This window comes from Lynx rufus, unplaced genomic scaffold, assembly GCF_022079265.1.
Source record: "Lynx rufus isolate CCGP_SWC_20201006 ecotype Redwood Valley unplaced genomic scaffold, mLynRuf1.p SCAF_2, whole genome shotgun sequence".
Classification (NCBI taxonomy): Eukaryota; Metazoa; Chordata; class Mammalia; order Carnivora; family Felidae; genus Lynx; species Lynx rufus.
In genome coordinates, this window is record NW_025814834.1 from 41809426 (window position 1) to 41881514 (window position 72089).

A 72089-nucleotide genomic window follows, 5' to 3' on the forward strand; every position below is an offset into this window, starting at 1 on the left:
TCTTTTGCTTCGTCCTACCTCTTTGTTAAATACTTTCTGTATCTTTTTATTCTTCTACCACTTTTATTGAATTAGGATAACTTACACTAACCTGTGGAATTAGAGGTTACATCAGCATCACAGATGTAAAACAGAAGCAATCTAAGACAAACACACTATTTGACAGCCCAAAGATGGGTTTGGGGATATGCTAGCAAGGCATATAGAGAAGTGTTGAATGCCTCTCTTTTGAATGTTAAGATATATATTACTGGATATCACTGTCTCTGGTATTTTGCTTTTGTACATACTAAGCAAGAAAAGAAACATTTAATACTGTTCTAAATATTTTTCAGCAATTTATTTCTTTTCCTTGCCTAATTGCTCCGCTTACACTTCCGGTGCTATGTTGAACAAAAGTTGTGAGATTATCCCTCTCTTGTTCTGATTCTTATAGGAAACTCTTTCAGCTTTTAACCATTTAACTTGGTATTGGCTGTGACTTGTCATGTATGGCCTTTATTGTTTTGAGGTATGTGCCTTATATATCCAGGTTGTTGAGAGTTTTCATTATGAGAGAGTGTTCAGTTTTGTCTAGTGCTTCTCCTGAGTCTACTGAGATAATCATGTGATTTAACTCTTTATTTTTAATGTAATATATCACATTTATGGATTTCCATATTTTGATCACCCTTGCATCCTAGGGATAAATCCCACATAAGCATGGTGTAGAATTCTTCTCTGCAGTCTGCAAGTATTTTGGTAAGGATATTTGCATCTATATTCAACAGGGATATTGGCCTATAATTTTCTTTTCTTCTAGTGTCCTTGTTTGACTTTGGTATTACGGTAATGCTGGCCTCATAAAATGAGTTTGGAAGTATTCTGTTCTCTTCAACTTTTAGACAATTTTCAGCAGGACTGAAATTAATTCTTCTTTAAATATTTGGTAGAATTCACCAGAAAGCCATTTGGTCTTGAACTTTTCTTTTTTGGGAGGTTTTTGATTACTGATTCAGTGTTTTCATTCATTATTAATCTGTTTAGATTATCTATTTCTTCATAATTGAGTCTTTATAGATTTAAGTAGGTGGAAATTTATTTCTTCTAGGTTATCTAAGTTGTTGGTGTATACTTTTACATGATAGTTTTTTAATCACTATTTCTGTGACATCAGTTGTAATGTTTTTCTCTTTCATTTCTAATTTGACATGTCTGAGCCCTTTTTTGTACTTGGTAAATTTACCCAAAGTTTTGTCAATTATGTCTTTTCAAAAAGGCAGCTTTTGATTTCATTGATCTTTTCTATTGTCATTTTAGTCTCTATTTCATTTATATATTCTCTGAGCTTTATTTATTTCCTTCTACCTTTGGGCTTTGCTTGATATTTCTTATATTTCCTTGAGACATGAAGTTAGGTTATTTAAGATCTTTGTTTTCTTCTTTAGTAGTTATCACTATATGCTTTCCCGCTGCAACTGCTTTTGCTCTATAACATATTCTGCATGTTTGTTTCCCTTTCTTTCCAATTGTCTCAATATATTTTGATTTTGCATTTTAATTATTTTCTTTGATCCACTAACTGTTCAAGAGCATGTTGTTTAATCTCCTTATTGTTGTGATTTTCCATTTTTTTTCTTATAATTGACTTCAAGTTTCATACCATTGTCTTTTGAAAAGATGATTGATAGGATTTCAGCCTTCTTAAATTTATTGACTTGTTTTGTGCCTTCACATATGATTTATCCTGAGAATGTGTCATGTGTGTTACAGAAGAATATACATTTTGCTGCTGTTGGATGGAACATGCTGTATATGTCTTTTAGGTCTATCTGGTCTAAAATATAGTTTAAGTCCATTATTTCCTTATTGATTTTCTGTCTCAATGATCTATCCATTGTGGACAGTGAGATATTGAGGTCCTCTACTTTTATTGTATTGCTGTCTATTTCTTCCTTCAGATCTGTTACTCACACTAAATAGGCACACCCTTCTTTATTACTAAATCTGAATGGCTTAGCAGTTCACTGTCTTAAGCCTAGGGCCAGACTGCAGGCCTAGCCAAGTGAGACAGAATGCCACTTTGTAAAGTTTAAAATTATAAGGTTAGAAGTTTAGAATTAGTTAGGAAAGTTAGAATAAGAGGGCCTTAGTTAACTCAGAAATTATTTGTTCATGATACCTATGATCCAAAGGAAACTATCATTGAATCATTATGTAGACTGTTTTCAACAGTAGAGGTTTTATAATTAATGGATATTTTCAATTTCTTGCAATCTATTGAAAACGTTTTATTTCACAGATTTTCATGATTTCTTTTCTTCTTTATGTTTTTTGGTCTTTCTTAGATATAGATATGAGATATAAAATAAGCAGTAGTAGCTAGACAGTATTTTAATCCAATAACCAGAAATTATTTTAAATAACTTATTTTTTTGCTATGATTTTAAAAGAAAATTAGCTTTTTAAATATGTGGAAGAGAAGCTGGTAGACTCTGTTTATTATAAAAGATATCATATCTTTAAAACTACTATTGATGAAGCTCTGGTGGATTTTTCAAAATGAATTTTAAATTATAGTTTTGCTACTAAAGGAATATTTTGAGAGACATTTAAGAGACCTAACTTATATTTCATTCTGCTTAATTCTAGAACGTAACTTACCCTTGGGAATAATTTCATGGGATTTCAAATATTTTATATAATTTAATTAATGTAATAATGCATCAACACTGTAAAATAGGCAGACATACCATTTCTCAATCTATAAATGTGGATACAGTGGTTAATAGTTGTCAAAGTCCATAGGCTAATGAACGGTGGAAGAAGGGTTTAGACAATAAAGTTTCTCACCAAGGCAGCATTGGCAGTTTGAGTGGGACGATTCTCCTTTGAGAAGGACTGATCTAAAGCCGTAGGATGTTCAGTATTCATGGTTCTTCCCACCAAATTTCAAAAGTAACTCCTAGTCCTGTGTAGGGAAAAAAGAGAATTACAAGTAGTTAATTCCAGTCTCTGGCTTGTTCCTTATTCACTTAACTGTGTCTTAAAAGAGAAGATATTCCGGGGCGCCTGGGTGGCACAGTCGGTTAAGCGTCCAACTTCAGCCAGGTCACGATCTTGCGGTCCGTGAGTTCGAGCCCCGCGTCAGGCTCTGGGCTGATGGCTCAGAGCCTGGAGCCTGTTTCCGATTCTGTGTCTCCCTCTCTCTCTGCCCTTCCTCTGTTCATGCTCTGTCTCTCTCTGTCCCAAAAAAAATAAACGTTGAAAAAAAAAGTTTAAAAAAAAAAAAGAGAAGATATTTTTTAATTTGGATAAAGTCGAATTCATAATACTCTTCTTTTAGATACCCTCTATAAGTTTATATCTAAGACCTCCTTTCCTAACCTAAAGTCAAAAATAACATCCCTCATAATCTATTCTAGATTTATATATTTTTTTTTTCAACGTTTATTTATTTTTGGGACAGAGAGAGACAGAGCATGAACGGGGGAGGGGCAGAGAGAGAGGGAGACACAGAATCGGAAACAGGCTCCAGGCTCTGAGCCATCAGCCCAGAGCCCGACGCGGGGCTCGAACTCACGGACCGCGAGATCGTGACCTGGCTGAAGTCGGACGCTTAACCGACTGCGCCACCCAGGCGCCCCCTAGATTTATATTTTTAAATTTTACACTAAATCAATGAACATTTTAAGTTAATTTCTGTATATATTGTGATTTATGGACTAAGGTTATTTTTCTGCATATAGATATTAAATTTATGGAAGACAGTGTCCTTTTTTTTTTTCTTCAAATTTACCTTACACCTTTGTTTAAAAACAATTGACCATATGTATTTTCCTTCTGCACTCTCTTCTATTCAATTCAATATTTTTCTCTCTGGACTCATAGATTATTTTGATCGATATAGCCTTATAATTATTCTTGAAGTCAGGACATAAAAGTCCTTGAAATTTATTTTTCTTTTTGAATGTTGTTTTGATTATTCTAGGTCCTTTGAATTTTCAGATGAATTTTAGAATTAGTTTTTCAGTTTCTAAAAAAAAAATTAAAAATCAAATTGGAATATGTTGAATTTAAAAGTAAATTTCACAGGGATGCCCAGCTACCTTAGTCAGTAGAATATAAGACTGTTAAAAGTAAATTTCAGGGGAATTCACTCCAGAAATTTAATTTTACAACCCAGAAAGACAGAAAAAACTTGTCCATTTGCTGAGGTAATATTTATTTTCTCTCATCAATGTTTTGTAGTTTTCAGGACAGAGGTCTTTCACATCATATATCAGATTTATTCCTAAGTAGATCATAATTTTTGATGCTATTGTAAATGATGATATTAATAGTATTTTTAAAAATTTTAATTTCCAATTAGTGGCTTTTAATAATTGAAATGTTGTTGATTTTTGTATGTTGATATTGCATTGTGAAACCCTGGTGAACTCATTTATAAGTTCTAGTAGCTTTTTTGTAGATTTCGTTAAATTATCTTTGTAAAAGCACCTATTGTCTATCAGTAAAGACCATACTTAATTTGTCCCTTAAAACGTGTATATTTTTTGCATTGTTATATTGGCTAGATATCCAAGACAATGTCGAATAAAAGAAGTGAAAATAGGTATCCTTTTCTTGTTTCTGGTCTTAGAACAATTTAGTCTTTCACCATTAAATGTGATGTGAACAGAATATTTTTTATTTGTTTTTGAGTTACATATTTTGATATCTGTTTTTCATATTTTTATTGAGATATAATTGGTATAAAACAGTTTAAGATCAGGTATACAACATAACAATTAGGTATTTGTATATATTGCTAAATGATCACAATAACTCTAGTTATGTCTACTGTACCTATCACCATAGTTACAAGAAATCTTTCAATGAGAATTTTTAACATGTATTCTGTTTTTCATAGATTTTATTTATAGAGCAGTTTTAGGTTTACAAAAAATAAAGGAAAAGTTAAGAGGTTTTTTTAATTCAAATTCAAGTTAATTAACATACAGTGTAGAACCCATTGATTTATTTCTTAGATATGGCACCCAGTGCTCATCCTAAAAAGTGTCCTCCCTAATGTCCATTACCCATTTAACCCATCTCCCCACCCATCTCCACTTCAGCAACCCTCAGTTCATTCTCTGTAATTAAGAGTCTTTTATGGCTTGCCTCCCTCTCTGTTTTTATTTTTCCTTCCCTTCCTCTCTGTTCATGTGTCTTGTTTCTCAAATTGTACATATGAGTGAAATCATATGATATCTTTCTCTGACTTACTTAGCATAATACAATCTGGTTCCATCCATATTGCTGGAGATGGTACTTTCATTCTTTTTCATCGCCAAGTAGCATTCCATTATATGTATATACCACATCTTCTTTATCCATTCATCAGTCTATGGACATTTGGACTCTTTCTATAATTTGGCTATTGTTAACAGCGCTGCTCTTCAAATCAGCATTTTTGTGTCCTTTTGATAAATTCCTATTAATGTAATTGCTACCCTCTGACCCCACATATGCATAGCCTCCACTATTATCATTATCCCCCACCAAAATAGTACATCCATATGATTGACTGAATGTTACAATCTACATTGACACATCATTATCATCTAGAATCCATAGTTGACGTTAGAATTCACTCTTGGTTGGGGTGCTGGGTGACTCAGTCAGTTGAGCATCCAACTTCAACAGATATTGCAACTCCTGCATTTGAACCCGTGTTGGGCTCTGTGCTGACAGCTTAAAGTATGGAGCCTGCTTCGGATTCTGTGTCAACCTCTTTCTCTCTCTGCCTCTCCCCCACTAGGACTCTGTCTCTGTCTCTCCAAAAAAATAATTCACTCTTGGTGTGGTACATTTTATGGATTTGGGAAAATATGTAATCATATATAACCACTATTATAGGATCATACCACTGCCCTAAGAATCTTCTGTGCTTCACCTATTCATCTGTCCTCACCACTAACTCCTGAAAACCACTAGCTTTTTATCATTTCCATAGTTTTGCCCTTTCTAGCACACCATATAGCTGAATCACACAGTATGGAGCCTTTTCACATTGGCTTTTTTCACTTGGTAATATGCATCTAAGTTTCCTTAATGTCTTTTCATAGCTAGGTAGTTAATTTCTTTTGCTGAATAATACTCCACTGTCTGGATATAACACAGTTTGTTTATTCATTCACCTATTGAAGGACCTCTGGGTTGCTTCAAAGTTTCAGAAATTATGAATAAAGCTACTATAAGCATCTGTATGCAGGTTTTTGTGTGGACATGAGTTTTAACTCCTTTGGAAAAACACCAAAAAGCACAACTTCTGGATTGTATAGTAAGAGAATATTTAATTTTTTTAAAATAAAATGACAAGCCATCTATCAAAGTGGCTGTACCATTCTACATTCCCACCAGCAATGAATGAGAATTCCTGTTTTTCCCCATCCTCACCAGCATTTGGTGTTGTAACTGTACCAGATTTGGGCTATTCTAATAGGTGTGCAGAGGTAGCTTATTAATATGCATATTTTTATGACATGTGATGTGGAACATCATTTTACATGCTTATTGGCCATCTGTATATCTTCTTTGGTAAGGTTTCTGGGTTTTTTTTTATTCATTTTTTAATTGGGTAGCTTATTGCGGAGTTTTAAGACTTCTGTGCATATTTTACATGGCTGTACTTTTATCAGATGTGTCTTTTACAAATATTTTCTTCCAATCTGTGACTTGTCTCCTCATTCACTTGACATTGGTTTTTGCAGAACAGAACATTTTAATTTGATTAAGGCTAGCTTATCATTTATTTCATGTATCATGCCTTTGGTTTGTATCTAAGAAGTAATTGCCAAACCTAAGGTCTTTTAGATTTTCTATGTGACCTTCTAGGAGTTTTATAGTTGGTGTTTTATATTTGAGGTATGTGATCCATTTTGAGTTAATGTTTGTGAAGAGTATACAGTCTGTATCTAGATTCACTTTTTTGCATATGGACGTCAAATTATTCCTACACCATTTACTGAAAAGATTGAAAGTTTTTCATAGATTCTCTGTAACAGCTTAGGAAAGTTCACGTTCGTGCCAAGTTTGCTAAGAGATTTCATCAGGGATTTTGTAAGATACCTTAAAAAAAAACAAAATGGGGTGCCTGGGTGACTCAGTCGGTTAAACATCTATTTTGTCTCAGGTCATGATCTCCCGGTTCGTGAGTTTGATCCCTGTGCCTGGCTCTATGCTGACAGGTCAAAACCTGGAGCTTGCTTTGGATTCTGTGTCTTTCTGTCCCTCCCCCGCTCACACACATACTCTCTCTCTTCTCTCTGTGTCCGTCTCACTCTAAAAAATAAATATTAAAAAATGTTTTAAAATGATCATGGTTTTTTCCCAAATGCAGTATGTTAATATTGTGAATTGCATTGACTGATTTTAAATAAACTATTTAAGAATAAAAATATATAAAAGTTGCAAAGACAGTAGAGAGTTCTGGCATACCAGTCACCAGTATCCCTAATGTTAGCATGTTATACAGCCATTGTATATTTGTAAATACTAAGAAATTATCTTTGATATGTAATAATTACCTAAGCTCCAGACCTTTCTCAAGGTCTGTTGCAAATTTGTCTAGTCCTTCTATTAATTTTTTTTCACTCTTTGAGGAAAATATTGACATCATGTAGAATTTAGCATTGACTGACATTTTTTTAACTTAATGTTACATCAAAATTATATTCCTGGGACAAACTCCATTGTGTATAATATGCTATTGCTTTAATATGTTGCTGGATTCGATGTGATAAATATTTATTAAGAATTTTTACATCTATGCACATGAAAGACATCATTTACTAGTTATTTTTTATTGAAAAATTTTGGGGCGTTTCTGTATTAGAATAAAATATGACTAATAGAATTCACTGGAAACTATTCCCTTCTCTTTAGTTTTCTAGAATATTTTGAGCATGATAGATACTATTTCTTTCTTAAAGCTTTAGTATAATTCCCCAGTGAATACATGTGGGCATCAATAGTTTGTCTTTTTTCTACCTATTCAGTATGATTAGATTATCATTTTTTTAGAGATTTATCAAATTTATCTAAAAACAAAGCAAAAAACTCAGTTTCTGGTTTCATTGATTTATTCTATTGTTTTATTATTTTCTACTGCTTTCCACTCTGATCTTTATTATTTCCTTTCTTCTGCTTATTTTGGTTTTCTTACCTCTCTTTTTCTTGTTCTTATACTAGGAGATAAGGTCACTGATTTCAGGTCCTTTTTCTTTTCAAAACAGGAATCTGATCTTCCAATTTCCAAGTCTTGCTTTAGTAAAGCATCCCACAAAATTCTGATATGTTGTGTTTGTGTTTTTAAATTCATTCAGTTCAAAATAGTTTCTAATTCTCTTTTTGATTTGTTTCTTTGATCCATGATTATTTAGAAGTGTGCTATTTAGTTTCAGATATTTGAGACTTCAGATATCTTACAGTTACTCATTTTTAGTTACGTTACACAGTGGTCAGAAAACGTAGTATATGTTTTCTCAATATAAGCATTGAGCATTTTGGAACTGTGGATTGATAATATTTATCAAATTTGGAAACTTCTGGCCAATATTTCTTATTTCCTTCATATTTTGTCCCTTCCTCTCTTTCCTCTCCTTTAAGTAGTAATTATATATATTATATATATATATTATATATTATATTATATTATATTATATTATATTATATTATATTATATTTATTATATATTATAATACATATAATATTATGTATATATATAAATGACAATGACAGTTATATATATATACATATATATGTATATATATATTACATATATGGATATTTTCTACTCCTTTGTCTTGTAGGTAACTTCATTTTTCCTTCAATACCTTATCTGCTATTAATTCCATACAGAGTATTTTTTCATCTTAGAAATTATAGATTTTATTTCTATAAGCTTGCTTTGTGTCCTTTTTTTCTTTTTTTACATATTCCAAATCTCCACTGATCCTTTTACATACAGAATACCAATACCAATGTAAAAACTATTTTACCGTCCTTTCTTGCTAATTTTAAGCATCTGTACCATTTGAGTTGGTTTCAATTGAGATAATTCTCTTTACTGTAAGTTCTGCTTTTCTGCTTCTTTGGATACCTGATGGTGTTGAATTGCATGCCATACAGTGTGAATTTACTTGGTTGAGTTCTGGAATATCGTTGGATAACCGTAATTTCTCTTAAGCTTTTCTCTCCTACAGAAACAGTTTGATCCTTTCAGGACTCATGTGATTTGCTCGGTAGACATAGAGCAGTGGCAAGTGTAAGGCTAATTATGACCCATTGTTGACGCAAGACTTTATGAGTCTATATATATGCTTATTCACTCTTTGAGAGACAGAGACAGAGTGTGAGCAGGGCAGAGACAGAGAGAGAGGGAGACATCAAATCGGAAGCAGGCTCCAGGCTCTGAGGTGTCAGCACAGAGCTCCACGAGGGGCTCAAACTCAGGAACCCTGAGATCATGACCTGAGCCCAAGTCGGACGCATAACCGACTGAGCCACCCGGACTCCCCTGGAGTCTTTTAAATCCCTCATGAGCTAGGAATTGCTCCAGTATACGTGGTGGTAACAGGCACTAATTTTTTAATGTGGATCTTCCCTTACCTTGAGTGGTTTCCTCATATCAAAATTTCTGATGAATACTTAATTGCAGGCTCCAGGACTGCTGTGAAGCTCTCCCCTCTCCGTTATTTTGTCCTGTGAACTCTACCTTACTACTATCAGAGACTCAGTTCTGTCTTTTCCTCAGATGAATTCTCCAGTTTCTCTACTGGCAACGTGAGCAGGGAACTCTCCTGCATCAAGACAGTAAGTTAGTGAAACTCCTTTCACTTGTTTGCCCATCTTAGAATGATTATTCTACTTTGTTGCCAAAATGCAGTATCTCAAAGTTGCTGTATCACAGTTTTGGGTTGTTGTTCAGGCAGGAGAATAAATCTAGTACTTGGTATTCTATTTTGTCTATAAGCATAAGTGACCTTCTAACTTAATCTTTCCTTTTAATTAATACATACTCTTTAGTGTGCTTTCGGAAAGAAACTTGAATTTAGTCTGCTTATCCTTAGAAGCTCACAAATGTTCATAAGGGCTAATTATTATTTTGCTATTGTATTTTAGTTTTCTATTTTTCCCTTGGTAATTGGAGAGGTTCAACTATTAACAATATCCATGTAGCTAATGAGAAATATACTGTCAATCAACTTTTTACAGACAATGGATTGTTTCTTCTGTAATCCCCTTTGAGTGTTTTTTTTTTTTTTATCAAACCTGATGTGTAGAGATTGTACTTTTTCCCTTCTTTGCTCTTTCCTTTTTTTCATTTTTAAAAAAATGTGTTTGAGTTTTAATTCTTCTAATTCTCAGTGAATTCTTAAGTTTTGAGGATTTTAGTTCTGACATTATTCCTTAAGGTATCTCATCTATTTGTCTATTTTCTCTGTTAGATTTTCTATTAGAGATTGAAACACTTAGCTCTATATTTTATGCCTTTATATTTTATTTTATCCATGATACATTTTTATTACTCAAATATTTTGGTGGAAATTTCTGGTTAAGGGTTTCAGTTTGCTCTACTGAAATTTAAGACGACTTAATATATTATCTCTTCCTGTTACAATTTCAAATGCTATTTCATTAAACAGAGCAAACATATTTAATGGCCTTTTAAATGGGTCTTTTAACTATTTCAGTGAAACTATAAGTTCCTCTATTGTGGAATTTCTCATTTGTCTTCAAACACTGTTAATTCTTAGTTTTGAACTGACCCTCAGCAGCAGAATTCTCAAACATCTGGTGATTTTTTTTTTTGCAGCTTATATCTTTTTTTTTCATTTTTTAAGTTTTTATTTAAAATTCTAGTTAGTAAGCATATAGCGTAACATTGGCTTCAGGAGTAGAATTTGGTGAGTCATCGCCTACATATAATACCCACTGTTCATCACAACTACTGCCTGCCTAAATGCCCATCATACAGTTAGCCCATCCCCCTACACACCTCCCTCCAGCAACCCTCAGTGTGTTTTCTATAGTTAAGAGTCTCTTATGATCTGTTCCCTCTCTTTTTCCCCCTTTCCCTGTGTTCATCTGTTTTTTTTCTTAAATTCTACATATGCGCGAAGCCATATTTTTCTTTGACTGACTTGTTTCATTTAACATAATATACTTTAGCTCCATCCACGTCCTTGCAAATGGCAAGCTTTCATTCTTTTTGATGGCTGAGTAAGATTCCATTCTGTATATATACCACATCTTCTTTATCAATTCATTAGTTGATGGTATTTGGGCTCCTTCCATGATTTGGTTATTGTTGATAATTCTGCTATAACCGTTGAGGTGCATGTGCCCCTTCGAATCAGTATTTCTGTATCCTTTGGGTAAATACGGTAAAACCTTGGAATTTGAGTAACTTGTTCTGTGAGTGTTTTGCAAGCAAACATTTTATAAATTTTAACTTGATAAACAAGTAATGTCTTGCAATACGGGTAGCATGCAATGCCAAATGTCATGCAATCACAACTGAGCCAATGGTTCTTGAAAATCACTTTGATATACGAGTGCTTTGAATTACAAGCATGTTCCAGAACAAAATATGCTTGCAAACCAAGGTTTTACTGTACCTAGGATTGCAATTGCTGGGTCATAGTGTAGTTCTATTTTTTACTTCTTGAGCGACATCCATACTGTTTTTCACGGTGGCTACACCAGTTTGAATTCTCACCGATAGGGTAAGAGGGTTCCCTTTTCTCAACATTCTCAACTAATATCTGTTATTTCCTGTGTCGTTAATTTTAACCATTCCAACAGGTGTGAGGTGATATCTCAGTGTAGTTTTGATTTGTATTTTCCTTATGATGAGTGATATTGAGCACCTTCTCATGATTCATGTGTTAGCTATCTGTAGGTCTTCTTTGGAAAAATTATTCATGTCTTCTTACCATTTCTTAAGTGGATTATTTATTGTTTGGGTGTTGAGTTTGGTAAGTTCTTTACAAATTTTGGATATTAACCCTTTATGAAACATGATATTTGCACATATCTTTTCCTATTCCCAAAGTTGCCTTTTGATTTTGTTGATGGTTTCCTGTTCTGTGCAGAAGCTTTTTATCTTGATGAAGTCCCAACAGTTCATTTTTGCTTTTGATTTCCTTGTCTCTGGAGATATGTCTAGTTAGAAGTTGCTGCAGAGGGGCACCTGGGTGGCTCAGTCGGTTGAGCATCCGACTTCTGCTCAGGTCATGATCTCGCGGTCTGTGAGTTCAAGCCCCATGTCGGGCTCTGTGCTGACAGCTCAGAGCCTGGAGCCTGCTTCAGATTCTGTGTCTCCCTCTGTCTCTGCCCCTCACCCACTCATGCTCTGTCTCTCTCTCTGTCTAAAATAAATAAACATTAAAAAAAAGAAGAAGAAGTTGCTGTAGCCAAGGTCAAAGAGGTTGCTGCCTGTGTTTTCCTCTAGGATTTTGATGGTTTCCTGTCTCACATTTGGGTCTTTCATCCATTTTGAATTTAGTTTTGTGTGCGGTATAAGAAAGTTGTCCAATTTAATTCTTCTGCATGTTGCTGTCCAGCTTTCCCAACATCATTTGTTGAAGAGACGGGTAACCTTGTTAAAGGTTCTGAATATACTGTTGGTTGACTACTGTGATTCAGTACTTATTGTGGGATTTAGGAAAACTACAATTATGAGGGTTCCCAGGTATTACCTGCCCCACATTAATTTTCTGATCATAATATCCACACATAGTGCTTTGTTATGGCAGTGATAAATTACCAGTTTTGCCTGCCAACAGGAGAAGTTAGGGAGACATTGTAGGATTTTTTTTCAAATGTCCCAAATATTCTAATTGCTATCTAAGAAATTTAAATCTGTAATCTGATATCTGCAGAGTCCATATTAAATCTCTTATCAGAAAAATAATTTTACAGTAGTGCATTAGGGGAGAGTTTACTCTACAATTGTTTTTCCATCAGTCACATATAGCCATCATTTTCTTTCCTACAGTAATTCTCCCAAATATTTGATTTGTTGATAAGTGATACTGACAATGTATGTCCTTTGACTTTAAATTAACTGGGCTAGATCTGTGCCATCTTGGTCTACTTTTAGTAAGCATGATTCAATTTATTAAAAAAAACACAATTTTTAACGTTTATTTTTGAGAGAGAGAGACAGACAGACAGACAACATGAGCAGAGGAAGGGCAGAAAGAGAGGGAGACACAGAATCTGAAGTAGCTCCAGGCTCTGAGCTGTCAGCACAGAGCCCGACGCAGGGCTCGAACCCTCAGACTGTGAGATCATGACCTGAGCCAAATTAGGACACTCAACTGACTGAGTCACCCAGGAGCCCCAAGCGTGATTCAATTTATAGTGCATCTTCTTAAGGATTGTTAACAAATGCCTGATCTGGGAATATAATATTTTAAGAGTTTTTTATACATGTTAAATGTTTAAACATGTTAAATTACACATGTTAAAGGAACAAATAAAAAAAACTCAGTGTGTAATAAAAATTTTGCCAAAATAAAAACAAGTGTACTATTAAAGTAAAGCAATATAGTTAGTTGTAATATTTTTGTTAGATACTAGATAGATACGTGTCTCATGATTAACCATTTCTCATTTAGCGCATAAAATGCAAAATAATACTCAAGATTTCTAATTCTTTATGAACATTTTAATTATTAAACAAATATAACTTTACCATCCCCACATCTAAACATGTAACAGTGTTGGCCGCTTCAATGGTTTTAGTTACATCTTAATATTTGAAGTTCTTTGACATGTTAAACATAGCCAACCATATGCAAAAAAGGTAGCAGTAATAATATTCTATATGTGTGTCAGGGTTTCACAAAATTGCCTCAAGTGCCAAATTTTCTAGTAGTAACTCAGTGATAGAAAATAATCATTGATTGTTGTTCAAGAGTTTGAACACTAACCATCAGTTAATTTATAGTGTATTACTAAAAATATCTAGTGAAAATTGCTTGTCAGAAAAATACATAAAATTTTTAAATGTCAATAACAGTGATAAGGTATTCTCAGATGTTTTCCTTAATACTATTTCCTCTTTTCTATTCTTGACAGTGAATTTAATATAAGAAAGTATCAAAGCAAACTGTCAACTCCCATGCTAGAAAGCATAGTCCATGTAATATGGAAAATAAGCATTTTTGAATAGTATAATCATATAAATATTGACCATCCTGACTACAAAAAACATAGGTTGAATTCACTGAAGGAACGTAGGTGACAAAATTGTTTAATGAAAAGAGCTGATGATAAATAGCTGTTACTGAGATCAACATTTGAAGTAAAGAATAGGAAAAAAAAAGAGTAAATTGCAGACTTGTAACTATACGACTTGAATAAGTTATTTTATCAAATAATTGTCACATTTCTAATGTTTATATAGAATTATACATATTTACAAGATCATGTGATACAGATTCTAACTACATCTAATTTATACAGTAATGACATAAATGAAATGGAGCCCATTTCAGATACTCTGTCCCTCTCTCTGACTCTCCCCCACTCATGCACACACATGTGATCTCTTTCAAAAATAATAAACATTAAAAATATTTTATAATATAGCATAATATGAAGTATGGTATATATGTTCAGTATATAATTGAGTCTAATACATAATTTATATAACATATAGTTAATATATAAAATAAAATTATTTGTTATTAATGTCATTGTCAGTATATTTTAATAAATTCCAGAAAGAAAGAGGTATGGTTTTTATGGTGTCATTCCTTTATGTATGTGCACCTAATTTATGTATCTATGGACAAATGTAAAACCTGGAACAATGTTTGGAGCAAGATAACATATTAGAATGGAGAGCATGTCTACATTTTTATCAACAATTATATTTTGCTTTGCTAATACCAGTATAGTTTTGACTACTTACAATTATTCATCTAATTTCATCAAAACATGTGTTATAGTTCATGGAAATATCGTAAGAATTTTTTCTAAATATTTTAATAAAAATAAAATTTCACGAAAAAAATATCATTATATCAATAACCTTCACAGCATGTGCTAAACAGGACTCAAGTCTTTGATGCCAAGTTTGTCTCTTTGTCTATTCTGTTATCTGATGTTCTTCTACTTGACATTTTAAGTTATTGCTCCTGTCTATATAATTTATTTTCTCTGGACACAGAAAGGAGTAGCACCACCTGCACACTTGTTCATACTTGAGCTAATTAATTCTCCTTCAATGTGTACTTGAACACATTTTCATTTTGGTCTACAGTGGAAGAGGTATTGCACTGAGCTCTAGTATAGCAAGGTTTGCAGAAAATGTCTGTGCTTCAGAAGACTGTGGTTTGATAGTAAAATAATTCTAACATTTCACATTGAAAAGGTAAAGCTAGTTAAACTACAACTCAATTTAACCTTAATTATATTTTGATAGCTTTATTTAGACAAATGTATACAAAACTCACTCATTCTAAGTGTCCAATTCAGACACTTTTAATAAACTTCTATGATTTTGCAGCCATAAATATATTCCAGCTCTAGAACTTTAAAATCATTCCTCAAAATGTTCCTTAGCCTCCTTTGCAATAAATTCCCATTTCTTTCCTTGACTAGACAACCACCAATAGCTATAGATTTTCTTCTCAAAATTCCTGTAAATGGAATCATAAATTTTGTGTTCTTTTGGGTCTGGCTTCTTTCACCTGGTTTATTTCTTGTTATTGCTGAGTGGTATTCCATTATATGTATATGCAACTTTGTATTATCAACTAAGTAATCAATGGGAGTTTGGACTGGATATAATGATTTTGGGGCATTATGAATAATATTTATATGAATTTATGCATGTGAGTCTTTGTATGGACATAGGTTTTGACTTTTCATATGATTCAGTAATTCTCCTTGGGCTTGAGTTCCCTACAAAATTGTTGAAGATACTTAGTATTGTCAGTCTTTCAGATTACCACCATTCTAGTGTGTGTTCTAGGTATTTCGTGGTGGTTTAATTTACATTTCCCGAGTGACTAAAGATAGAGAACTCCTTTTCATGTGCTTATTAGATATTCGTGTAGCTTCATTGGGAAATTTCATTGCAAATGTTTTGCCCATTTCCTTTTTAGTTTTTTTAGTTGCCTTACAATTGAGTTGTAAGAGATTTTTATATATTGTGGATAAATATGATTTTTCATGCATATGATTAGCAAATATACCCTTTCAGTCTATAGCTTGACTTTTCATTTTCTTTATGGTACAACTGGAAGAACCAAAATGTGGGTTTGGTGCTCAAAGTTCAGCCAGTTCTCAAGACTGACATGGATTTCACTCTATGGCAGGTTCCTTCAGGTCTTCTATACACATGCATATAGCTTTTAAAGGAACCAGGAATGCGTGGATAGCTTTATATACTCATTCCATCGAGTGCTCATTTCCAATTTTTTGAATATTTGTAATTTGTACTCCCCTATTCTAAGTCTTTTCCTCCAAAAAACAAATTTGTATTTTGGTTTTTTAATTATATTCCTATACCTAATGCTTATCATTTAATAATCTAATCAATTCTTCTTTATTTTTATGTAGTGCTGATTTATTTCATCTATGATAGAGGAGGCAATCTATACACTTCTTACCCATTTTTCTCCTATCTTTTCCTCCCTGTTCTTGTTCAGATTATTAATAAATTTTTATATTACGATAGCTTATAATAATTATATTGTGTTGGAACATTAGTTCTAGATTTACATGAATTTAAAACTCAGGCTTTTAATCAGTTCTTGCACTTCATGGGTTGATGAAGCCGATCCAATATTATTATTACTATTATTATCTGTGAAGACAGGGTTATGGTAACTGTTCTTGGTGAGTATCTGCATGCTTGAAAACATGCCTTTATCCTTTTATATATGGATGATGATTGAGATTATTTCAATATTTGGATCCCATTTTTCCCCCAAAGATTTATAGACTCCCAAATGTCCATATGTTAAAAATTGCCTTATACAAGTTTTATACAATATAAATGTTGTTTTATACAACACTGGTTTAAACAAATTCAATTACTTTACTCCTTTTAGGTGACTTTTGGTAGGGGAGGCTAGGTGGCTATCACTAGAAATCTGTATAATTATTGACTGTTGAAACCTTTATAATTATTGACGTTTGAATTGTCTCTGTTCAGCTACCATTAGTCATTACTACTTTTTTCTCTTATAAATTTTATCCTTTCAAACTTTAGACTCAAATTCTTAATGTAGTCTTATTAAATTAATTTTGAAAGCATTTATCTTCTATTTGTTTTATCTTATTTAGACGTTAGCTAATGTATTGAATCTTTTTCTATTTTCTGTGTTTCTCATTTCTCATTATTTTGAAGTTTTATGTTCTACACTATTTTGCTGTGAAAAATAACAAGTCACTAATTTTAAACTTAATATAATCCTTTTTTCATCATTATTTTCCTATTTCAAAGAAATTTCTTGCTCAAAAATTTCACTTTGAATACCACATTCAGTTATAGTATTATCTCCTGTTTCTCACATAATGTTTTTCTTGTCTTTTTCTTTTTGCACATTTGACATATTTTGTGTTTTCATTATATTCTTCCTTGAAATTAAGAGTTTTTCCTCATTGTCCAACCACTGGATGGATACTGTGGGACAGTGACTAAAAAATGTTTATTAGTAGTGTTAAACTCAAGATTTGATTTGTTATCCCACTTGGAATTTTTTAAACATCATCTTTAAAATGAAATGTTCCAGTGTGAAAGAAATAAAGTAGAGGTGTGTTAGAAAAATTATAATAAGATAAATTATATATAAGACATTAAATTTTTAGGAGTTAATGATGGCTGTGGCAAAGGTAGTGCCTACTACAATGGAAAGAGTACAGAATATAGAAGCCATAATTTGGTAGTGTCTTTTAAAGTGTCTTTTAAGATGTTTTATTTTTATGTATGTATGTATGTATGTATGCTTATTTATTTATTTGTTTGTTTGTTTGTTTGTAATTTGAGTCCAGGATAGCTAACATATATATTGTAATAATAATCTCAGGAATAGAATTTAATGATTCATCACTTATATATGACAGCCAGTGATCATCCCAAGTGTCCTCCTTAGTGTGCCTCACCCCTTTAGCAACTCTGCCCACCCATCACGACTTCAGCAACCCTCAGTTTGTTCTCTGTATTTAAGAGTCTCTTATGATTTGTCTCCCTCTATGTTTTTATGTTATTTTTGTTTTTCTTCGCCTATAATCATCTGTTTTGTATCTTAAATTCCACATATGAGTGAAACCATATGATATTTGTCTTTCTCTGACTTATTTCACTTAGCATAATACACCTATAGCAATATATACATAATACAAATATAAATATTTATAGTTGTTAGATCTTCTTGGTGTATAGACCCCTTAATTATGATATAATGCCCTTCGTCATCTCTTGTTACGATTTTTATTTTTATTTTTTTTAATTTTTTTAAATCTTTATTTTTGAGAGAGAGACTGATAGATTGTGAGAGGGGGAGGAACAAAGAGAGAGAGGGAGGCACAGAATCTGAAGCAGTTTCCAGGCTCTGAGCTGTCAGCACAGAGCCTGAAGTGAGGCTCAAACTCACAAACTGTGAGATTATGACCTGCGCCGAATTCAGGTGCTTAACCGACTGAGCCACCCAGATGCCCGTACAGTCTTTATTTTAAAATCTAGTATGTCTGATATAAGTATGGCTACACTGACTTTCTTTTTTGACCATAGCATGATAGATGGTTCTCCATCCCCTTAATTTCAATCTGCAGGTTTCTTTACATCTAAAATGAGTCTCTGTAAGCAGTATATAGATGGGTCTTGTTTTCTTATTCAGACTCATACCTCATACCGTATGTCTTTTGATTGGAGCATCTAGACCATTGAATTTTAGAGTGAGTACTGAAATACATGAATTTAACCATTGTTGGTGTTTCTGGTGATCTTCTTTGGTCCTTTCTAGTCTTTGTTGCTTTTGGTCTTTTTGTGTTTTCTTTTGTCTTTTTTCCACTCAAAGAGTCCCCCTTAAAATTTCTTGAAGGGCTAGTTTAGTAGTCATAAACACTTTTAGTTTTTGTTTGTCTGGGAAACCCTTTACCTCTGATTCTATTTTGAATGACAACCTTGCTGGATACAGAATTCTTGCCTGCATATTTTTCCAATTCAGCACATTCAATATATCCTGCCACTCCTTTCTTGCCTGCCAAGTTTCTGTGGATAGGTCTGCTGCAAACCTGATCTGTCTTCCCCTATAGGTTAAGGACTTTTTTTTTTTCCTTTGCTGCTTTCATAATTCTTTCCTTGTCTGTGTATTTTGTGAATTTGACTATGATATGAATTGGTGATGATTGTTTTTTGTTGTATCTAATGGGAGTTCTCTCTACTTCTTGGATTTTGATGTTTATGTCCTTCCCCAGATTAGAAAGTTTCCTGCTATAATTTGCTCACATAAACTTTCTACCCCTTTTCTCTCTATCTACTGAGACTCTTATGATTTGGATGTTATTCCTTTTTAATAAGTCACTGAGTTCTCTAAGTCTTGTATTGTGATATTTTGCCTTTGTTTCGCTCTTTTTTTCCGATTCATTATTCTCCATTATTTTATCTTTGAACTGTTGATTTGCTGCTATGTTTTATCCATCCTTGCCATCATGGCAACCTTTCAAGATTGCACTTAGTTATAGCATTTTTAATTTTGTCCAGACTAGATTTGATTTCTTGTATCACCATAGAAAGGGATTCTATGTTTTTTTCAACCTCAGCTAGTATTCCTATTATTGTGGTTCTAAATTCTAGTTCAGACAACTTTTTTTATATCTGTGCTGATTAAGCCCCTGGCTGGCATTTCTGTTTCTTTCTTTTGGGGTAAATTCCTTCATTTTGTCATTTTGGAGGAAGAAAAATTTAATAAGGTAAAAAATAAAAATTATAAAATTAAAAGCAATACAAAACAAAAAAATCAAATAATTGAAGCTGGATCCTATGTATGTTTTGGTCTGCTTGTTGAAAGAAGCTTGACAGAATAGAGAAAGTAAGGAAAGAAAAAAAGGTAAGAAATAATTTTAAATTAAAAAAATTATATAATAAATAGAATTAAATAAAATAAGGAAAATGAAATAGAATAAAAATTTAAAAAATAAAAATAAACTAAAAAAATAAAAATAAAAATAAACTTTTCTCTTTCTGTATCCAAAAATGAGGAAGAAAGATAATAAAAAGAAAAAAGAAAAAGAAAACAATTTAAGCAAAACAGAAGCAAACAAAATGAATAAATGAACTAGCAAACAGAATGAAACCTGAATGAAGTTGCATCCAGGTTCTCCTAGAACTCCAACTATGAATCCTTCTATAGTCTGTACACTAAGCAGGTGAAGTGACTTGTGCTAAACTTTTAGGGGATGTGCTTCAAAGGCGCTGTCAGATGGGGCTTGGTGTTATGCCTCCATTCTCGTAGGTGGTGCTGCTTAACTTACTGGTGTAGATCAGTGCATGGGAGAGATGGAAATAGCACCCAGCTCTCTTCTCTGACACAGGAGCTTGCACTCTCACCAATCTGTGATCAAGCACCCCTCCTTTGTTCCCAGGCCTCTGTCTACTCCCTGCCTCTATTCTGTCTGTGTCCAAGCTGTCTGCCTCCCATGTGTCACTTCCCTCCAGAACTTTATCTCAGATGGGGTTTTGTTTCAAAACCCTAAACTTCAGAGACTCCCACAGCTTGGACTTCCACCAAATCTCTACGGGAGGGTCTCCCTCAGCAATGGCTAGGTGCCAGTTTGCCCCAGAAAACATTCATGTGATTGCACAATGGCAAAGTCCAGTGATTATGGCAAATCACAACGCACAGCTGACGCCAAGTTTCACAGCGCTCTGGTGTCTTTGTCTCAATACCAGCAAACATGGTTGCACCCTAAGACCCCCTAGGACCTTTGCCCACAATGAGGCTGTATAGCCTCTACCAAATGCACTCCAGCAGGGAAACTGTTTCTATCTGTGTGGCACATGGTACCCCTCAGACTCCACTGCCTGCTCCTGGGGGATTCACCCTACTTCCTTACCAGAACACCACCAGGTACTGCGCTCCAAACCTTCAGGCTCCATTTTCCACTCTTTATAGGATCCTGGTGGTATTAAAACCCTTTTCTTTATTTGTGTCAATGGTGTTGAGGGTCAGATCTCTTTGTCAGTCCCCTCAGAATGTTTTCACTCTTTCTCTCTTTGTCTCCAGCTACTTTCAGGGGAGTGCTTTTCTTGCATGATCCCAGTGTTCCATACTCGCCCCCTGTTACTTTCTCTGTCCTCTCTCTGTAAAAACAGTTCTCTACCCTCTGCGGCTTTTCCTTCCCCCAGTTCACCTCTCCACGCCATATACCTGCCAAATTCTGTGGCTCAAGTTATACAGACTATTGTGTTAATCCTCAGATCTATTTACTATGTTTTCAAAATGGTTTGGTGCTGATCTGGCTGTGTTTCAGGGACAAGACAACTTCAGCATCTCCATGTTGCTCTGCTATCTTAACTCCTCCCTCCATGGACCTTTTAAGATGTTTTAATTCGTATTTGAAAGATGGTGAGAAATATCCGTTAGAGAAAGTTGGAACTTGTAGAAGAATGATTGCTATTATGGAAGACAAGTGAGGTTATGAGAGGGTCAAATGCAGTGATATTTGTACTTAGTTTTACAGGTTGCAAGTCAAAGTATTTGGACAACTAAAATGAAAACAATCACCAAAAATAATGAAAGTCTTACAAATAATAAATTAGTGCATCCTGTTTCTTTCATACTTCTTTTAAAAATTTAAGTAAAATAAATATTTGTAGGTAGAGTAAAATTTTGAGGCACTAAGAAAAGTTAGCAAAGCATCTTTTGACTGTATCAAAACTACCAAGGAGTAAAACTATGCAAATGTATGTGCAAATTTTTATGTTTGTACTTTTAAAAAATTCTATGTTGCAAGTAAGAGCACAGTAATTACATAAACTAATAATTTAAAAAATTGTACATATATAAATACCTGGGAATGGTAGGTGGGGAGAAATATTCTCCCAAATATTTGGCATATTGAAAGTTCCTAATCCATATATTTTTGATTGATCAAGAATCAATACATTCATTGAAACAGATTGGATAGGAATATCTAAAGACAGGGAACTTGTTTTAACATTTTTCAAAACAAATATCTGCCTGGAATGATTAGAAAATTTATGACATGGACACAGGGAGCCTTGGGTTTTCTGGGAGCCACATGTATATATATCACTATGAAATAAGTTAAATTTGAGTGGTAAAATATATTTTCTAACCGAATCCTTTCCATATAAATATGGAGGGGAAAGCTGAAAAGTCAAAGTACATTGGTGACTCTTTTGCTTTTGGATTTATACCTACTGACAGTTCAATTATTCTAAATTTATTATGTGTTTGTAGTTAAATTCCTCATTGAAATTAATTTGTTATTGATATATATCGTGATATTTTTGTCTCTGAAATTTGCTACTAGATAATCAATATGAACATCTCTTCTATCTTTCTTCTTGTATTTTTTGTTAAATGCATACATCTTCCCCCTACATTGTCCAATGGAATGAATGTAGAACATTTATGACAGTTTGTTAATCTGTACCCTTCATACTATGTGAATACCTGATATTGATATGATGAATCTTTAAACGTATGCTTCCACTGAAATTTTTGTTTCCATAACCTATTTGTACTCAAAATTGGAAATGCAATGTTTATAAAGCTATGCCATGATACATTTTGTATCAGAATAAACTAGGTAGAGAATATCATCCCTGTAAGGCAGTTGAGCTTTGCTACATGGTTTTAGCTTTAGACAATTTCTATGATTAGCTCTATACTTTAAAATCATTAGTGATATTGTGTGAGGTCTTTTTATTAATTAATTTATTTATTTTTATTTGAGTGTACATGTATCACATCTCTTACTATAGATTATAATTGGGCAAAAAGGAAGAAATAAACAACTGAAGCATTTAGTGATGAATCAAAGACAGTCATAACATAACATGTGAACATAAACATGTATTGTGGTTTATTTATACCAAAAAATGGGAATCCATTAGTATTATAGAGGCTTGGAGAAATACCGGAAAAACATCAGAGTGATGGAATCCAATACATAATAACACTTACTCAATAGGTGAGAAAATGTGATGTGTTTGAAAGAATATAGTACCTACCTCCTCCCATTTCCCCATAAAGAAAATAATAAAATTGAGACCCATTGGCTAAATGCTTAACCAATTCCTTTGATTTCTATGGTTATAAATGTTGGCTCACAGGATGCATATTTATGTCTATTGCAGGTGGTATATTTAATGGTGAAAATATGGGAGAAGTGGCCTTAAATGTCCCAAGAACTGATACTCATATATATGGAAAATATGAATATTCCTAGCACGAAAGCAATGAGGATTCTCCTGGAACTTACTATAGCTTTTCATAAATATGTGTAGGATAGCCTCACCATTTCCAGACATTAGAAATAGCTTGGGGATTAATGATCTTTTCACAAAAGACCTCCATTTGGAAGCTTTTAATTTGGAGTGACTCCCTCTTATGTTTAATTTTTGTTTGTTATGTTATGTTTATGTTTAATTTTTATGTATGTTAATTTTTAACAGTCTCAAAGTAAAAGATTTATTTAAAGTTTTCAACCTTCTGAAGTAATACTATAGAGTTCTAGGTGGGACAAGAGGAATACTCCTTTAGCATAGCTGGAATTGACAGAGATGGGCACACTAGGCTGCAAAGCAAATTTTGAGTAGATCCCCCGGCAGGCCAGATGATGAAAGATTTTCCCTTTACTTCTGTTTATACTAAGCTTACTCTGTAAAGGAAGTTGGAGGGAGAGAGGGTAAAAGCTAATGTATCTAAGTCACATTAATAAATATGTTTTGAGAACCTATGTTGTGGAGAGCTTTGAACTTAACTAGAACCTATTTGGGGAAAATAGAAAATTAGCTTAGTTTATCTATCATTTTATTAACAGGAGACAATTAGTTGTCATTTTCTTGTTCTACCATCATAATGTAATTGGTATTCATATTAAAGACTTTGAATTATTGCAACATCATGAAGTGCTTTTGGCATAATCAAAAAGATTAGATCACATTCAGTGTAATTCGGCTGCATTATCAGTTTGTATTGTTTTGCAAAAAAATAGTACATGCATAGTATTATCATTTGTTACTCAGGATTCTTGTTTAAGATGATTACAGTATATCTTAATTATGTGTTATTTATAATCAGGATTTTATAAACAAGAGTTCAACACATAAAATCTGCACCTATTATGTAAATCACACTAAACATAATTGTCATTGCAGAATTTTCTGCAAAAGAGTCAATCAATTTGGTGAAAAATCAGTTAAGCAAGTAATTACTTTTAATTGACTATTTAATGAGCCCAATAGTTTAAATCATTTGTCTGATGTAGACTTAGAATTAAATATTTGGAGACTAATGTGCAAAGAGAGCACGTGTCTTTGAATATCAGTACCTTCACTTTCTCGGGAAATATTTACAAATTATCTCTTTCTTCTTCTGCATACACACAATGAAACTTATCTCTAAATTTTGTTGTAAAATTAAATGGAAAAATACATGTGGACTTTGACACATAATAATTACTTAAAACATTTTCTTTCGTATCTCTCTTTATCACTAAACATGCGTTTAGATATAAAGGAAGTGCTGCTATGTTGATGACCTATTTTTCATGCAAACTTCTCCCTCCTTTTTTTCTACATGTACTTCTGTCTCTTATCTCATTACACATTTCACACTTCAGAACCCTACTTTCACATACTGCAATAACTCAGTTGTGATTTTCAATTTAACTTATGTTGCTGAAGATAGGACGTTGTAATAAAAACATTAATGATTTCTGACTTTCTGAAAAATTTTCCTAAAGGTAGTGGGGATAGCCATGATATGTACATCTGTAAGATGAGACACACAATTATTCCCTTAATTACAAATCCCCTCTTTAATCATTTTATTTCCTTTTTTCTTTTTGGTTTCAATTTGGATATTGATGCTTCCATAAAGCATGTGAAGTCTATGGGTTCTAATTCTAATCTATGAAACATTGTTGACATGTCTTATTTTCAGGTTATTTACATTTTTAAGATACTTATTTCAAACATTCAAAATTATCAAATAAAATGACATTATTTTGCGAATCAATTCAGTTTATCTCAAAAAAAAAAAAGGATACTGATATGTACCCTGTATAAAACTGATGTTAGGTGAGAATGAATACCCTGTTCTAAAACTAGACATAAGTTTCAGTTCTATATGCATCAAGCTGAAGTGATTTTTCCATTCATAAAAAAAAGAAAAAAAATCCAAGGACAAATACTATATCCTTCTTGTTATTTTCAGTGTTCTAGAGTTCGTCACTGTTTTCTATACAATTTTGCCATACATTTTCTGTATATTCTAAATTGAACAAAATTATCTTAAGTCTTGACTTCTCCTAATAATACACCACGAAATTACTTTTAGATGGCTGCACCTCCAGTAATTTCCAAGTAGTACTTATCAGATCAATCATATGCATGTAACATGTCTCAGTTCTGTAACTAAATTAATAAACAGGCAAATAAATAATCAACTACCTGAAGTCATTAGAGAATAACCCAGAGCAGGCAGAAATTAAAGGTTAGTCTACACTTAGGAAAACAGAGTGGCGTTAGACATTTTTTCCTTTATTCTATATTTCCTGTATTAAACAGATTTTTGCTTGATAAAAAACCTACAGCCTTACTGAATTGAAAAACTAAAACAGAACTTAGAGAAACCACATTAGCTAGATAGAAAATCCTAGAAAGGTACGTAGGATGAAAGTCCAGAATGGCCCATGGGGCTTATATTTAAACATACTCTCTACCCAAATATATCGTTTCAAAACTATACATGTGCAAAAGAGACTTCCAGTCAGCCTAGCCATAGATAAAATAGCCAAATAGAGATTTCTTTTGTCATATACTGCAGTAGGCTATACTAGGAATTTTAGCTCATCCACAATAATTGTATATTGAAATAGATTTTTTAAATACCTTAGTTTTATTCTTTTGCGTTCGGCTGTCCCGTTTTCCTAGCATCATTGACTGAGAGACTATTTTGCCACTGTATATTCTTGCCTTCTTCATCATAGATTAATTGACCACATAAGCATGGGTTTATTTCTAGGGTATCTGTTTATTTTCCATTGATCTGTATGCCCATTCTTGCACCAGTACCATATCTTTTTGATTATTATACTTTTGTAGTATATCTTGAGGTCTGGGATTTTAATACCATTAGCTTTATTCTTCTTAAGATGGCTTTGGCTATTTGGAACCTTTGTGGTACTATAAAAATTTTTAGGATTGTCCTAGTTTTGTGAAAAATGCTCTTGGTATTTAATCTCTAGATAGCTTTGGGTAGCATGAACATTTTAATAATATCAGTTTTTCTAATCAATGAGCATGGAATATTTTCCATTTGTGTTATCTTTAATTTGTTTCATCATTGCTTTAGAGTACATGTCTTTCATAGCCTTGATTAAGTTTATTCCTAGGTATTTTATTTATTTATTTTTGGTTAAATTGTAATGAAATTGTTTTCTTAGCTCCTCTTTCTGCTACTTTTTTTTTTTTATGAGTGTATAGAAATGCAACAGAGTTTTATATATCAATTTTGTATTTGGTAATTTTGCTGAATTGATTTATTCTAATTGTTTTTTGGTGGAGTCTTCAGGGTTTTCTATGTATAGTACGATATCATCAGCAAAGTACAGACTTTGAGTTTGTGTAATGGGATCAATAGGTCACAGAGACGGAAGGTACATCATAGGGAATATAGTCCATGGTTTTGTGATAGCATTGTGTGATGGTGGATGGTAGCTACCCTTGTGAGTATAGCATAATGTATGGAGGTTTGAATCACTGTGTTGTATATACCTCAAACTAATGTAACATTGTGTGTCAAATGGACTTCAAGAAAAAAATTAAAAATAAAGAAGTTTTTTAAAATAAAGAACAATAAATTAAATACTTTAAAATGAATGGAACAAAATTCAGAATCTCTAAAACATTTTTCACAATGTAAAAGGAACAACCTAAAATTATAACACATACAAAAAATAAGTAAATGTGAGCCATAATAAAAGAAAAAAGAAAGGCAAAATACTTTGATGTTGGCCTTAGCCAAATACAATTTTAAGTAATCTATTTAAACTATGCTCAAAGAGCAGAAATGTAATTGTGCTTGTAATGAATGAGAAAACAGGAAATCTCAATAGAACTAAAAATATTTTTAAAATATATTAAAAACATTATAGAAGTACGTTTTTAAAAAAGAATCTAAAAAACTGAATTAAAAGAAAAATAAATACTGAGTGGACTTATTATTGGAACATGGACTTAACAGTGTAACACAGATAATGGGAAAGAGTCCATGAACTTGAACATGCAATGAGAGAAATTAATCTGAAGAATAGTGCAGAAAAAAACAAAAACAAAAACAGACAAGAACCTAAGGGGTCTGTAAAAACATATCAGGTCTGATATGCGTGTACCTGGAACTACAAAAGGAGAGGATAGACATAATAGGCAGCCAAAAATATTTTTAAAAATAAAGTAAAAAGAAAAAAAAATCCCAAATAGGCCAAGACAAATTTATATGATCAGAATCCCAGATAATCCCAATTAGGACAAACAGTCAAACTGTTAAAAATCAAAAGTAAAGACAAATCTTTCAAAGAAGCCAGAGAAAAGGAACAGAGAACACAGAGCAACAGTGATAAACATAACCACTGAATTCTCACTAGGAAGTTCAGTCTTTTTAAAGACTGCCAAAAATAATAATTTTTATAATCTGTCAATCCAGAATTCTGTATTTGTAAAACTGTCATTTAAGAATGAAGGAATAAAAGGGGCGCCTGGGTGGCGCAGTCGGTTAAGCGTCCGACTTCAGCCAGGTCACGATCTCGCGGTCCGTGAGTTCGAGCCCCGCGTCAGGCTCTGGGCTGATGGCTCGGAGCCTGGAGCCTGTTTCCGATTCTGTGTCTCCCTCTCTCTCTGCCCCTCCCCCGTTCATGCTCTGTCTCTCTCTGTCCCAAAAATAAATAAAAACGTGGAAAAAAAAAATTTAAAAAAAAAAAAGAATGAAGGAATAATGAAGACATTGCAGGTCAAAGAAGATAGAATTTGAAACCAGCCACTGGCACTATAAATAATATTAAAGGAAAATGTTCAAGCTGAAAGGAAAGGATGCTGAATCAAAATTCAAATCAGCCAGAAAAAGTGAAGAACACCAGAAAAGGTGTCAATAATATGTCAGTAGATATAAGGGATTATTTTTCTTCCTAAAATTTTTAGTATACACATGACCCTTTGATGAAAAAGTATTATTGTCTTGTGTTTACAACATGTAGTCTATGATAATAACATAAAGGATACAGGAGGAGTAAAATATAAAAGAGTTAATAAAAAATTGTAATGCATCTATACTATGTATGTATATAATCTATGTATAAAGCATGTACATATGCATATAGGTATATATTATGTGTACAGATATTATGTGTGTGTACATAAAGGGAGGGGTGAAGAGAGAGTGTGTATGTAACAGAGATGAGGTCGAATTATAAAATACAAATAGGTAAACTGAAATGGAGTACCAAAAATACATTAAGTAAATAAGATGAGGAAAAACAGAGAATGCATTCTCAACTAGAGAAATAAATCCCACCAGAGCAATGACATTGTATTCGGCATTAATGAACTATGCATAGTTCAAAATTATATTTGCCAAATACCCATGCTGGAATAATCATATTGTGGCTTTCAGTGAAAACTCTATTCAATGAAAAAAAGTGGCTAGTTCAGCTCGCAACTCCATTTCCCAAGGGTTTTTCCTCATGAACACCATGGGATTTCTATATGCTTTAATCAAACCTCCATTTTGACACAGGGAATAGTAAGCTACATAATCAAATGCCACAGTTTAATAAAAGCAACGTTTACTGTTTAAACAAAGGTATCTTTTAGTTGGAACTAGCTCTCTCCTTGCTGCCCCACCACAACATGGTTGAACTGTGTGCAGTAGTGGAAAGTACAGTGACCACTAGAATAGTTTGGAATAATTACCACTGTGCATATTAAGGTACCAGGGACTTTCCCACCAATTATCTTGAACCATTTCAAATGTCACCAAGTGAAAAAAGGTCACATAATGCAACAATTACTTTGAAAATAGCTTTCAAGAAAAAGTAACATGCATAGGTGTGTATTACACATGGGCTGATATTTTAGAGAGATGATTTAAACATTAGTATCCGTAACTTCAAGTAATATAGCCTTTCTTATTTACCAGTGTAGAAGAATAAAGCAAAAACTGGTCAAAGCAGTTTAGTCATCATTAAAGTTGAAAGGCTGTTTTTGCCAATGAAATATTGCTCTTCACTTACTGAAGTCCACATTTATTTTTACTCGGTGCCATGAAGGTTAGAGGTGGAATACATCTTTGCAGTGTACCTGAGACATAATGAAAAACGTGACATTAGAAGAAAAAAGTGAATGATGATAGCCACTCCTAACAGCTTGATCCCATAATTTACTTATTGGTGGCAGCATAGCCACCATAACCTGCTGACCGCTTCTAAAGTGTCAGAAGACGGTGTCAGGGGAAATATGTTGTTTTACACATAGAAAGACAGTGCCACTGATCCATTGGATTAGTTATTTGATGTTAGTGGTAGATTTATACTCATTCCCTATTGAGACACTTTTTGTTACCTACCCTCCCTCTACCCTTTTAATCACTGAAATTCTTTTTTTTTTTAATTTTTTGTTTTATTTTTAAGAAACTGCAGATGGGTAGGGCAGTTTGTGGAAAATAACTAAAGATCTCTGATTAAAATAAGGAAGGGCCTCTTACTCTTACTCATTTATTCCCATTGACTACAGACTATAAGGAGAATTTAAGTAAACCTAATCTACCTTTGCCAAATCCCCTTACTTTGTATGTTCACTTATTTAATAATGTATCCTACTATTTATATAAATATAGATTCTCCTATAAGTGCTATGTAATTTGTTTCATTCTTATGCTCTAATACCTGCTGTAACACTTAACCAGTTCTTAGAATAGTCTGCCATAAATACATTAATAAAAAAATAAGGAATATAATCTAGAGAATCTTGACAGAAAAACTGAGAGGATGTTTTGGTAGTATATGAATAGAGAAAATATAGTAAGCTGTTACTTCAAGGAGATGAATATGTATTATTACTAAATATACCACCCAGAATGCTAGAGTCTCAAACTACTAACATTGGGATTACTTTCTTTACTTTATTGTAAAGATATAGTAAGTGTTAAGAATTTTATTTGGATCCCATGTCACACTCTTTTGATTATCCTCACTAATGGCCAATGTCTTCATCTTTTTAACTTGTAACTTATACCCTTCAGATTCCTACCCAATAATCAAAGTATACAGTCTATGATGAAATTTGAGATGTAATTTCAACTAATGGGATTATATTTCATAAACCAATACCAAAAGAGTTGTATTAATCGACACCAATGTTGCTGAATATATATGGGGCTCCCTAACAATGCTGACTGATTCTTATGGCAACACTAGTTTGGATATATTAAACTTATATTTATTATAGTCCTTTCTTTCTATCTTTCTTTTTTTTTCTTTCTTTCTTTCTTTTTAATTTTTTTAATGTTTACGTATTTTTGAGACAGAGAGAGACAGAGCATGAATAGGGAAGGGTCAGAGAGAGAGGGAGACACAGAATCTGAAGCAGGCTCCAGGCTCTGAGCTGTCAGCACAGAGCCCGACATGGGGCTCAAACTCACAGACGGTGAGATCTTGATCTGAGCCAAAGTTGGAAGCTCAACCGACTGAGCCACTCAGGTGTCCCTATAGTCCTATATTTAAGTGCCTATTATTGGAAATCAAAATGCCTGCAACATTTTTTGTGTGTGTGGCTGTGTTATATTAACAGTTGCAAAATAATGGAATTATTTCCTGAGTATTCTCTAACCCAATCAGTGTTTTAAACCATTTCTTTGAATCTGTAACATACAATGTTTTCTCCATGTCTTAGGAAACACTGTGTGTAGACCTCCAACATAAGCGTAAGTTTTTCTATAAAAGAAATTCCCTTGCCCCCAGATTTGATTGAAGAGACAAATTGTGCAGTCATAACATATTCTAACTCTTCTTCATAAACATTATAACAACTTATTATAGGTGTTTCTTTAATTCGTATCCTTATAGCACCTGGAATGGTGTACCATCTTGATCCTCTGTTAAATACCCCAGTTGCTAGAAATACTGAGTATTGATGACGTATGCTTGCATTCCTGTGCTGAAGGTAGCTAGCTCTCACAAGTTTCGATCGGCTCAAAAAGGGAATATATAACTTGTTCCCCTTGCCTCTATGGAGGACATTTCTAAAGGGCCATTCTAACTTCACCACTCTCTTTGAGGCTGATTGAGGCCACTATAGCAACTGAATCACAGTTCCACATATCTTTCTAACCAGCTCTGCTTTAATTACTCTGTCAAAACTCTTATTCCTGTGAGTCCTTCCCATAAAACCGCCTGCATATAACACTGAGTGTTTTCAAGGAAATATACCTAAGGCATTTCATTCTTCAGGGTCCTAGGAATGCAACCCTGATACGTAATTGTGCCATTGGAGTTCCCAACACCAGCTGGCAATGAAGTCCTCATTACTGGTAACATGGTGAATAAGGACAGGTACTGGTATTCTGTAGCAATGTCATTGTTAAATTTCATGAATGATAAAGTGGTTAAACTAAAATGTGATGCCAGTAGAGGTTAATTCAGTAATGGGTACAAGGTATCAGGACTTTGAGGTGTACAGGAAAGTAGTAATTACAAGGAGTATGGCATTTGATAGTTGTTATGGGGACAATAAGTGCATTGGAGAAAGACAATGAAAGGCTGAGGGTGTGATTAATCACCAATTTAGGTGAAGTGTAACAGCCAGAGGGCCTCTTTAGTAGCATATAAAAAAATTCACACCTCAACTATAGGGTACTAAAAGCTGTGAATTGAGCCTAAGACTCAATTGGAAAAGAAGCAGAGCTACAAAAAAAGGTTGACATTTTATTAATTTAAGTCGACTATGCCAATGTCACAGCACCGTTTGGGTAGAATTTAAATTTTTAATGTGGCATGGTGATCCCTGAATTAAAGCACTTGAGACTCTTGAATCACAGATCCCCTTGCATGTTCTGGGCCTGTAAGTAAAGTTTGATAAAAGACTGATTATCATTATGAGAGCCCTCTCCTTGGATATAAGATTTAAGAGTTTGTCAAGATGGGAGTAGGACCAGGAGAGAAATCTGTTCACAAACAGCCATTTTGATTTTTAAATACTTGGAAATAGTAAAGACCTTACAGTAATTGAGGTATAAACACCATACCTTCTATAGAAGCCAGTAAAAAAATAAGTAAATAAAACAAAAAGTTCAGTAAAATGGTCAGGGTCTCTAAGAAGACTGAAAACATACAAGCCACCTGTAGCCTATGTGATGTTACAGAAATCACTCTATTACTGCAGTGATAGAAGTGTGTTGCAGACAGGGTTACTCCAGGAATCCTAGTACCTTCCTAAGAATCACTGGTACCTTCTTTTTTGTAGGCTGAGACTAGGAGAGGTTAAGAACTGGTTCCTTAATAGTAAAGGTGAACATACGATTCCAATATAATAGCATTCATGTAATGGCCTTTAATCATCAGAAACAAGGTGGAGACAGTTATCTTAATAAGTAGCAAGGACAGGGTGGCAGCCTGAGATCTTGTCTAATACAGAGCTATCAAGATGGCTACTAGAACATGGTGTCTCTAGGGAAAAGACAGATGGGTAGCAACAAAGAAGTTTTGTAATCTACATACTGAAAATAAAGATTACTTGATTTATAATCATGAAACTTAGAACAGTGGCAGCAGTAAAAACTCACAGTATCTTGCCTACTTTCTAGTCTTGAGTACACATTCAACTCCAGAACCTGTTATCAGATGGAGAGTCTGAGTCCCTAAGAAAGAGGATCCTGTATCACCATAGTGAAGGCATATAATAACTTTGCTCCACATTCATCCTCAGACTATGTTCATTAACATGAGTAATATAATAGGGACAAGAAAATGGTGATTTTTTTTTTTAGAATTTTGAATACTCAGTCTAGTTTAGTTTTAATATCCAAGGACTTGGACATCGCTATTGCCTTCTGTTAGAATGGAGCATACAAGAGACAGGTGATAAGTTGAGTCCTGGACGAGGTCCAATTCAGAGTGGAAATAGTCGATGTGCAAATCAGTGTTAATATGCCTGGTCTAAAACACTCGACTGAACCCACATGTTGTTTTCATGGCCTCTTAGGTAATAGATACTATAGTGGGAAAAATCCAGAATAAACCTATAAAATTGTCCCTTGTACAGGCCAAGATACTAAATGAAAAATTGTATCAAGACATTTGCTTCAAACTATGAAGGACTTACTGTTAGAGAGATTTTCCTCCCTTCACAATTAGAAAAACAGAAAAAAAATATGAAAGAACAGTTTTCACACATTGAACTAGAGTCAACACAGGACTTTGATCCCTTGGGAAGAGAAACCAAGAAGATGAGTTCTAAATTTTACCCAGCATACTGCCTGGAGGCAGTTTCAAGTCTGTAATGAATGGAAAGGAAATACACACAGGGTCCCATGACTCAATGATTTGGGCAGATGGAGGGAGGCCAAGGCAGTTATAAGTCCTGGGGCAAAACACTAGTACTTAGACATCTGCAACAGAAAATTTAGACATGTAAAGAGGGATCTCCTAAGCTCTTTGACTTTGCATTGATCTTCCTTTGTGCACGGTGATACTTTTTGATGCTGATAAAGAACAACTGACAAGCAACAGGCCAAACAATTGCCTAAACTGATGTAAAACTAAAATTATCCATGCCCTCAAGCATCAGAATCAAAAGTCCTTATAAGAAAAGGGAATTAAGTAGAATCCTCAGAAGATTCATGCATTCACTGAAAAACCCTAAAGTCTCTTCTGTGTCCTAACAAAGCTTAAAAATATAAAGGATCAAACTGATTTGTAGGTTCACTGCATGCCAAAATAAAACCTTAAAATTTGTGCAAAGGTTATAAATCCTAGTAACTACAACACAAAATTCACAATTTCACACATCAATTAAAAATTAGGCATGCAAGAACAGGAACTTAGAACCAATAACAGAAAAAAACATTTAATAAAAGTAGAACTAGATGTGCCAGAAATGATGGGTTAGCAAGAAAACATTTTAATACAGCTTTTAGGATGTTTACTACAAATATGTTCAGAGACGAAAGGGAGAGGCAAAACATAATGGAAAAAAATGGAAAATATAAAGAGCTCCATGTACATCAGCTAGAGATGAAAAATGGAATATACGAAATGCAAAATACAACTGGTGGATTTAACAGCATACTGAGCAGTAGGGGAAAAAGAACAATTAACATGAAAACATTGATAAAGAAGCTATATAAAATGGAGAGAAAATATTGAAATTGATTAGAGCATTATTAACATGTAATAAAATATCAGGATATCTAATAAATGGGCAATTAGGATTCCAAGTGGAGTTAAGAGAGAAAAATTTTAATGAAATGATTCTCCCAGATTTTTCAAAATATGAAACAAATTATAAACCACAGATCCAGTAAACTCAAGAGCAATAGACAAAGAGAAACACAAGATGTATGATAACTGATTTACTGAAAACCATAAATGTATTAAAAGTAGCAAATTTAGGGCATCTGGGTGGCTGGGTTGGTTAAACATCTGGGTCTTGACTTTGGCTCAGGTCATGATCTGACAGTTTGTGAGATCAAGTCCCACGTCAGACTCTGCACTGGCAATGCAGAGCCTCCTTGGGATTTTCTCTCCCTCTCTCTCTGCCCTTCCCCCCACCCACCTCTTATGCTTGCTCTCTCTCTCTCTCTCTCTCTCTCTCTCTGTCTCTCTCTCAGAATAAATGAATAACTTTTTTAAAAAGTAGCATATTTATAAATTATATGGATACAAAATAATAAAATTATGCAATCTGGAAGGCAATGGAACAGCATATTTTAAGTGCCAAAAGGAACAAGCAAAAAGCAGTCAACTGAAATTTTATACACCAAGACAATATTTTTCAAAATTTAACACAAAATAAACACTTTTCAGACAAGCCAAAGCTGAAAGTATTCATAGAGCAATTGCACTGTAGGCAATGGGAAAGGAAGTTCTTCAGGCAAATTGGAAAATGAAGCAAGTGGACAGAAATATGGCTTTAGGTGAAAAGAATGGAGAAGGCCAGAAATGGTGAATTCTGAGTAAACTAAAACATTTTTCTTATTTTAAATCTCTTTAAACTGCATTTAACCACCCAAAACAAAAGTAATAACAATGTAACCATATACTTTTGAATGTATAAAATATGGAGGATGGTGGAACTATACTAATATTAGTAAACTATTTGCATAAATATTATAGTATTATTTATAGATAGATAGATAATTTATTATGTATATGTACATACATATATATAATAAAATCTAGACTAAGGATTAGCAAACTATGGCCTGCGGTGGGGAACAAGTCTGGCCCAGCCCTAGTTTCTAGGAATGTTGCTTTGATTTTTTAAGATCTACATCTATATCTGTCTGTCTGTCTGTCTATCTACCTATAATCTATCAGTAGAAAAAAAGTAAAAGATAAAAAAGCAAAAAGAGTGAGAGGTAGAGGCAAAAAAAGAGGAAGAGAAGGAAGAATACAAGTATATGATCATATGTAGTTCTTCAGGGTCTGCCAATTTTTTTTTTATTTTTTCCTGACAAAAGCCAGATGAAAATATTTTAGAATTTGTAGGCCATAGTCTATGTCAAATATTCATTTTTCTGCCCCATGCTCTAGAGCACAACCAAAGAAATAATGATTTAGCCAATAAAACAATAGTGAAGATAAAATGACTTCATCAAATGAGTTTTAGAAAAACAAGTATGTTTGCCACTTATGGTGGTATTATCTTTTCTGCTGGAGTTGTTTATTGAGTAGCAACACTGATATACAGCGTAATGGGTAATAGGGAAAATACATTTAACATATCAAATATTATAAAAGTAAAATCCTTGATCATTGGTAAAAAATTAATTGACTTCATTATTAGAGGTATTCATGACCCAAAATCTATTAAACACAAGTAATAGTAAAGTGTTTATTGCCTGAATATAATCAACATCTAAATTTTTTTTTAATTTTTTTTCAACGTTTTTATTTTATTTTTGGGACAGAGAGAGACAGAGCATGAACGGGGGAGGGGCAGAGAGAGAGGGAGACACAGAATCGGAAACAGGCTCCAGGCTCCGAGCCATCAGCCCAGAGCCTGACGCGGGGCTCGAACTCACGGACCGCGAGATCGTGACCTGGCTGAAGTCGGATGCTTAACCGACTGCGCCACCCAGGCGCCCCAACAACATCTAAATTTTAAAGCATTATTAGAAATATAAATGGAGATTACATTTCAACAAAAAATAATTACTAATGCTTAGATTTTTTTATATGCAGGTCTACAAAGTATTTTATTTTTAGTCACTCATTCAATGTTTAACAGCTTTACAAGAACAGTGCTATTGTTATCATCATTTCAATGATAAGGAAATAGAGGCATAGAGAATATATCTCAATATTAGCAATATGTCTGATGAGCTGTTTCTCCAGTTTTTATTTGAAGTATTTCTACATAGAACAGAACTTGTTTAACTAATTTGATCAATAGAGAGTAAGCATATATAATTAATAGCAAAAGTTATTAGTTTGCACATACTGATTTGATTAAAATTGTCAAACTGTGTGCAGCACATAGTGAATATATGATGTGCTACATAATTTAGTAATTTTTCTATTAATAGACTGCTCAGTTACAGTAGCATCTGGCAAGTTTTGGTGACAGACTGGGGGCTACTACCTCAGACAGAATGGTGAGAAAAAGCCTCTGATGAGGCAATATTTTAGATGTGAACAGTATGTAATAATTTATCACACAAGTATTTATCAAATCCTTCCCTATGTGTGACTGTTCTAAGTTATATGGCCCTAAAAACAAGGCAGCTGAGACCGCTGTCTCCAAGAAGCTTGAAAGACAGAGATAGAGCCAGAGGAAAACAAGTTTAGACATCAAGTGTTATAAACAAAATAATTGCTTCAGAACAAGCAAGTGGCAGGTGTGAGGGGAAGTCGGTGTTATTTTTAATTGGCTAAGCTCTCTTTTAAAGATTTGATATTCAACCAGATGTATGAATGTGCTGATCTGTGAAGGGAATTGTCAAGAAAAGGGATGACCAGGGGAAACCCAGAAACAGAGACAAAGCCAGGAGGAAGGGACAGACGCCCTAATCCTTCAAAACACCAACTGTGTAAATTTAAGCAAATCCATTGATTACTCCAGACCCCAATTTCCTTTATCTATAGCGAGTTGGGCTAGATGTCCACAGACATTATTTCACTGCCAACAATCTTCATGTTTCTTAATGTTCGACAATCTTCTTTACATTGCTTTTGCATTTGTTGATTGGAGCACAGGGTGCTGGATGCTGAGCTGTCATTCCACAACAGACCACAAGAGAAATTGAAATAGAGAAGTTTGGGGGTCCCTGGGTGACTCAGTCAGTTAAGCATCAGACCCTTGGTTTCGGCTCAGGTCATAATCTCATGACTTTGTGGGTTTGAGTTCCACATGGGGCTCTGCAGTGGCAGCTTGGGAGCCTGCTTGGGATTCCCTCTCTCCCCTCTCTGCCCCTCTCCCACTTATGCTATCTCTGTCTCTCTCAAAATAAATAAACTTAAAAAAAATAGAGAAGTTGGTTACTTACAGATCCTGGAGGAAGTAAGGGCATGCCTGGAGGGGCCACACAGGGAAGTCAAGACAGAGTGCAGGGAGAGAGCACTAGGAGCTGGGCACATGACTTTATTAAGGTCTGTGAGTGGAATGTTTTTGGGGTCCTGGGCTGAGGCTGGATTGGTGGTTTGAAAACAAACAAGCAGGCTTTTGGTTAAGCAGGAGGATGTGGGAGGCATGCTTGTGACCTTGAGGGCTGCTATCGATGGCATGCACTTGCATAGGGGTGCAAGTGTTAGTTTAAAGTCACTGTCAACTGCTTTGCCAAATAAAATGGTTAACTTGGTAGCAAACCATGGAGTTGCTTGGCTAAACTCTCAGCAAAATTGCATTTGATGTAACCACTTTTGCAATTTTGTCTTGTACTTTGAAGCAGGTAATCATTCAGTAAATCTGAGTGTTGTATTTGGAAGGAAAACTAACAGATTCAGCTTCTACTTTAGGCGTTAGTTCTACTTACTCTTTCTTCCTCACTCCTCAGTTTATTTCTAAGACTGCTGTATTGACACATTAGCAGATTTCTGTGATATAAGCATATATTTTATGGTAAATTGTATTAATTTTAAGCAAGCTTGTATACCTTGATATATTGCTTAAAATTAAGATGCATAATTATGATGATATATGTGTTTATACTCATTTACAATATTAATGTTATTCCATCTTACAATATTTACATATATATATTACTCTTGTTATGTAGTACATATTAAAGAAAATGTTATTTCTGTAATTACAGTTTCCTAATAGCTAATTTGAAGGCGTAATTTCATTTTAATATTATGTTTTAGGAAAAGTACTTTAAATTTTACATTGAGATGCCACTTAGAATGGAGAATTGATAAATAAAATTTATCTCCAGAGACATGGTGATCAGATCTTTCATCATGAACCACATGGATGGAATAGATCTCTCTCTCTGACTGTGTGTGTGTGTGTGTGTATACACACATATGCCATATTTATTTACATGTTATTCTTTTTTTTTATTTGTTACTTTATTTTGAAGTAGTTAGAGAAGAAACCCGTGGATCATTTAAAATAAAGGAATTGTAAAAATAAAATTAAAATAAAGGCATTGTGGGATGCCTGGGTGGCTTAGTCAGTTAAGTGTCTTACTCTTGATTTCTGCTCAGTTCATGATCTCATGGTTAGTGAGATCAGGCCCCACATCAGGATCTGCACTCACAACACAGAGCCTGCCTGGGATTCTTTCTCCCTCTCCCTCTGCCCTTCCCTGCCTTTATCCCAAAATAAATGAATAAACATTAAAAAAATTAAAAAAAAATAAAACAAAGGAATTGTGATGGCTGTAAACCTAAGGAATAGAATCACAAGGAGCAAAAAAACATTTGAAGATGATAATTCCCTCAACAGAGATCTACCCTACATCTATTGTGTGGCGCACGTTATTTAAGATACTAGAACAATGCTTCAGGATTTGCAGGGTGCAGTCATGAACCAATCTCTGCTATAATCTATGAATTTAGTGGCTCATATTTTTCTCCTCAAAAAGGTACTTGCAGAAATCACAGTCATGGCCAACTTCTACAAATACGAGGATAGGTGTTTAATCCTTAATTAATTTTTCATTTCTATAAGACGAGAATACTGGTTTGGATACACTCTAATTCAGACCAGGCAAAGTTTGAGGCTTGACATTCCATGACTCCCAAGTACTAAAAACTCATAAAGTGCTTACAGATATCATAAAAACAGTTAATAGGAAATAGGGAAGATGTCAGGGTAGCAAAGGTGTCAGAAAATAATTATTCAGCCTGTTCTGTTAGAATCTACCTATCACATAGGCAATTTCACATGTTATTTCAATTAATAAAATTTAATTATCACAATAACTGTGGAGTACTGAATTGGTAAGAATTCTTTTGTCTCAATTCACTCTAGCTAATATAATTTTTAGAAAGGGAATTATGCTAGCAAAAAGTTATAACTTAAAAAGAGAGAGATGGAGGCACTTGGGTGGCTCATTCAGTTAAGCGTCTGACTCTTGATTTCAGCTCACATCATGATCTCACAGTTCATGAGATTGAGCATTTCATCAGGCTCTGTGTTGACAGCAAGGAGCCTGCTTGGGATTCTTTCTCTTTCTTTCTCTGTCCCTCCCTCGCTTGTGTGCATTCTCTCTCTCTCTTTCTTTCTCTGTCTCTGTCTCTCTCTCTCTCTCTCAAAATAAAGAAATAACCATTAATAAAAGAGAGAGAAAGGAAGAAAAAACTAATGACTATTTCTAATAAAGGACAGGAATTTCACAGCTCTAGAAAATTCCAACAGGAACACATGGAATGTGTATTGGTGGGTCTTCACTTTCATTATCTTTCATTATCTCAAGATGACATTGCACTCAAATTTCACTTACTAGGAGCTAAAGCTGGATGCCTTGATTGAATCATCTGCCCATCCCCTGACAGTAGGGAATAGTAGGTATGAGGAAAGTTTCCCTGAAAAGAATCTTCCTCAGAATAATATAGGATGAAGCATGAAAAATTCCTTTAGGAAGTATCGGGTAATTTTACTAAAAGCAGGGAAAAAGGAAACTATGGAAGAAAGAGGAAATATCCAGTGTATGGATAAGTCTTAATGGTTTCAGAGAGATAAAGAACATTAATTTTGGCCAAGGGAAACCAGCTTGTAAATAGGAGTTTTCCAAACTTACTCCTTTCCTGTACACCATGTTTATTTATAAGACAAAGATTAGCAGATAGGTTTCAACTGAACTTTTATTTAACAGTAAACTCTGGTTGAAGGTCTGAAACTTAGCAAATTACATATGTATGCCCACATGACTGCAAAGAGGAGTATTTATAGAATACATAGTAATTAGAGTCACAGAAATATTTTGTAGATCAATGTTTATAATGGATTATGCTTCTGATTCTTCCATATTCACCTGATAGACAGTTTCAAAGTGAAAATCTCTACTATAGTTTTAGTCACATTGGTCAGCCAACAATTAAAAATAAGACCGGAAAAGTGAAAACTTATTTTCTCAATGCTTCAATTTTAAACAGAAGGCATAAATTTAAAATTATAGCCCGAAACAGATGTTCAACATATGCCACAGATAGAGAGATGATTTTCATCATTATCAATTAAGTGCTCACTGGCTGGATATAATAGGTATTGTAAGGAGAATGTCAGAAGCTGTAAATCTTGAAGCGCATTGCAGAGCGCAAGGTAAAAATTTAAGTTGTAATCTGGAGGAAAATGTTTTCTTTCTATGGAAAACCGGAAAGTTTTATTAGTACAGTTTTATATTAAGACTATTAAATCGTATTTTCAATTGCTTCAGAACATTTTGCCTTTTTTAGTGTTGAAGAAATAAAACCTTTATATGTACCCTAACTATCTGTATTAAATATACTTCATTGAGAAATCTTTTGTTTCATAGAAATATTTTTTCTCAATCTTTCCCATTCATAAAAAAATAACTAAGATAATTGAAATGTCGAAAATATAATGGGTAAAAATTTTACAAAATTATATAACATTTAAATACCACATAGAAAAATAACATAATTCAGATTTAGAAAGACTAGTCTATTATCAGTAAACAAAATTCACTTCTTTATCATAATGGAATAGACATTAGATAACTTTTAAAATAAAACATGAATATGTCAAGCATTATGCTATATACTTCACATTCGTTTTTTTAAGTGAGTACATTATTACCACAAAACTTAAATTATTAACATTGTAACACATTAAATTAGTCATTGTTATCAAATTTCTTGATTACTTATCCTGTGTCATGAATGCATAAAGTTGATCATCTATCTAACTTTATGAGTTTCTTCTATAGCAGGACAATTAAATGCTACATGGAAAAAAATTTGTAGTGAAGTAAATTTTGTGACTGAAATTCAAGCAATTTCTCACAAAGTCAAAAATCCATAAAGAAGACAAATTAGTATTTCTGACGGCTTTTGGGCTCCTCAAACATTTTGGGAATCTATTGTCAAAGTGGTATTGTAAAGAAAAATAAATTTTAGAACTCTTACAATATAAAGTGGTAAGTGGAGGCAGAGTATACAGAAGAAGAGTCTAATGTCGGGGTTCAATTAGTTGGTTTTTATTTTTATTATTTATTGTTTTCATTTTTATTTATTTTTAGAGACAGAGCACAAGTGGGGGAGGGGCAGAGAGAGAAGGAGACACAGAATCCCAAGCAGGTTCCAGGCTCCCAGCCGTCAGCACAGAGCCCAAAGCAGGGCTCGAACTCACAAACCACGAGATCATGACCTGAGCCAAAGTTGGACGCTTAACTGAGCCACCCAGGTGCCCCTCAGCTAAGGTTTTTAAAGAGAGAGGTATTATTTAGTACATAGGAAGTAGCCAATTGAAGTTTGATGGAGAGTATATATCCACATCAGGAAGAAGAAATCACATTGCGGATGTAGAGGGGTGGCAAAACCCAAGGGTAGAATGTCTGTACAGGTGATGGTGCCAGTGAAAAGCAATGAAGATACAAGTGTGTGGGGAGAGGTTAGAATTGAGGAAAAGTGAAATTTTGAATATAATTATTAGAAGTAGCTGTGATATATCCAAGAAGAAAAATTGTCTGGAAAATTGAATTTAATTATCTGCACCCGAGTGAGAATTCTAGACTCAGAAGTCCTGTAACCTTGAAAAAACAAAAACAAAACAAAACCACTTGTTAGAAATCTAGACTGTGTACTAAGAACTAGAATATCCATATTAAGTCAAACTAATTTACTGTGGTAGAACAACATATTTGGAGGAAATACCTCAGAGAATATATCATTTGCAAAAGACAACAGCTAAAATATTAGCCCTTGAGGATACTTAAGGCATTATTAAAAATGCATGCATAAATAAGACTTTACGATATAGTCAAAAAGACAAAAAGGAAACCAAAGAATAAATACAGTGAATTAGAAAAGTCAGATTTTTCAGATGACAGAGTGATCAATTTAATAATGCAGAAGATTTATCAGTTAAGTTTCCATTCCCTTGAGCTGAAGGCAGGTCATGATGATCTTAGAAAAGGTTTTTCAGGATGATTGTTGACATGTCATGATTACAAGAAATAAATAGTATGTGACAATTAGAGACGGATGGAAATAGAAATGTAGGTAATTAGAGAAATATATTATTCAATTACTGTATTTATTTGTTTTTAATTTGGGAGAGATGGCCAGGAAGTAGAAAACACAAAGTAGAAGTGAAGCGAATTGCATTTCCAGGAATGCAAGCATGAATAAGAATGCCATAGCACTATTGAGATAGAAAGTGCTGGCAGGAGATGTGCAGCTAAATAGAGGGATGTCATGTCAGATGGCCTTAATGTCCACCATGAAGGCAGACAGAAAGTTATTTATGATTGTGATGTATGAAGGTATATCTTATTATAAATTAAGAATTTAGGATAATTACCGAGGAAATAGGACAGAAAATGAGTAGAGTTCCCTGGGGGAGATTGCTGAATATACAAAAGTCACGTGAAGATTTAACTGTGTTTGAAGACCATGGGTCTGTATTACCTCTGTGGTATTGAGTTTTTAATCACTGTTATTTTCTCTATCATTCCTCATTTTCATTATTTTAGAATTAGTGTTTGGTAAGGCTTGTTTGGAATAAAAAAGAAAACAGGAGTGTTGAGAGTAATAGCTAACAGTCGATGCCATGGAATCTTGGATGTATACAGATGCAGGTAGAAGAGTAAGTTAGTTGCTCCTACTGGGTATTAATGCTTTAATTTTTGAAAAATAAGACAGTGGTAAAGGAGGAAACACAGGACGTTGTAACAAGATACCAAGATACGAGGGCATAAAATATTAAATTTCAGCATGTGTGTAGTCCCAGCTTATGACAAAATCTGGTGTGTAATGTTGGATGAGAGTTATAAAACATAAATAGAGGTGAATTCTTCTTCATCTATAAATTTGGATATTATTATTGATTTCATAAAATTATGGAAATGATCGAATAATAATTCAATCCATGTAAAAAGTTAAAAATGGTGGCTGACACATAGTAGGCATACAATGAATATTCACTTTTTTAATGATATCTATAGTTTTAACATCTCTGTTACCATCTATTTAGTTAATTTGTTAGTTTTGGTGGATGTCTACCCTCCACAAAGGTAACTCCATGTAGAATGCAGCAAAGTTAGAAGTAATTTGTAATACATGACAGTTCAATCAGTCTTCTGGAACGGAGCAAATAATGGAAGAGAAATATGCCTCTATAAAACTTATTCCCAGACGGAGATAGTGGCAAGGTTGTACCTGAGTCAGCACAAAAGCTACTATTCTTCTGGGAAGTCACAGTCATAGAAGAAATCATACGCTCAAAGAATAAACGAATAAAGGCAGCACGTATAGTCTGTGATTAATGCTAAAATGAAATTACTGTAACTTCCAAATATTTATTGAGCATCTTGTGCAAATTGATATCCAGGCGCTCAGTAGGTATTCAATACATATTAGATAATAGATAATAGATTAGAGAGAGAGAGAGAGAGAGAGGAAGGAAGGTGGGGAGAAAGAAATGACCTACTGATGGACTAAATGAGCAAATCAAACACATTAATAAAAATCGTATTTATTCCAGTGAAGTTAAGCTAACAGAATGCTTACAGTCTCTTTTGTTTGAGGCTAGAATACATTGAAAAAATACAGTGGATTTTTTTTGTTGTTATGCAATAAGTTTAATATTAACAGATTGTATTCAAGTAAACATTTTTATAATTCTGGCATATACACTATATATACTTTTATACTATACATACAAACACACATACACATTTTTGCTCTCCTGTATGATTTTTTAACTTATTTATTTCTTAATGTTCAGTGAAAGAGATGGTGTTTCTCATTATCCTAACATTGAATAATAAATTTTCAATCTGTATAAAACTTCGAGAAGATGAATATGAGCAGAACTAATACAGCAAGACTATCTCCGTTATTTTAGTTTGGACCTTTATATGACAAAACCTTGGCTTTTATCAGTAATAGAATCAATGAAATATGAATATATTTCTTGGTGTAAAGTGTATAGCTCCTTTAAGTGGAAAGCTTTTGGGTGTCATATTTTTACTATTTAATACTTTGCATAATTTATCAAGTCATTAGGCATCAAGTGTATTGTCAGGATATCCTAATGCAATTGAGTTTTTTTTTAAATAAAAAATCATTACGAGATATATTGACAATCAATAATACTTTGCCAAAAGCAATTTATACCACATGATTACCTTCTTTAACAAAGAAAGTGCAAAAAAATAAATATCTCAATATATAAACACAACCACTAGTAAAATAAATTCATTCTGGCTTCTGAAATGCAAACATACACAAAAAGACAACATTGTTAAAGTAAAATGGATTGATAATTGGTTCAAATATCCCTGCCTCTTCATATTCAATAGCTCTCAAAAAACCTTTTCCTGTGTAATTGGCTTCAGCATATATATATATATATATATACACACATATATATATATATATATATTTTTTTTTTTTTTAAGATTTATTTTTTAGAGAGAGTGTGACCAGGGGAGGGGCAGAGTGAGAGGGGAACAGAGCAGCCAAAGTGGGCTCTGTGCAAGGCTGAAGCAGGGCTCAAACTCACAAACTGTGAGATCATGACCTGAGCTGAAGTCAGATGCTCAACTGATTGAGCCACTCAGCGGCCCCAACTTCACTTATTTTCAATTGTGATCCAGGTATTATAGTTTAGTGATTAATTAAATACATAATTAGAAACATACAATTGATAATTTGCCACCATATATATTGGCCCTTTATTCCATGTTGTATTTTTAACAGCTTTATTTTTTATTTTTTTAAATTAATGTTTATTTATTTATTTTTTTTTTAATTTTTTTTTCAACGTTTTTATTTATTTTGGGGACAGAGAGAGACAGAGCATGAACAGGGGAGGGGCAGAGAGAGAGGGAGACACAGAATCAGAAACAGGCTCCAGGCTCCGAGCCATCCGCCCAGAGCCTGACGCGGGGCTTGAACTCACGGACCGCGAGATCGTGACCTGGCTGAAGTCGGACGCTTAACCGACTGCGCCACCCAGGTGCCCCAATGTTTATTTATTTTTGAGAGAGAGAGAGAGAGAGTGCAAATGGGGAGGGGCAGAGAGAGAGGGAGACACAGAATTCGAAGCAGGCTCCAGGCTCTGAGCTGTCAGCACAGAGCCTGACCCAGAGCTCAAATCCATGGGCCATGAGATCATGACCAGAGCCAAAGATGGACGCTTAACCAACTGAGCCACCCAGGGGACCCTTAACCGCTTTATTAACATATGACATATTCATCCCAAAATTCGTCCATTTAATGTGTGCAATTCAATGGTTTTTATATATTCACAGGGTTGTACAAACCACCACTGTGCTCTAAAGTCTAGATTTCATCATCTAAAAGGAAACCCTATGTTAATTAGCCATAACTCTCCACTTCCCTCTCTTCCAGTTAGCCCCATTCAGCTAATCAATCTCCTTTCGCTATAGATTAGCCTATTCTGTACATTTTTTTGAATGGAGAGTTTCACAATATGTAATCTTCTGTGATTGGCTTCTTTCACTTAGCATAATGTTTTCAAGGTTCATCCATGCTGAGCATATGCTAATTATTCTCTTAATTGCCAAATAATATTAATTGAATAGATATACCATCTGTATTTATCTGCTTAAAAGTTGACAGACATTTAGGTTCTTTCCATTTGACTGTTAGAAATAATGCTGCTATGAACAAGTTTTTGAGTAGGCATATTTTTTAATTAAAAAAAATTTAATGTGTATTCATTTTTGAGAGAGAGAGAGAGAGAGAGAGAGAGAGGCAGCACAGCAGGGGAGGGGCAGAGAGAAAGGGAGACACAGAATCCTAAGTAGGCTTCAGGTTCTGAGCTGCCAGCATAGAGCCTGACCCAGGGCCCAAACCCACAAATCACGATCTGAGCTGAAGCCGGACACTCAACCGACTGAGCCACCCATGCATCCCATGGTATCTCCAGTTTTATTCTTCCTTTTCAAGATTGCTGTCGTTAGTTAAGATCTTTTGTGGTTCCATGTAAATTTTAGGATTATTTTTCTATTTCTGTAAAAATGTCATTGATATTTTCATAGGGATTAATTTGTAGATTGCTTTGGGTAGTATTACATTTTAAAAATATTTGTTCCCCCAACCCATGAGCTTGAAATATCATTCTATTTGTGTTATTTTCAATTTCTTTCATCAATGTTTTATAATTTTGAGATAACAATTCTTTCACCTCCTTAGTTAAGTTTATTCCTAAGTATTTTTTTTTCTTTTTGCACAGTTGTAAATAAGAAAGATTTCTTAATTCCTCTTTTTTACTGGTTCTTTATTAGTATATAGGAATGCAACAGATTTTTGGATACTTATTTTGTATCCTGTGACCTTACCAAATTCATTTATCAGTTTTAGATTTTTGGTGGAGTCTAGGGTTTTCTATGTACAGTATCATGTCACTTGCAGATAGTGGAAGTTTTACTTCTTTAACAATTTGGCTGCCTTTTATATATTTTTATTTTTTGATTTCTGTGGCTAAGATTTCCAATACTATGTTGAATAAAATTGGTGAGAGTGGATATGCGTGTCTTTTTCCTGGTCTTAGAGAAAATGTTTTCTGTTTTTCACCAGTGAGGATGATGTGAGCTGTGGGTTTTTCATATATGGCCTTATTATGTTGAGGTGTGTTCCCTCTAAACCTACTTTGTTAAAAGTTTTTACCATGAATGGATGCTGTACTTTGGTCAAATGCTTTTTCTGCATGTATTGAAATGATGATATCCTTTTTATCCTTTCTCATGTTGATGTATGTGTCATGGTGACTGATTTGTAAATATTGAATGCACTTGCATTGCAGGAATAAATTCCACTTGATCATGGTGAATGGTTTTTTAATGTATATTGGATACAGCTTGCTACTATTTTGTTGAGAATTTTTGCATGCATGTTTATCAGAGATAGTTGCCTGTACTTCTCTTAAATTGTAGTGTATTAATCAGGTTTTGATATCTATAAAATATAAAGGAATCCAAGTACATCACTAAAGAAAGCCAGAAAACTGTGAGAGAAGGAGAAAAAAGGAGAACTACAAAAACAATGATAAAACAAGTAAAAGCAAATGGCAGTAGGTACATGCCTATCAATAAGTACTTGAATGCAAATGGACTAAATGCTCCAGTCAAAAGACATAGGGTGATGGAATGGTCAAAAAAGCAAGACACATTTATTTATATACTGCCAAAAGAGATTTAGTTCACAGAATGAATCTGGAAGCTTTCCTTCCCCTTCTATTTTTTGGAACAGTTTGAGAATAATAGATATTAAGTCTTCTTTAAATGTTTGGTAGACTTCACCTGCAAAGCCATCTGATACTGGACTTTTGTTGGTTGGGAATTTTTTGATTGCTGATTTAATTTCTTCCCTAGTAATTGGTATGTTCAAATTTTCTATTTCTTCCTGATTGAATTTTTTAATAATTTTCTGGGAATGTATCCATTTCTTCTAGATTATCCAATTTGTTGGCATATAACATTTTATATGTTTATAATCCTTTATATTTCTGTGATATCAGTTGTTATATCTCATTTTTCATTTCTGAATTTGTTTATTTCAGTTCTCTCTCTCTTTCTCTCTCTCATTAGTCTGGCTAAAGATTTATCAGTTTTTCAATTTTGGTGATCTTTTCAAACCAGTGCATTGTTTCATTCATCTGTTATATTGTTTGTTTGTTTCTACTACATTTATTTCTGTTGTAATGTTTATTTTTTTCCTTATAGTGGTTTTCAGTTTTGTTCTTTTTTTTTTCCTAGCTCTTTTAGGTATAAGTTTACATTGTTTGAGATTTTTCTTTCTTCTTGAGGTAGGCCTGTATTGCTATAATATTCCCTCTTAGAACAGCTTTGCTGAATCCTATAGATTTTGGGATTGTTTTAATTTAATTTAGATTTTGGATTTGTTTTAATTTCCGTATGTCTCCATGCATTTTTTAAGTTTCCTCTTTGATTACTTGGTTGACTCATTCATTGTTTAGTTGCCTGTTATTTAACCTCAGTGTATTTGTGTTCTTTCCAGATTTGTTCTTGTGGTTGATTTCTAGCTTTATGGCATTGTGGTTGGAAAAAGAGGCATGGTATGACTTCAGCATTTTTTAATTCATTGAGATTGTGTTGTAGAATAATATGTGATCTATTCTGGAAAATGTTCCATGTGCACTTGAAAAGAACGTGCATTCCACTGTTTTAGGATGGAATGTTCTAAATATATTAGTTAGATCCCTCTGATCCAATGTGTCATTCAAAACTACTGTTTCTTTGTTGAATTTCTGTTTGGATGCACTCTCCTTGATGTAAGTGAGGTGTAAAAGTCTCCTACTATTATTGTATTACTATTGAGGGCTTCCATTATGTTTGGTATTAGCTGCTCTGTGTATTTGGGTATTCCCACGTTAGGTGCATAAATAATTATAATTGTAAATATCTTCTTGTTGGATTATTCCCTTTATGATTATCTAGTGTCCTTCTTTATATCTTCTTACAGCCTTTGCTTTAAATTTCTTTTTTAACATTTATTTATTACTGAGAGTTAGAGAGAGACAGAGCATGAGCATGAGAGGGGCAGAGAGAGGGGGAGACACAGAACCTGAAGCAGGCTCCAGGCTTTGAGCTGTTAGCACAGAGCCTGATGTGGAACTCGAACTCACAAACCACAAGACCATGACCTGAGCCAAATTCGGACAGATGCTCAACTGACTGAGCCACCCAGGCACCCCATCTTTGATTTAATATTTACTTTGTCTGAAGGGTTCCTGGGTGGCTCAGTCAGTTGAGCGTCCGACCTTGGCTCAGGTCATGATCTCGTGGTTTGTGAGTTTGAGCCCCGCTTTGGGCTCCCTGCTGTCAGCGCAGAGCCCACTTCAGATCCTCTGTCCCCCTCTCTCCCTGCCCCTCCCCCACTCATGCTCTCTAAAATAAAAACAAATCTTTGAAAAATTAAAATAAAACTATTTTGTCTGATATAAATATTGCTCCCTGGATTTCTTTTCACTTCCACTTCCATGATAAACGCTTTTCCATTCCTTTACTTTGAATCTGCATGTGTCTTTAGATCTGAACTAAATCTCTTTTGGCAGTATATAAATGTGTCTTGCTTTTTTGATTTTGACCATTCCATCACCCTATGTCTTTTGACTGGAGCATTTAGTCCATTTACATTCAAGTACTTATTGATAGGCATGTACCTACTGCCATTTGCTTTTACTTGTTTTATCATTGTTTTTGTAGTTCTCCTTTTTTCTCTTTCTCTCACAGTTTTCTGGCTTTATTTAGTGATGTACTTGGATTCCTTTATATTTTTGCACATCTATACCGATTATTGGTTTGTGTTTACCATTAGTTTTATATATAACAATTTATGAATATAGTAGTCTATAGTACAGTGATGGTTGTTTAAGTTTTGACCCCTTTCTACAAGTATTAAATTTTTAGTCCCCTTCCTGGAGCCTTTTAAATATATGGTGTCATACTTTAAATCCTTTTATTTTGTGAATCTCGAGTGAGTTTTATAGATATACTTAATTTTACTGCTTTTGTGTATCCTACTTTTCTTACTTCTGCTTATGATCTTTCCTTTCCATTCAAATAAACTCATTTAATATTTCTTGTAGGGCTTGGGGCACCTGTGTGACTCAATTAGTTTAATGTCTGACTGGATTTTGGCTCAGGTCATGATCTCACAAGTTCATGAGTTCGAGCCCTGCTTTGGGCTTTGTGATGACAGTGTGGAACCTGTTTGGGATTCCCTCTCTCTTTCCCTTTCTCTTCCCCTCCCCTGCTCATGCTTTTTCTCTCTCTTAAAATAAGTAAGTAAAGTTAAAATAAAGTTAAGGAATCATATCTTATAGGGTTAGTTTAGTGGTGAATTCCTTTCTTTTGTTTGCCTGGGTAACTATCTTTTCATCTATTCTGAATGATAGCCTTGCTGGATAGAGTATTCTGCATTGCAGGGGTTGTTGTTGTTTCTTTCAGTACTTTGAATATATCATGCCACTCCCTTCTGGCCTCCTAAGTTTCTCCTAAAACTCAGCTGATCGCCTAATGGCATTTCCCTTGTATGTAACTGTTTTTTTTTCTTTTTTCCTCTTGCTGCTTTTAAAATTCTCTTTTTATCACTACATTCGATATTTTAATTACTATATGTCTTGGTGTGGACCTCCTTGGGTTGATTATGGTATGTGTGTGTGTGTGTGTGTGTGTGCGCGTGTGTGCCTCCTGGATCTGGATTTCTGTTTTCCTTCTCCAGATTCAATAAGTTTTCAGCTTTATTTCTTTAAATAAATTTTCTCCCTTTCCTCCTACTGGGATGCCTATAATACATATTGTTTGCTTGATGGTGTTGCTGAGTTCCCTTAGCTATTTTTATTTTTTGTTATTTTTTTTTATCCCTTCTCCTGTTTAACTTGATTGCTTTCTTTTTAAATTTTTTTTTTCAACGTTTTTATTTTTATTTTTGGGACAGAGAGAGACAGAGCATGAACGGGCGAGGGGCAGAGAGAGAGGGAGACACAGAATCGGAAACAGGCTCCAGGCTCTGAGCTATCAGCCCAGAGCCCGACGCGGGGCTCGAACTCACAGACCGCGAGATCGTGACCTGGCTGAAGTCGGACGCTTAACCGACTGCACCACCCAGGCGCCCTAAACTTGATTGCTTTCTGTTACTCTGTCCTCCAGGTCACTGATCTATTCTTCTTCTCCCTCTATTTATTCCCTCTAGTACATACTTAATTTCAGTTATTGGGTTCTTCATCTTTGGTTCTTTTTATGTTTTCTGTCTCTTTGTTGGGAGTCTTACCCTGGTCCTTTTCTCTTCTCTAAGTCCAATGAGTATCTTTAGGAACATTACTTTAAATTTTCTGTCAGGCATATTACTTATCTCTATTTCATTTAGCTCTCTTGGTGTAATTTTCACCTGTTCTTTCATTTGGGACACAATCTTCTGGTGCCTCCTTTTGTCTAACTCTCTGTTTATTTTTATGTGTTAGTAAAATCAGCTATGTCCTCTCCTCTTGAATGCAGTGGCCTTCTGAAGAAGAGGTCACGTTAGTGTCTTATAGTGTAATGTGCCCTATTCATCACAATTTGGCACTTCAGAGATGTCTCCTATGTGTGTCGCATGCACCCTAGAATTCTGGCTGTGTCACATTTTCCTTCCGTCCAGTTGTCTCTAATGGCTCTCTTTGCCTATTGTGGGCAGGGTTTGGTCCCTATGTTGGTAATGAACTAGTGTGGGGCTGCCTCAGGCTTGAGTTGACTTGGATCAGGTATTTGTCAGAGCTCTGGTAGCACCAAACTGCAGGGTAGTTATCCTCTGAGAAGGGGGCAAGGCTTGCACTCAGACTAGATACCTGCCCCCAGTTCACTGCCGGGTCTGAGTTGAACTGGTTGTATAGTTTTCTTTCCCTCTCCTCAGGACAGGAATCACTTTTGGGTGGTGATGGTCCCTGTGGGGAGCTGCTTACATACTGCCGTCCTTGCGGCACCACTTTGGACGGACTCCTGCCATGGTTGTGTTAGATGGGTTGGTTCCACAGGGGAAGTGGACTGCACGTGTGTTGTGCCAGCAAGGTCTGCTCTGGTCCACTGCAGGAGGACACCTGCAGCACCCTAAACACTTCTGCAGTGACAGGGCTAGAGGGGGTGGGTCTGAAGAAGAGCACTGGGGTGGGGTAGGCTGTTAGCAAGCTAGATGGAGAGTGTTAGCACCATGCTGGTTCCCCCAAGTGCCCCTTTATCTTGGTTGGGGTTTGGGGGAGGGGATTAGTACCCATTTGTTCTTGGAGAAGTCTCCCAAACATCCCTGGCCCTCCAGCACATGCTCTGAGACTAGTAGACAAATCTCCCTCCAATATAACCTAAATATTTTTCAAACTGCTGCTCCTATGCTGTATCTCAGCAGGGCTATTGGTTGTGCTTTCTCTTTAAGAGCAAGAACTTAGTTTCCTCGTATTCTGGGTGACTCCTAGGGCAGAGCCTGCTGATTTTTAAATTTCCAAGTGTTAAGCCCCACTGGTTGTAGGAACTCATGAAGTTACGACCTCCTGGTTTTCAAAGCCAACTATTAAGATGATTCATCTTCTCAGTGTGGGTCCTCCATGCCTGGGGTGCCCTGTGTGGAGTCCATTCCTCTGAACTCTCTGTGCCTGTGGCATCCTTCCTTCCCTCCCTTGGACAGTTTAGCAGGTTTGTTTGGTTCCTGACCATGACTCCACTCTTCTTATCCTCTTTGATGTGGCCTCCTAGAAATTTATCTGTGAGGAGTCTGTTCTGCCAGTCTTTGGTCGTATTCTGAGTTATTTACTGATGTGGGTGTTACCTGGGTGTATCCGTGGGATGAAGTGAACCTCAGATCCTTCTACTCCATCGTCTTCCTAATTTGCATCTTTCTTAATTTATTTTGACAATATTTTACAGTTTTCAATGTATACATTTCCATACTTTTTGTAAAATTTATTGTAATAATTTTGATAACTCTTAAAATTATCAAACATTAGAGCACCAAATGTACGTGAATGCAGCCATCTGGACCTATGCTTTTCTGTGTGTGAAGGGGGCTTTTAATTAATAATTCATTCTCTTGACTTGTTAGTGGTCCATTAAGGTGTCATATTTCTTCTTTTGTCAATTTTGGTAGTCTGTGTCTTTCTAGGCATTGGTCTAGTTCATGTAAGTTATCTAAAATTTTTTGCATCCAATTGTTCATGGTATTCCTTCTTATGTGCTTTTTGAAAATGCCAGTTAGATCAGTAGAAATGCCATCTATTTTATTTCTGACTTTACTACGTAAGACTGCCTTCTGGCTTCCGTTTCTGAGGAAAAGTCAGCTGTTACTGGGGTTTCTTTGTAAATGATAACTTTTTCTCTTGCTGCTTTCAAGATTTTCTTTTTGTCTTTGGATTTCAGCATTTTTTACTGTTAGGTTTGTGGATCTCTTTTAGTTTATGTGACTTCGAGTGTGCGGAGCTTCCTGGATAGATATGTTCATATTTGTCTATAAATTTATGATGTTTTAGCCATTATTTCTTCCTATGTTTCCATCTACTTTTTCTCTTTTCCTTCTGGCTTTCTTATTATGCACATTTGGGTCATTTAATGTCCCACGTTTCTCTGATACATTGTGCGTTTTTCTTCTGCCTCCTCTCTGACTTTTGGATTGCAAATCGATTATCAGTCTACACGTTTGCTAATTTTTCCACAAGTTCACCTCTTGTGAATTTTTATTATACTTATTATTCTTTTGAACTCTAAGATTTATAGCTGGTTCGTTTTTGTAATTTTTCTTTATTGATATTCTTTATTTAATGTGATATTGTTATCATACCTTTCTTCTTTAATCATGTTTTCCATGAGTCCTACAAACATATTTGTAATGGCTACTTTCAAGTCTTCTTTAAATCCCCCATCTGGTCACACTCACAGCTGATTTTTTTTTTATTGGTTGCTTTTGGGCACTATATGGGTCACCCTTTCCTATTACTCTGAAATGCATATTTTCATATTTTTCGTGTTGCTCTTGGCCACTGGACATGTTACATAATAGATTATTACAACTCTGGATATGGGTACCTCTCCCAGAGCTCATGGCTGCTCTTTGCTTACTGTTCCAGACTGGCTGGCTTCTTTATAATGAAGACTACTAGGCACCCAAGTGCAGTTTGAACTGTGCTGTTGTTCCCCAGGGAAAGGCAGGCCTGTGTCACTCTGGGATAACAGTAGTTTTCATAGGTCTCAGCATTCTCTTTCCCTGAAAATGTGTTAACTTCCATTAATTGCCAGCTAATTTCCCTCTCTCTCTCTCTCTCTCTCTCTCACACACACACACATTTTAACAATATCTTGAATCATAAATTACTTCATAAGCTAATTAAATTTGCACTCTTTTTAATGGATAGTTTCCTAAGTCAGTGTTTGAAATTATTTTTTCTGATTCCAGGTGTACTGTTCCCACCTATTTATTTTCCCATTTATCACTGGGAAAAGAGGTAGCCTACAGCTTAGCCTAGATCTACAAATAAATCCAATTTCTTTCATGATAAGTTCCATTGTTTTTTGAGTTTCCTTGGGGTTGGCCTTTTCTACACTCTATTGCAAATGAAGGAAGGCCCTTTGCATAGGACTTGGAGTGCCTCCCTCCCCTCTCTAAATCTGTTTCTTTACCCCAGACAAAATCTTTGGGCTGTGGCTTATTTGTCTGGGTGGGTCAATGGCATACTTCAGTCTGACTGACACTCCCACTTTAGGAGCTAAGTGCTTGGTGGATGGTGGATAGCAGATTTAGATTTACCTTTCCTCTCTTGGAGTAGAACCCCCATCCACAAGCTGAGACAACTGGAAACCAAGAATTCACAGTGGTGTTATACCTATGTGCAGTGGGAACATGGTGGAATAAGGAAGCCTCTTAGCCAGAGTCACCAAAATTTAGACTTAACAACAGATAGCTGGAGTGGCATAACAGATGCTGATGGTCTGCCTCTCCTAGGAAGCTGGTCTACTACTAAGAGCTGGGGAGGCTTATGTTCTTGTACCTGAGAACTGTACCTGCCTTGAACAGAGCTTTCACCTCACAGAGGTGGAAGGGAGGAAAGAGGGCTCATATCTTGGTTAAGACATAGCAGACTCTCAGAGTTCTTCCTAAATTTTCATAGGTTTTCTTGAAATTTCTTCATTTGCTATATGCCCAAAGGACCCGTTCTAGACTTTTTGGAATTATTTTTCATTTTTATTTAATAATTTCATCAATTTCACTGAGAAGTGGTTCTCATCATGTTGTCTGCTGGAAGTCTTCAGTGGAGTTTTGATTATTGAGCTGTGATATCTCACAGTCTTGCTGAAATGATATTTTTATATTATTTCTTCAAAATATGTGTGTATAATGTCATTTGAAATATGTGTGTATATATTATGTCATGTGTGTATATATTATGTCATTTCACTTAGGATTATATGCTCTACATTCATCATATAGATTTAGTTATTTCTTATCTAAATACTTTCTCTCTCTTTCTTTTTCTTTTTTTTTTTTTTTCTTTTTATTTCCCTGGTCAGAATCTCTAGTACATGATGAATAGAAGTGGCAAAAGTGTCTTTCCTTGTTTCCTTTCTGAATTTAGGAGGCAAGAATTACATCATTCACCATTAACAATGACATCAGTTGTGTTTGTTTGTTTGTTTGTTTTTGTAACCCCCCTGGATTACTTTGAGGACATTGCTATTCATTCTTAGTTGTTGAAGGTTTGTTTTTAATCGAGGTAAAAATCTTATCAAATTTTATCACATTCTATTTCTGTGTCAATTGAGTTAATGATTTACATCATTTATTCTAGTAACATTATGTATTACATTTATTAATCTCATGTTAATTTCATGTAACATTATGTATTACATTTATTAATTTCCTGAGGCAAATCCCAATGATATGGTTCATAATATTCTATATTTTTTACTTGTGCAATTAGCTAGTATATTGTGAAGGGGTTTTATACCTATATTTATGAAGGCTATTAGTATGCAGTTTACTTAACTAGTGATATGTTTATTTGACTTTGGTGTCTGTGTAATGAACATATTTGGGAATTATGACAGATAATACTTTACTAAAATTATAAACTATTTAAATATATAAAAACAGATAATGTGATCTACATATTCATTGTCACATCTTTAATGTTTGTTTATTTTTGAGAGAAAGAGCATAAGTGGGGGAGAGAGAGAAAGAGGATGGGACAGAGGATCTGAAGTGAGCTCTGTGTTGACAGCAGAGAGCACAATGCAGGACTTGAACCCACAAACCGTGAGATCATGACCTGAACCAAAGTCGATGCTCAACCAACTGAGCCACCCAGATGTCCCTCATTATCAAATTTTAATAAATATTAGCTTTTTATCTTATTTACTATACATTGGTATTTCTCTCTCTCTCTCTCTCTCTCTCTCTCTCTCTCTTTGATATGTGCATCTTTACTTGAGGTATTAACTTACAGTGTTACATTAGTTTCAAGTGTGCAAAAGGATTCAACAATTCTATGAAATTCTTACTGATCATCAAGGTAAGTATACTCTTAATTCTCTTTATTTATTTCATCCAAATGGCCACCTAACTCCCTTCTGGCAACCACCAGTTTATTTTCTATATTTAAGAGTCTTTTGCTTGTCTACTAGTTTGTTTCTTTTTCATTTTTTTTTCTTAAATTCCACATACGGAGTGAAGTCATATGGCATTTATCTTTCTCTGACTTGTTTCACTTAATTATATGCTCTACGTTCATCATGTTGCAAATGGCAATATTTCATTCTTCTTTATGAATGATCAATATGCGTGTGTGTGTGTGTGTGTGTGCATACACAACACATCTTCTTTATCCATTTATTTGTGGATGGACACTGTGTTCGTTCCAATCTTGGCTATTTTAAATAATGTTGCAATAAACATCAGGTGGACATATCTTTTCAAATTAATGTTTGCCTTTTCTTTGGATAAATACCTAGTAGTAGAATTCCTAGATCATATGGTAATTCTGTTTTTAATTGTTGAAGAGCCTCCATACTGTTTTCCACAGTTCCGGCACCAATTTGCATTCCGACACTTTGGTCTGTCTTTCCAGAATTATTCTTCACACTGAATATTAAGATTGTATTTTACTATGGATAGTTTCATGGTTCTCCTACCTGTGAACATTCATAATGTGTTATGTACTAAAATGATCTATCTTTATATTTGCCATGCTCTTAAAACTTGCATATTTTCTCCTGTCACTTTTAATCAAATTTTCTTTTTGTAATCCTTTAACAGTTAAGGTTTACATTTTACTGATTGAATGAACAATTTTATGTTTTTCACACATGTGGTAGTTTTAACAAAGCCTTAACTGAATCAATACTTCTACAAACTCCTTAAACAAAGACAGAAAATTAGGACATTTCAATTGAATCAACTCTTCATTGCATGTAGTTTTGATGACCAGTATTTTGACTCTGTTTCAGTTACTTTATCCTGTTGTATTATCTGTCAGTTGAATTCATTTCATTGATGGTCTCTTATTTTTACAAGTTTTGCTTCCTTCTGTGAAAAGTTATTTTTTTCTTAACTTTTGGATTAAACAGATTTATATTTTTTACATTGTAATTCTATTTTCTTCTGTTTTGATATATTTCTTGTTTTTTTTTGTAATTTGTCTTTTATATTTTTAAATCATGGATTTATATTCTGTAGGTCTTTTTTATCTTTAAGAAAACCTTGAGCTTTGGTTATAGAACTGCATTTCCAAACCAATTTTGCATTAGTTTCTTCTTGACACTTGACATATACTCTAGGTCTTGGACCAATTTTTAATACAATTTCAAATTTGGAAGTTTCCTGAATACTTGAGTAGTATAAATTTGAATCCCAAATTTGTATGAATTCTAAACCTATAGCTTCAAATTCTCATGGGAGATATATATATATATATATATATATATATATATATATATTTTTTTTTTTCTTTCTTTCTGGGCTCATACATAATCAGACACATTTTCCTATCATCTTCATTTGTTGCTAGGTGTCTTTAAAACTCTACTTCTTCACGACCCTGAGAATTCCAAGTTTTTGCAGATATGTTAGTTCCAATCCTTTACTGTATAAAGACCCAAGGCCTTGACTTCTATGTCTGTGGGGGCTAAGAAGACTCTTGCCACTAGGTCACATCTCTTATCCAAACCCTACCTCACTCACATCCATACGAGACAACAACCACTCATGATTTTGCCCCCGTGAGATTTTTGTTTTGCAATATTGTTTTCGTGTTGAGGATCTAGGACTCTTTTTTCTATTTTGGGCACTTGACTAGAAAAAATAATGTTGTGCTCTGTTTTACGCAGAATTTCATATTTTAGGGAAAATATTTTAAAATTTCCCAGTCCATACATTAGAAAAGAATAATTATTCTTATTTATTCATACCTTTCTATTGGGAAAATTTAAGTCTAGATTTCAGGCAGTCATGTGGTATAAAGCAGGTGTTTGTATGCTCGATCAGCTCAGGTGGTAGAGCTGTTGGGGAAGCTCTAAGAGGCAGAAAATGCTGAATTCATAAGATTATTATGAGCCATGTGGGTGGTGGCATAGGCTGTAACTGGGGATTGGGACTATTATATTGTCTTTTCCAATCAAATGCCATTTTAATGTCTTTTATTATATATATTACATATATAGGTGTAATATATACATACATATATATACATATATAGATGATCTCTTTATTCTGTTACATAAAGCTAGAGAATGATAAATGCTAGAATAAACAGTTAATAACTATAAAGCCACACAATCTTTAAAAACAACAGAACATATCTTGAGTATGGCTATAGGTGCAGAGGATGTAGAGCTAGAGACCTGTTGGAACTCTACTAGGATCCATATCTTGTGAAATCAAGCCTCTTTAGAATCTATGCAACCTTGGACACTCAAGTGGGGTTGATGAGGACTGTTTTTATTTAATCCTCTTCTCTTCCAACTCGAAAGTATCAGCACTTCCTTGAACGAAATTCCTTTGGTATTTTAGGCTATAGAAAAATAGTCCTGAGCAATAGGATTCTGTGCTTATTTTTCACTTGGGAGGAGATGGTGAAACACATACCTAATTCCATCATCCCACTTTGCACAGCAACTCCACAGGAGAATTTTTAAAAATCAGATTCCAATCAGTTGATGTCTGCCCTGTATAAGGTTTAAGATTATTATATAAAACGGCTGATTCACTCTGCTATTTACGAAAAAGTGAATCGATATTTATTGCCATAACATTAACTTTTTAAATCTTTAGTCTCTACTAATTTCACAGGCATGATATGTTGATATAACTATTAGAAAAGAGAGAAGGAAAAACTCTGGTTTTCCGATTGCTGAGAAGCCTATAACCTTAATCATATCGATATTAATTAACATCGTATGTAGCATGAAGATTTTGTTTCCCGGAGAATTATAAAACAGCATTTTGCTAGCTGTTATATAGCACCAATATTTATAGAGTTCTCAAAGCTAAAACAAAAAACAAAAACAAACAAAAAAACAAAAACTAGAACACATTTTATGACATTTGAAACGTTACCTATATCATCAGAATGTTTTCTCAGGTCAACTACATGTACTATAAAAGGGTAACCTTGTTATCCTCCTTAAATATTTTCCTTCCAAATAAAGCGTCGACTTGAAATTACAACGGAAAAGAAAAATATGAAAAAAAAATGATGGCCAGGACTTATTAAACAGCTAAGTTTTCGAGTGACATATGGAAAAATGAGACTAGAGAGTCATAGCTAAAATAACTATAGTCAATAAAATAGCAAGGCAGAGAGACACATTTAATTATACTTTTGTTCGATCAATGTCTTAAATACATGAAATGCTGATGCAGATATTATAGGTAAAAAGAACTAACATTTTTTTCAATAAAGCTCTGTGTTATTTAAAATTATGTACTAAACAGTACTAAGTAACAGGAATATAAGTATCAGCATTCCTCAGATAATGGTATAAACAATTACTGATTGTAAACATTTTTAGTAAAAGGATTGCAAGAAATATCAGCCTGACAGAGAAAGTTAACTTTTTCTGATTAAGAATTATTTAATTAAGTAACCTTCTGACTGATATTCTAGAGATTTCCAATATTTAAATTGTATGCAATTTTAATAATGCAATTATTCCTCTCTTGTTTAACTATAATTTGAGATCTTTGCAGTGGAATGCACTGTGAAGAAATCCAGTTTTCAAAGTTGACTTTTATTTGGGAGTATCAAAATGGTAATTTTCAAAGTATAAATAAAATATACATAGGAGCTCTTATGTTTGTGATACAAAAATATAATCCTCAAAATTGTGAGTGGCAATGCATACTAAGGTAGATTTTCATTTAAATAAAGCTATAAATATTGGATAGTCCTCAGGATTGAATTATAGAAAGAAAATTATTAGAATATAAAATGACTTTCAATTCCATAACATTCAAAAATTTAAAATAAAAACAGACTACACTGCTAACTTCTGTGGTCGATTCTAAAATGAATCACAATTATGGCTCTACAGAAGCTTGTAATTATGTAAACTATATAGATTTTTTTAAGAATTTGGATTAAAAAAATTTTTTTAAGTTTATTTATCAAATTTGAGGGAGAGACAGTATAAGCAGGGAAGGGCCAGAGAGAGAGGGAGAGATAGAATCTCATCAATGCAGAGCCTGATGCAGGGCTCGAACTCACAAACTATGAGATCGTGACCTGAGCTGAAACTGAGTCAGACGCTCAACCGACTGAGCCACCCAGGTGCCCCAGTGATATACATTTTTTAATGATAATATAATTATCGTTTATTGAACACCTATGAAACAGTAGGCATATTCCATACATAATGCACTTGGCGTTGCTAATATATATTATTTCCCTTATTCTCCCAGGAATTCATGATGCAATATTTCCCTTATATTAAAAAATAGGAAACTGGGGCGCCTGGGTGGCGCAGTCGGTTAAGCGTCCGACTTCAGCCAGGTCACGATCTCGCAGTCCGTGAGTTCGAGCCCCGCGTCGGGCTCTGGGCTGATGGCTCGGAGCCTGGAGCCTGTCTCTGATTCTGTGTCTCCCTCTCTCTCTGACCCTCCCCCGTTCATGCTCTGTCTCTGTCTGTCCCAAAAATAAATAAACGTTGAAAAAAAAATTAAAAAAAAATAGGAAACTGAGGCTAAAGGTTTTGAGACATATGCAGAATACATGTGGACACATCATCTGTGTACAGATCCATCTAGTTCTATAGTTATTGCAATTCACAATGCAAGGAAATTGTGATAATTTTTTTACCTACTACATGATATATGTCCTTTGACAGCTTATGCAACCTTACAAAACAATAACTGATACCGTGTCTATTCTCCCTACTTTATGAAATAGTCTATAAATGCGTAAGAATAAAACATTATGGAATCAGGATAGAATGCTGAAGAAAAAGGCAGTATCATTGAACATGCCCCACTTTTTATTTTATGCAGATACTTAGACTCTTGTCCACACACATATTGCTAGGTCCCCTTGTCATTTCATAGTGAGAAAAGAAAAGTATTAATGGTTGCCTATACCAGTTATATTACATAAATATAATAATAAAAATAAAATTCTTTAGTGACAATAAATTCTATGCACCTAATTTAAGTTGGTTCCTGTTTTGGTTCAGTTGATATATAATGATGAAAATGGAATATCATATGGTTTTATTTTTAAATTATTTTCCACTGATTTTAGAGTAGTTAACATATTCCAGTAATGTGATATGTATAATTGTACCATCTTATTATCGTTCAATATAGGCTTTATAAAAAAATGGATATATAAAGTGGATTAATTTAAATCTTAAATATTCTTATATATTTTCATTACTGAATTTTTAACGCTTTTATTTGTATGTTCAGCCAGTTATTAGAAGTCTTTAAATTTTTACATGTATATGATGTAAACATAGTAAAATTTGTAGACACATCTTTCACTTTTTATTGGCTTTATAGAACTAAACAACCCTAAGTATGGACATTAAAATTACAATAAAAGAGATTTTAAATGCTCGTATATTGGTAGCCAGGATTCTCCAGAAAAACAAAACCATTCAGATGTGCTTAGAATTGGATTATGCTATTGTGGAAACTAAGTTCCGTGACCTGCCATCTGCAAGTTAGAAATATAGGGAAGTCAGTGATATAATTCAGCCTTAGTCCAAAGGTATAAAACATAGGAGAACCAATTATGTAAATTCTAGACCAAGGGCCATAGATAAGATGAGGTGTTCTAGTTCAAGCAATATAACAGAAAAAAGAAAAAAAAAAAAACAAATTTCTTCTGCCATTGTTCTATTCAGGCCCTCAGTGGATTGAAAAGGGGACAATGGGCCCACCAATTAAATGCCAATTTCATTCAGAAACACCCTCAGAGGTTCACCTAGAGACAATATTTAATTCTGGCCCCTAGTGGCTCCCTCAAGTGGACACATAAAATTAACCAACATGCCATCAACATAAAAAGTGTATAAAACATAGGGGCACCTGGGTGGCCCAGTTGGTTGGGCGTCTGACTTTGGCTCTGGTCATGAGCTCATGGTTGGTGAGTTTGAGCCCCACGGAGCCTGCTTTGGAATCTGTGACTCCCTCTCTCTCTCTGTCCCCTCCCTCGCTCATGCTCTGTCTCTGTCTCTCAAAAAATAAATGTTAATTTTTTTTTAAAAGTGTATAAAACATAAAGTGTATAAAATGTATAAACATAAAGTTTAAAAAGTGTACAACATAAAGTGTATAAAACCCAAACATAATTGAAAAAATCATACAGTTTGACTCATTGGGCAAAAAAATATATAAATTTTAATCTTCTTATAAAATTTCAAGGAACAAAATATAGAAAATTAAGACTAAGCCATCTTAAAATAAGTTCCAGTATTTAAGGTTATACAATTTAAAACCATATTCCTAAGTGAATAAATCATTCTAAGAATCCAAAAACAAGATATAGGTAGTCATTTTCCTGGAATGATATCAGTATTGCATGTTTTGACCTATATGTCATTATATGATAGAATATATGGTCATACCTCATACCTCAGAGATATGTGGGTTTGGTTTCAGACCACTTCAAACTGAATCAAATGAATATTTTTGTGTTTCCCAGGGTTTACAAAAGTTATATTTACACTATATTATAGTGTATGCAGTAGGTATGCAGTAGCATTATGTCCAAAAAAATGTACATACATTTAAAATACTTCATTGCTAAAAAAATGCTAACCATCATCTGAGCTTTCAGTGAGTCATAATCTCTTTTCTGGTGGAGGGTCTCCCTTCCATGTTGATGGCTGCTGACTGAGCAGGATAGTGGTTGTGAAAGGTTGGGGTGGCTGTGACACATTTTAAAATTAAGACATTTATTGACTCTTCCTTTCATGCACAATTTCTCTGTAGCACGCAGTGCTGTTTGATAACATTTGACCCATAGTAGAACTTTCAAAGTTGGAGCCGTTCCTCTCAAAAACTGTCATTGCTTTATCAACTGAGTTCATGTTACATTCTAAATCCTTTTTTTTTTTGTCGACATATCCACAATTTTCACAGCATCTTCACCGAGAGTAGATGCCATCTTACGAAACCATTTTTTTGCTCCTCCATCCATAAGAAGCGAGTCCTCATCTGTTAAAATGTTGTGATAGGATTGCAGTGATTCAGTGTTATCTTCAGGCTCCACATCTAGTTATTTTGCTATTTCCACTGCATTTGCAGTTAATTCTTCCCATCAAGTCTTGAGCCCCTCAAAGTCATCCATGAGGGTTGGAATCAATTTCTTCCAAACTTTTGTATATGTTAGTATTTTGACCTTATCTCATGAATCATGAATATCTTTAGTGGCATCGAGAATGGTGAACCCTTTCCAGACCGTTTTCAATTAACTTTGCCCAGATCCATCAGAGGAGGCACTGTCTATGGCAGCTGTAGTCTTACAAAATATGTTTCTGAAATAATAAGACTTGGAATTCAAAATGACTCCTTGATCCATGGGCTAAGGAATATATGTTGTGTCAGCGGGCATTAATAAAACATTATAATGTTTTAATCTCGTTGGACACCTCCATCAGAGCTTTTGGGTGAACAGGTGCATTGTCAATGAATGGTGTTATTTTGAAAGGAATTTTTTTTCCTAAGCAGTAGGTCTCAATAGTGGACTTAAAATATTCATTAAGCTATGTTGTAAATAGATGTGCTGTCATCCAGGCTTTGTTCCATTTATAGAGAACAGGCAGAGTAAATTTAGGATAATTCTTAAGGGTTTTCAGAATGAAAATGAGCATTGACTTCAACTTAAAGTCACCCACCATTTTATCCTCTAACAAGGGAGGCTATTCTTTGAAGCCATGCATGGGCTTCTCCCCTCTATGAAAGTCCTACGTGACATCTTCTTCCATCATGTGGGTGTTTTGTTTACAATGAAAATCTGTTGTTTTTGTAGCCACCTTCATTAATTATCTTACCTAGATCTTCTGGATAACTTGTTAGGGCTTTTACATCAGCACTTGCTTAGAAACCATTGTAGTGTTCATAATTGGCCTAATTTTAATATTGTTGTATCTTGGGGAAGGGGGTGGGTGCTGAGGAGAGGGAGAGAGAGAGGAATGGATGGTGGAGTAGTCAGAGCACTTATCAATTTAGTTCACCATCATTTATCAATCACCATCATTTATCAGTTAAGTTCACCATTATTTACGAGTGTGGTTTGTACCCCTGAAATTAATTGTAATAGTAACATCAAAGATCACAGATCACCATAACATATTAATAATAAAACAATTGAAATATTGTGAAAATTACCAAAATGTGACACAGACACAAAGTGAACAAATGCTGTTGGAAAAATGGTGCTGATAGACTTGCTCAAGGAACATTGGCCACAGACCTTAAATTAGTTTTAAAAAATCTGTTAAGTACACTAAAACGAGACACAATACAATGAAGAATGCTTGTACATTATCTTTCAGTGTCTTTTAACTAAATTATATATCTATATCGTGTGTGTGTGTGTGTATATGTGTATTATATATAAATGATCAGGGTAGGAAAACATAGTCTGACTTTAGAATAGTTTTAGATTTACAAAACAATTATGATAATAATACAGTATTGCCATATATCCCACACCTTTTCCTCTATTAACATTTTTATTAGTATGGTACATTTCACAATTAATAAACACCAATACATCGTTATTAACTAAAGTCTAATCTTTAATTGGATTTCATTTTCCCATTCCAGGATCCCATCCAGTATAGTGCATTACGTTTAGTTGTCATGTCTCCTAAGGCTGTTCTAGACTGTGATAGTTTCTCAGAATTTGTTTTGGATGACTTGAGAGTTTTGAGGAGTACTGATTAGGTATTTTATAAAATGTTTATCGACTTTAGTTTGTTGTATTTCTTGGGGTTGCACAGGGATTTTTTTTTTTTTTTGAGGAAAAGACAAAAGAGATTAAGTTCCATTTTCATCACATCATATCAAGGGTACGTGTTTTTAACATAATATCATCATTAATGCTTATCTTGATCCCCTACCTAGAGGAGGGTTTGTCAGGTTACTCCACTGTAATTTTCCCCAATCCCATTGGAGTGCAATGTTATTTGGAAAGAAGTTACTCTGTATAACTCAAATTGAAATGATGAGGAGTTATGCTCTACTGTTGGAGAGGCAGTATCTGCGTAAACTATTTGTAAAGTTCTCTGGGAGGACTGCCTATTCTTTTCCAGTTACATATTTAATAATTCATATCTGAATGAACTCAGATATTTATGCTATACTTTGGGTTATAATCCAATCATATTTGTTCCCCAAACCTTACTGGTGTGGGCAATTAGGAGCTGTTTCCGTTGACATTTGTGCACTCCAACATAATTGTTGGGTTTGTATTCTTATTTTCAGTGCCTTTAAATCATAGCACTACAAAATGCTAAGATGCTCCAGGTTCATTCTGTGTATTCTCTGTTCAAGTCCTAATGTCAGCCATTTCTCTAAGGATTTCTGCTTGCTTTTATTGAAGAATGGTATTTGAAATTAAGATTGGTCACTAAGTGTACTCCTTGCTACTGATATCTTTGCTTCTAGGCTCTCTCAGCTGGAAGAACAAGGAAGTACATGTGTGCATACTAACCTATGAATGTACACATATTTATAAATATAAATGGCTATACATCTGTATCTATATTAAGCTAAATATGAGTTTATATTAATACAACCCTAACCCATTATCACATGTTTATTCTAGCATCCTCCCCTGACTATAGCCTTCCACTCCAATAGTGATTAACCCAGCTCCCACCATTCAGTATCCATTTACTCCATCATTCTATTTCTGTATATGCAAATAATGGTTTTAGAATTGTTAACCTGCATCTTGTGGGGAAAAGCTTTACCAAGTTTAGAACAATGATTAAATAAAATTTCTCTTGCCTTTGGTCTTCTAGTCTCACTTTCAAAATCACATAAATCAGCACCTTTACCCCCTTTACCCCCACCCCAAATTTCACAAATTTGTAATAAAGGTAAAGCCTTTTGTCACAGTCTGAATTCCACTTTGAGTATCCTGGTCAACTAATTTCTTTAAAGAATGCATATATTAAGGTTCACTTGTGCCATAAAGTTCTATTGATTTTTTTAAAAAATTGTCATGTATCTACCATTACAGTATCATACAGAATAGTTTCAGTGCCCTAAAAAATTCTGTGAACTTCACCTATTCAAATTTGTTTAAAATTTGTTTAAAATCTATACTTTTGCCTTTTCTACAATGTCACAGGAATGGAATCTCAGCCTTTCAGACTGACTTAATACTATGCATTTTAAGACTCATTCAGGTACTTGCATTGCCAAAATGCATTGATGGCCCATTCCTTTATATATCTTCTGTTTCATTGTATGTAAGCACTGTATTTTGTTTACCCATTCACATATTGAAAAATATCTCAGTTATTCACATTTTGGGTGATTATAAATATTGTTTTATTCATGTGTAGGTTTCTTGTGTGAACATACATTTTCAAATTAGTTGGGTAAAAACTTTGGAGTTTCCATGGTAAACTATGTTTAGATGTGTAAGAAACCTTCAGATAGTCTTCCACGGCAGCTGATGACCTTTTGCATCCCACAAGCAATGAATGAGGGAGTTCCTTTTGTTCCATTTCCTCACTATATTGATAATTTATATATATTTTTTATTTTAGTTGTTGATTATAGTGTATTTTGTTGTTTTAATTTATAATTTTCAAATGACAAATGATGTCTAGCATCTTTCTTGTATTTTATATATTGTGTTTGTATATTAACTTTTATTATTTGACAATGCTGTAGTTTATTAATTACAAAAATTATTTTTGGTAGATTTTGAGGTTTTCTAAATAGGTAATCCTATTATTTAGTAATAAAAAGTTTTATTTAATGTTGGGGCAAATGACAAGATAGCTTTGTTTTATATGGCTGAGTCACACTTTATTCATTCATCTATTGATGGACACTTCGGCTGCTTCCATAACTTGGTTGTTGTAAATAATGCTGCAATAAACATAGCAGTGCATATGTATTTTCAAATCTTATGTGTTTTGAATAAATACCCAGTAGTATAATTAATGGATCATATGGTAGTTCTATTTTCAACTGTTTTCCACAGTGGCTATACCAGTTTGCATTCCCATCAAGAGTTCACGAGGACTCTTTTTTCTCCACATCCTCACCAACACTAGTATTTTGTGTTTTTGATTTTAGCCATTCACAGTTGAGGTGATTTGTGGTTTTGATGTGCATTTTCCTGATGATCAGTCATGTTGAGCATCTTTTCATGTGTCTTTTGGCTGTGTGTTTTCCATGGAGAAATGTCTGTTCGTGTCTTCTGTCCATATTTTTAGTTGGATAATTTGTAGTTATTTGCTGTTGAGTTGTGTAAGTTCTTTATATATTTTGGATACTAACCCTTTATCGGACATGTCATTTGCAAATACCATCTAATATTTAGTAGGTTGCCTTTTAGTTTTGTCATTTCCTTTGCTGTGTAGAAGTTTTTAATTTTGATGTAATTTATTTTTGCTTTTGTTCTCCTTGCCTCAGGAGACCTATCTAGAAAAATATTGCTAAGGCCTGCATCAGAGAAATTACTTCCTGTGCTTTCTTTTAGGATTGTCATGGTTTCAGCTCTCACATGTAGATCATTAATCGTTTTGAGTTTATTTTGTGTATGGTGTAAGAAAGTGGTCCAGTATAATTCTATTGCATTTAGCTATCCAATACCATAAACCATTTGTTGAAAAGACTTTTTTCCATTGCATATTCTTGAGTGCTTTGTTAAAAATTGACCCATGTGATGATGGGTTTATTTCTGGCCTCTTTATTCTGTTCCATTGATATATGTGTTGTGTGTGTGCGCATGCATAGCACTAAATACTGTTTTGATCACTACGATTTTGTAGCATATCTTGAAACCTGGGATTGTGATACTTACTTACAGTTTTATTCTTTTTTAAGATTGCTTTCACTATTTGAGTACTTTTGTGGTTCCATACAAATTTTAGGGTTATTTTTGATCTGTGAAAAATGTTGTTGGTATTTTGATAGTGATTGCATTAAATCTGTACTTTGCTTTGGGAAGTATGGTCATTTTAACAATATTTGTTCTCAAAACCCATGGGCATGGAATATCTTCCCCTTTGTGTCATCTTTAATTTCTTTCATCAATGTTTTATAGTTTTTAGTTTGTCACTCTTATCCAAGTCCATACTCAGCTCTAGAAATGCCTCAAAATTAGCATTTATGTCCTTTCCAGTTTATTTTTATTATTTTTTTTAATTTGTTAACATTTATTTATTATTGAGAGACAGAGCAGGGGAGGGGCAGAGAGAGAGGGAGACACAGAATCCGAAGCAGGCTCCAGGCTCTGAGCTCAGAGCCTGATGCAGAGCTCAAACTGAAACCACAGGGCCATGACCTGAGCTGAAGTCAGATGCTTAACCAACTGAACCATCCAGGCACCCTTGTTCCTTCCACTTTATAGTTCCAATGGCTTCTGTCCAAGGTAAGCTGATCTCAGTTGCTTTATCTTTCTGCAAGTACGTTTGTCTCCAGATGTCAGAATGACAGTTTGCCCTCTAATCACTGTTCCATGGTAAATACTGAAAAAAAAATTGACTTTAAGTTTGTATAGCTTTTATAATGTCATGAGTGACAACCTCTAAGTCACTTACATTGTACAGCTGCACCTAGACATTCTTTGGGTGGATTAACTCCACTTTGAGCTTTAATCCCTAGGAGGAAAAGTAAGTGTTTTGTTTTGTTTTATTTTTTTCCCTAGGATAAGTAGCTTTATCTCTCTATGCTTTAGATTATGAATTTTAAATGGCATAACATTACCTATCTTATAGAATTGTTAAAAAGATTAAATAAGATAGTGGTTTTTGTTTGTTTGTTTTTTGGTTTATTTATTTATTTTGAGGACAGAGAGAATCCCAAGCAGGCTTCATGCTGTCAGTGCAGACCCCAATGCAGGGCTCAATCTCACAAAATACGAGATAATACGCTGAGCTGAAACCAAGAGTTGGACACTTAACTGAGAAACCCAGGCACCCCAATATGACAGGTTTGATCACAATTCGTGGCATCCAGAAAATGTTTAAGAAAGGATATATTAGTTTTTCTCACAAATTCTCTATCCATATAAATAGTTGCAGGCAAATAGCTCTACCAAATGGCATAGGCATAAGCATAGGTATTTTCTACACCACACTTACGTGCACCTCTTAGAAATATGGATAGGGTTATTTGAACTGACGCAAGGGAAATTTTCTGGTCTATGGAAAAATTTTCTGTATAGAGTACAGTTACTCTAACAAAGAAAACCCAGAATGAACACAAAGGGCCCTCTTTCAGTCATTGAACATTACATGATATTCATGAAATTAAAAAAAATGTTTAAAATTTTACATATCAGGCATAGAATATTAGTCATATTTTGAAATAATTCCTGCATTACCAAAACCTTATTATAAGGCAGACATTTTGGTTTTTTATCTATACAGATTTTTCCTTACTGGGCTAAAATCAGAGAAGTTTGGCTTATTTGATTGTGCTATCTAGAAAAATAATTCCTAACATTAAATGAAAATATAAAACATAGGTCTTCACCTTGAATTGATTCATTTAGTTATAAGTGAAGCTATATGAAGAAATTAATGATATAAGTACGAAGGTTTAGTTAGTAGTCCCATACTTAGGGAATAGTATTTTATAGCAGTGGTTACTCAGGCCTAAAATATTTTTAGTAAATTTTCCATTAGTTGTAATATGGATGGAACTCTGCCCCCTCCCCTGCAATATTCATATGTTTAAGTCCTAACCTCCTCTGCCTCAGAACATGACTGTATTTGAAGATAGGTCTTTTAAAGAGGTGATTAAGTTAAAATGAAGACATAATCCAATATTATAGGCATCCACAGAAGAAGAAATTAGGACACAAACATAAACAGCGGGAACACCACGTGAAGACATAATGAGAAGACCGCCATCTACAAGCCAATAAATGAGGCCTCAGAAGGAACCAAATCTTCCAACCCCTTGATCTAAGAATTGGAGCCACCAGAATTGTGAGAAACTTAATTTTCTGGTTTAAACCACTCACCCTGTGGTACTTTTTTTTTTTTTAACTTGAATGTTTATTTTTGAGAGAGACAGAGCATGAGTGGAGGAGGAGCAGAACGAGAGGGAGACACAGAATCTGAAACAAGCTTCAGGCTCTGAGCTGTCAGCACAGCACAGAGCCTGACGCGGGGCTCAAACTAACCAACAGTGAGATCATCACTGAACCAAAATCAAGAGTTAAAATCAAGAGTTAAAATGCAGACAATCCCTGTGGCCCAGTGACTCTGCTTGTTGATCTTTCCCAGATAAAGTCTGGCACTGCATGCTAATACTTACCTTAGCATAATTTGTGGTAGCAAGATGTTGAGAGTAATTTGGATGTCCACAAGTTGGGTCATAGGTAGCACTATGGAGGAGTGCTATATATATATATATAAAACAACTTACATGGATCACAAAAACATAAATGTTGAGTAGATAAACTTAGTTTGCTATATGGCATGAAAATACCATTGCATAATTAGAAAATATATGCACACTAAATATTCTTAAAGAACAATGAAATAGGTGAATTTTAAGCACAGAATAGTTGCCTGTGAATATAAGGGAAGGAGAATGGCTCTCAAAGATACAAAGAATATTTTTTAAATAAATACTATAAAAAAGATACATATAAAGTGTGAGTTTTTTTATCATATATATGATTCATATATTAAAGATAAGGAAAACATATAGATGTAGAGTATTTACTTGTATGTCTGGCATAGTGTAAAAAATAAAATATTTGGGGCGACTGGGATGCTCAGTCAGTTGAG